The 72,089-nt window shown below is 40.0% G+C and overlaps 1 pseudogene; it reads right to left on the reverse strand.

Moving 5' to 3' along the window:
* Positions 1 to 8,280: 8,280 nt before the first annotated feature.
* Positions 8,281 to 8,795, reverse strand: LOC136144481 (galectin-related protein pseudogene; annotated as a pseudogene).
* Positions 8,796 to 72,089: the final 63,294 nt, after the last annotated feature.

Raw genomic sequence — 72,089 nt, forward strand, 5'->3', positions numbered from 1 at the left:
ATGTTAAAATACCTGCTCTGAATCTGAGGATTTCAGGGTAGTGACCATTGACATAATAAATAATGTCTGACTTTGATGTTACTAAGAGGAAAAAATACTTAATAATTTGGTGAAACAACTAGAAGAATAAAAATAGAATGTATAACTTTTTGACTCATTATTACACTCTCTGATTCAGAGATTCAGAATCTCTGCTGAAATTCTCTCATGCTTCTTGTCCTCTTTTTTTTTTTATTAGATCCTTTAGCATATGAATCATAGTTATTTAAAGTCCCTTTCTGATAATTTGAATATCTGGGTCAGATTCTTTGATTGCTTATGTCTTGACACTGTTTTTTCTCCCCCTTAATTTTTGTATGCCCTATAATTTTTTCTTTTTAGTTCTACGACTTAAAAAAAGTTTTTTAATGTGAATATGACTTTTTAAAGTTACTTTCCACTTATAGTTATTACAAAATGGAATAACTGTATTCCATTTACAGTTATTACAAAGTATTACCAAATACATATCCTCTATGTTGAACAATACATCCTTAAGCCTACCTCATTTTCAATAGTTTGTATCTCAAACCCCCTCCCCCATTTGCCTCTCAGCCCAATCATTAGTTTGTTCTCCATGAGTCTGGTTTGTTTCTGTTGTTTTCACTAGTTTGTTGTACTTGTTAGACTTTACATATCAGTGATATCATACAGTATTTGTCTTTCTCTGATGTATATCCTATCATTTTTATCATATGTATGTCAATAGGCCAATAGATATGGAGGGTTAACCAGTCTAGTCAGGAAGCAGGCTGAGTGTCCCACAGGATTTCTGTTCAATAAAGAAAATCTAAACATAGATAATAAAAAGGTGACGAGTTGAGAGACGATATTTCCAATATCCAACATTAATAAATGCTACATCTCTAAAATATATAAGAAACAACTTCAAATCAACCACAAGAAGATAGGATCCCCAATAGAAAAACAGTCCAAATGTACCTATAGACAATTTTCAGAAAAGATATAGGATTAGCTAATAAGTTTATGCTCAATCTCACTCTCTTCAGAACTGAAAATTAAAATACTGTTTTTGCTGATCAGATTGGCAAAAATTTTCAAAGTCTGATGACACTGGATGTTGACAAAGAAAACACAAGAGCCCTCATGTGCTGGCAGTGTGAACTTGTGAGCAGGTGACCAACGCTCAGTGGATTTAGGTAAGTAACTCATTCCTGGCTATAAGAAGAGTTAGTTTCCCAGAGTTTAGTTTGCATAGGACTAAAGAAAAGCATTGCCTATCATACCTTAGGCACTCAATAAATGTATATTGAGCAGACCTCTGAAGGTGTTCATCACAACATTGTTTTTGATAAGAGGAGCTGAGGCAACCCAATCATTCATTGTTAGAAATACAGAAAAGTAAAACATATACCAAAGTTACATTTGACAGTAGCTGCTGCTGCTTCTAAGTCGCTTCAGTCATGTCCAACTCTGTGCGACCCCATAGACGGCAGCCCACCAGGCTCCCCCATCCCTGGGATTCTCCAGGCAAGAACACTGGACTGGGTTGTCATTTCCTTCTCCAATGCATGAAAGTGAAAACTGAAAGTGAATTTGCTCAGTCGTGTCCAACTCTTAGCGACCCCATGGACTGCAGCCTACCAGGCTATTCCATCCATGGGATTTTCCAGACAAGAAGACTGGAGTGGGGTGCCATTGCCTTCTCCATTGACAGTAGCTAACACTGGCTAAATTGTTGCAGTGTGCCAGGCAGTCTTTCAAGTGCTTTCACATAATTGTTCTCACAACAGTACTGTCAGATATTTATTTCACAAAGAACAGCTCAAGTCAGATTAAGCAGGAGGTCATGCAAGCAATAAGAGGGTGACCTGGGTTGGAACCCAGACACCTGGCTCCAGCAGCCAAGCACGGAGCCACCTGTGACCAGGGGCTGCCTGCCTTCAGTCCCGTGCATCTCTACTGGAGACCTGCACTGGGGTGGGACCATTCCCACCTTCCCAGACAGCCCGTTCTCTCAAGGGTCTTCTTTCCCTCTTTGACTGTTCCCTGTACAGGAGATGGGAGCATATCATAACAAAGCTCAGAATGATTCTTCCCTTATGCAGTTAGCAAAAGGGTTTCCTCCAAGGCTTTTCAAATCTTTTAAGGTTCTGTCATGAGAAGCTGGAACCTCAGGCAGCCTCTTTCCTAGTCTTACGGTTCACTTTCAAATTACCTGAGACAATACAGCGATTCCCACCTCCATCTCCCTTTCCCCTGGGATTCAGGCATGTGCAGTCCTAACAGGATATTTCAGAGATATTCTTTGTGTATCTTTGTGTGTTGCCAAGGGGCTTTAGACATGTCAGTGTTAATCATTACACAAGACTATGAGACAGTGAATCCCTCAGAGGCAACTTAGGTCTGGAGGGCTATTTTTATGTACAGTAATAGACCTCAGGCTACTAAACTTCGGCATTTTGTCTTATTTTTATGAAATGTTCTATTTTCTCCTTCTTTATGTATTTATCATCTCTTTCAGCCCTGTCTCCTTTCTCACCTGTCAGTGAGTTTCCTCCTTTGTAGGCCTGGTGTCCTGGTTTGAATTTTGCCTGAAGAAGAGGTCATTAAGTCCTGAGCCCAACACTGAAGGGCTGTGTGTCTGAGCTCAGTGGAAACTATTTTCAAGTTGAAGCACTGCTTCAGTCATTATGTGCCACATGCTATATCCTGCACTGGGCTGTGTTTCTTACTTCATCCTCACAACCACCCTGTCAGCCGGGGATAAGTATCCCCATTATGTAGACACTGAAGTTAAGCAAGGGGAAGGGTCTTGCCAAGGGTCAAGCAGTTAAAAGCTTGCAGTCCAGGTCTTTTGGCAGAACCACCTCAGAGTCCTCCATTCTTTTTCCCTGTTGCTGATTTCCACGCTCTAAATTGCCAGTTAATTATCCTCTCTTTAAATGGTGCATTTCTGTGTTTAATTTCCTTTTTTTCCCCTAAAAACAAGTTGCCTGTAATTTGAAACACTGTCTTACTTTAAAAATAATCAGTGATCTAATAGAGATGAATTAGCAAATGGAAATTTCCCGCGAGGGGAAAAAAATCACTTTATAACCTGAAACACGTTTCAGTTCTTCTCAAGCCAAGCTCTGTTTTCACTAGCCTGGCTGTTGTGTCAGGGAGGAGTCCTCTCCTTCCCTTGGAGCATGTCTGTCTAACGATTTAGCAAGCACATGGTGCATCATGTATCAGGGACTATCCTGAACCTTTTATAGATGTTAAATCCCTCAGTCCCACAGTGGAAACAAATCTCATCATCCACATCTCACAGATGAGGAGACTGAGGTTCAGAAAGCGCTATCCATTTTTAAGTGGCACAGGCAAGATTGGAAGCCTAGCAGTTCGCGTCTAGAGTCCAGGAGCATAAGCACTGCACCACGAGCCTTCTTTGCTAACTCCTGCTCTGCCAAGCAAAGTAGAACTACAGCACGCAGGAGGTGAAAGAACTCAGCGGGGAACCTGGGAGACCCTTCTCTGTGGATTGCTGGACAGAGGTTTGATGGCCAAACAGCCTAACATGAAACTATCCTTAGTGTTTCTATCAGCTGGGCTGTTTCAGCGGACTACTGCTGTGGGCTCAAAAAGGAAGAGGGGCCCCTCAGGCATTGTTAACTGACATGGCTTTGGTCTGAAGCAAATCAGTGTGAAGGAGAAACGAGGCAGTCTTTTAGACCACGTATAGCGAAGTGACTGCCCACTGTGGCTTCTCCTACTAGAACCGCCTGCCTGGCATTTTAGAAGAGTCCAGGTGTTAGCATACCTTAGACGTAAGTAGAGCAAATTGTTAAATCAGAAAGAAAAAAAAAACAGATCTTTTGTAACGAAGTGGATTGATGTGTTTGGCTCATAGTCCTGAAATGGAAGGAGGAAAAAAAGAATTGCATTTTGCTTCTGCTTTTACAGTTTATAGGATGAAAAATACTCTCAATTCTGCCTTTATCCACAGAGGGGAGCAGAGCAGTTATAAAAATCCAAGTCTCAGCACAATGTAATCAGTTTCCACCATTCAGAGTCTGAGTCTTCTGTCTATGAAATAACCTGACGTCTTGCTTCCCGTTTCATTTTTCTCTTGGTTCTAGGCTTTGGATTAGTTAGGTCACAAGAGGAAGAACGGGATAAGCGACCCATGGACTATACAGTCCATGGATTTCTCCAGGCTGCAATACTGAAGTGGGTAGCCATTCCCTTCTCCAGGGGATCTTCCCAACCCAGGAACTGAACCCGGTCTCCTACATTGCAGGCAGATTCTTTACCAGCTGAGCTATCAGGGAAGCCCCTAAAACTAAAAAGACGAAGGACTAATTCGCTCACAAATTTCCTTTTAAAAAAAAAAATTTATTTGTTTGTGCCTGTGTTGGGTCTTCGTTGCTGCACGGGTTTTTCTCCAGTTGCAGTGAGAGGAGGCTTTTCTTAGTTGCAGCGCATGGGCTTCACATTGCGATGGCTTCTCTTGTTGTGGAGCATGGGCTCTAGAGCACGCAGGTCTCAGTCGTTGCAGCTTGCTGGCTTTAGAGCACAGCCTCAGTATTCCTGGCCCACGGCCTTAGTTGCTCTGTGGCATGTGGGATGTTCCCAGATCAGAGATCAAACCTGTGTTAGTGCCTGGCAGGCAAATTCTTTGTCACTCAGCCACCAGGGAACCCCCCAAAAGCTTCCTTTTTAAAGATTGACGAGAAAGAGTTTTTCAAACAGGATCTTGTAGTTGTCTGGAATAGAGACTCACCAAAGTTTCCTGGGAAATTCAGAAAACCCAGGAAGTCCAAAGGCTGGGTCTCTCTTAGCATCTCTGCTTTCCTCCCCTCCATCCCTCAGCCCTTCCACTTTCTTCTGTGTCTCTGAGTATCTCTGGTATCTTTCTGTCCATACTCCATCCACTTCTCTCCACCAGCCAATTTTCATGTCCTCTGTTTTATAGGGCACAGACTTACCTCCTTTTAACATTAGCTTTAGTGTGATTTTAAAAATCAGTTTGATATCAGAGCCTCCCTTTCCCTTCAGCTCTGTGACTGCATTGTTCAGTCTCTCAGTTTCCCAGTTTCTGGTTCCCATGACAGCTGTTTGCATGGTCCATCTTTTTTTTTGGGGGGGGGGAAGGGGGTAGAAAATTCCTTTATTATAGTGCAAATAACTTTCATCAGTGACATCATAATGAAAGAAAACATTTAGCAACATTTGACACCATGCAGTAAATAAGAAAGTGTTTCTTTGAAAATATGTCATCATAGGAACATTAATAATGTAGATGGAAAATGCCAAGGCTGTTTCTCTCGAGGCAAAAGGGCTCCCTCCCTCTTTTTGGATATTTCCTTTTTCACACAAATGAAAGGATTTGCCATTTTAGCAAGTCACCAATTCTAAGAGCAATCTCTTTGGAGGTTTTGAACTAAGATTGGCATGACTTGAAATGGGGTTTCAAATTAAAAGAAAACAACAATTTTAAGACAATTCTGGGATAGCCCAGAAAGTATAAGTCACTTCTATTAACTTTTAAGTAGAATACATATATTCACTCCAATTTTGATGCAGAAATGAACAGATTGTGTAAGGCCTGCCTATTATTCCCTCAGAGCCTGATTGTTATTTACGTCCCTTGGTTTTGGTCATATTGCAGAATTAGGGCTCTGGTCAGAAATAACACCTTACACACCCAGATGCTTTCCTGTGAAGCTTAAAATTGTACTTTTCGTCCTGAATTCCCACCTTAGACCTCACATGCTGATGAGAGGATGTGAGCAGTTTCCAGTTTACAGCTAATAATTAGTACAGCTGGATTCGCCCCCCACTAACTTAATTATACCTAAATCAGACCATCACATCATTCAGATTAATTTCAAAAGGTTTAACCGAGAGGTTCTCACTGACCCCACAGAACAAGGAAGGGTTTACAGTGTATCTCTACACAAAGCTGCCTAAGGGCTTAGCTGCCAACCAGTTCCTGATAGGTAGAGAGAACAGTGTCAGGTCCAACAGTTAAACTCCCAACTCTAGTTTCTGCTGAATTATGCAGTGGGTGGGAATGGATGCCCACTCAAAGAAAACATCCTGTTGGGAGTGGGGGGTGTCTTCTACCACAAGGAGAATCAATATATATTTCAGGGTGCCCTCTAGGTCTCTCTAAAAACACGGTAAAATCTAGGGGCTGCACAAGGTTAGTCATGGGCTCCAAATACCCAGAGCCAGAGCACGCCCCTTCTGGCTGAATATGGCTGGTTAAGTCAGCTGGGACATGAAGCTTTTCAATGCTCAGCCAGTCTTGTTGGATAAAGCATCTTCTTACATAACGCAATGGAACTGTGCTAAATCGTTTCAAAGTTGAGAAGAATCCAAATATATCACCTATTAAAAAAATTCACAGTTTGAATTTGCTTTTTCTTAAACTTTGGCACTGAAACACTGTCTACATTCTTGACATGTGACAATGATGTGGCCACTTCGGTGCCTCTGCATATTGTGTAAAAAAACTCAAAAACTAAAGCAGGACAAGGACGTGTCATAACAAGACACAGTATGCTGTACAAACAAAATCTAAATTATATGTAAATACACCCCCACCCCTGGTGGCTCAGATGATAAAGCATCTGCCCACAATGCGGGAGACCTGGGTTTGATCCCTGGGTTGGGAAGATCCCCTGGAGAAGGAAATGGCAACCTATTCCAGTACTCTTGCCTGGAAAATCCCAAGGACAGAGGAGCCTGGTAGGCTACAGTCCATGCGGTCGCAAAGAGTCGGACAAGACTGAGCGACTTCACACCCCCACCCCAGCACCCCTTTCCCCTGCCACCACTAGCTGACCAGAGTAATGCCAAGGGTCCTTCTCTCCAAGGCCAATGCAGTTTATGAAATCCAGCACCTAGGACTCCAGCCATCCCTTGCCTTGTGATGACATGTGTATCGCTGCAGGCTTTTCCTGGAGACTCCCTGTGGTCTAATCAGTTCCACGAGTACAGGGAAAATCCCAGAGCTTCACTGGAGCATTCACACTCAAAGACCTAGAGCCCTGGGAGTTAACTTTTTAGATAAGCTAAGTGGATCATTTCCTAGGTTGGATCCTATCTTATCATACTGTCTCAGCAGAGCCCACTCAGTAGGAAGCATCTTCTACTCTGAAGCTCCAACGTCATTGCTTAGGGATGGGCGAGGGTCACATAATAAAAGTGGCACAATGAGCTCACAGCTTAAGTTGATATAAATTCTTTCCAAGTAAGTTCTTTGGGCCCATTTACTTCTGCTTTCCATTGCATTCCCGAGTCATTTTCATACTATACCTTAAAAAATGTATATAATAATCCGTTTTTAAAACTGTCAATGCAATTATCTGTTAATCTGTTTTCAATTAGAACAACTCGATGAGCTATTATGTAGATCTAGGGAAAAGTAGTTAGTCTTAAGGAAGCCAATACTGTGCTAATGCACAGTAAGGAGAAAAAGCAATGTAAGTAGAATTTTACATAATCATCAGAAACTTGAAAAGCAGTCTTACTGAACTGTTGCAAAGTTTTCCCAAAAGCACTTACAGCAATTTATATCAAGAGATCCTAAGTTTAAAGGTAGGAGGATAAGACTCAACTCTTTAAGGTAGAAATTCACCTTTCTCAAGACCGTAATAGGTAATTTCCCCACTCAGACCTAAGATAATTGTACATTCAAAAGTTCATAACTAACTGTTCTTGAGACATTAATCATTCTCTAACACATACACTGAGTAGAAATAACTAAAAGAAAGCTTTAAAAATCTGAGTGAACATTATGCTGCGCAAAAAGAAAAAAAAAAAACAACCTTGACCAACCTACATTCTATGTTAAATACCCTGACTAAAATGTTAGTTATGCTACACAATTCCACTTCAGTGCAGAAATGAGTTGATTTCTGTGTACCATATTTGTTGTTGTTTTAAGTCTTTAGCACTTTTGTTCTAAATATCACCTTGCTTTGAAAAGATGAATAACTTATTAGCAAATCACAAATCCATTTCAGTTAAGTCTGAATAAAATCCAGTACAAATTAGTATTACTTTGTTCTGGGAATAATGGCTCCGTGTCTTAGTTCTGACAGCTTCCTAAGGGCAAACCACCATTGAAGTCATCTGGGTTTAAACTGCACAGAAAGAAGAGGCAGTGAAGTCTGCCCTTTTTTTCTTTTTAAGTCTTCAGACCTTGGTAGGACACTTCTTTCAGACCAACAGTCAGACAGTTGTGGCACCTGATGCTCTGAAACAGACGTGGTTTAAACAACATCAGCCAAACTTAGTGATCGGAAGGTCTCTGTTGATCTTTATGGTGTTCACTGCAGATAACCTTTGAATGTGGTGGTAAAAATAAAAAAGTTGGTGTCCATCCACAAGCACTCTGAAACCTGGGTGCTAACAAAGGACTTCCATCCTGAATGGCTGGTCTGGGACGAATGGGAAGTAAGGGATCGCTGACTGTTCTTCACCCCTTCCCCCAGATATACAAGAATTTCGGAGTAGCAGCTGGTCTGTGAACACTGCTTTGAGTTCAACTGCCACCTCGTCGGGAGGATATTTCAAATCACCACAGGTCAAGCTGATGGCAAACTCACTGTGTTGAGGTTTACAATGCCCATCACTAACACCTTCTTGCCTGGTCTCATGCCACCTTTAATGTGCCCACAAAATGGCACGATCAGTCGTGGGAAGTACATGTCGGCTTGAACTGGAGAGCCCAAGGAGTTGTTTAAATGTGCATTATCTCGTTTCACCGCTGCATCACTGTCGGCCACCGACCCCATGGTCTTCTAGCGCAGCGTGACAGTGTGCGCAGCTGGCGGCCGCGCGGCGGGACTGCATGGCCCATCTTTTTAAGACAGGTTGCAAAAGCCATAGGCAAGCCTCCAAACCTGTGGCCTTCGAGCCGATCGTCCAAGGCTCATTGGCAGTGGCAATTAATATAATAAGTGTCTGTTTCAGTTACAGGGACTAGATGGAGGTGGGTCTTTCTCTTCAAGGGCTTGTGGGTGGACCAGCTTCATAATTGAGTCCATTTCAACACAGGTGAAACTCAGTTAAAATGAGTATATTGCCTGGAGACATACTTTAAAGGTCATCTCAGCATTTGTGCCACTGACCTTACTCTACATTAAAAAGTGATCAATGTTTTTATGGTCCTTCCAGAACAAAATCCTTTGGATGAACTCCAAGATAGATGCTTTTGATATTAATGTCAAGTATGGCTGAGTTGTATTATGGAGATTTGGTAGGGTCAAATCTATCATTTTAATTTCTGATAGCATAAGTAGGTGAAAATAATGACCTTGTACACTGAAAAGATCTGGTCAAACCTGGGTTATCAGACAAAGATCTGGGTTATTTGTCATTTGTTACATGTGACCAGTCTTCAAACCAGCTTCCTTATCTATAAAACATTGGTTCAGAAAATAAACTTTACCTCCTAGAACCACACTGCAATCTCACCTGCTTTTGTTTCTAGTGAGGCTCCATGCTGAGCTTTTGATGGACTGTTCTCCTCTGTCATAGGCAGTGTGCAATGGTTAAAGTCCAGTTTAAGGGTTAAACAAGCTGGCATATGTGCTGTTCTTAAAATGTGTGTGTGTGATGTGTGTGTGTGTGTGTGTGTGTTAGTCCCTCAGTCGTGTCCGACTCTTTGCGAGTCTATGGACTGTAGCTCTCCAGGCTCCTCTGTCCAATGCTAGAATGGATTGCCATTCCCTTCTCCAGGGTATCTTCCTGACCCAGGGGTTGAATCTGGGTCTCCCACATTGCAGGCAGATTCTTTATTGTCTGAGCCACCAAGGAAGCCCAAGAATACTGGAGTGGGTAGCCTATCAAGAGATAGGCTTCTCCAGGGCAGCTTCCCGACCCAGGAATCGAACTGGGATCTCCTGCATTGCAGGAGGATTCTTTACCAGCTGAGCATACACACTCATTCATACAAACACTGAAACTGAATCTCATAATTTTCATGTCATAAAATCTTCTCGACCATTTAAAAATCTAAAAATTGGCCATAGCTTGCGGGCCATACAAAACAAGCAGAGGGATGTATGGATTTGGCCTGTAGACCAGAGTTTGCCCACCACCAGCGTAGAATATTATGTTTCACAAAAGTCTTCTGTATGTCCAAATGTACCTCATTTTTTTCTGAGATCAACTCACTGAAGCAGGTAGGGAAGAAATTACTAGCCCCATTTTACAGAGTAGGAGAAAGTCTCAGAAGGATTAAGCAAGGAACTAAGGATCATAGTCAGTAAGAAATAGACATGAGATCTAACCCTAGTCCCCAGGATTCAACTGCTCTTTTACTATACCTTTTTCATCTTTATGACAAATTTTAGGAAAAGCTATCAGCTCCTGGCTATGTATACCCAAAGAAAGGACTGCTCCCACCAGTGAAGCAAGAACTCTCATAACCAGAATTTGCTAGTACTTTCTAAAATTTGTTAGTACCGCACTTTGCTAGTTAAGGAATGGTTTGTATGCTCTGTGAGGAGGACAGAGAGAGAGGGAAAGAAATATGTCTGCTGATACTCTGCAATCCCAGAAACTTGACCTCAGGAAGCAGGCCCTGAGGGATTTGAGTCTCCTCTGAAACCTCTTATTGCGGCAGTTAGCATGTATCCAGCATCCCCTGTCTCAGAGCCCCATGGCCTCTGTTTGCTTTTCTGTCTGTTGTGTGTCCCAAAGGCCCAATACAAGGAAGAAAGAAAGGGAGGAAAAAGAAGAGAAGGTGACTGCAACGTGAGTTTATGTCTTAGCTATAGTGTAGAAACTAGAATTTCTTCTTTGGTATGCTGCCTACATGTTGGTATTATGGCACCACACTGACTGCAGGGCCCTGGAATTGGCCCTATGATCTGAGTACCTATTTCTCCCTGGACATGGACTTCTGAGTCATAGAAAATACTATGATTCTCACTCAACTGGCAAGTTGTTTCGCATTCAAAATTAACTACTTAATTAAAAAAAATTAAAATGATCAATCTATAAATATACATATATATGTGTGTATATATATATATACACACACTATTGTATAACTATACAAGTTACAAGGTGGCTCAGACAGTAAAAAATTTGCCTGCAATGCAAGAGATGTGGGTTCGATCCCTGGGTCAGGAAGATCCCCTGGAGAAGTAAATGGCTACCCATTCCAGTTTTCTTGACTGGAGAATTCCATGGACAGAAGAATGTGGCAGGCTATCATCCTTGGGGTCATAAAGAGTCAAACACGACTGAGTGACGAAAACTTCAAGTAGAGTAAGATATAAAGATATATAAGGACTTAGTCTGTTCAGGTTGCCATAACAAATACTACAGACATTTATTTTTAACAATCTGGAGGCTGAGAAGTCCCGAATCGAGGTGCCAGGCTTTTTGTTTCCAGGGAAGGACTCTTTTCCTGGCTTACAGATGGCTCCCTTCTTCCTGCATTCTCACATAATCTCTTCTTTGTATAGCTGGGGAGAGAGAGAAGGCCAAATTCTCTAGTGTCTCTTTTTATAAGGGCACTAATCCCATCAGACCAAGGCCCCACACCTATGCTATCATCTAACCCTAATTACCTCCCGAATGCCAATTCCTTCTCTCAATTCCATCATGTTGATGGTGGGTAGAACTTCAGCATATGAATTGGAGAGGGACATAAACATTCAATCCATCACAAGTACCCTTTTCAATAATATTTACAAAATTTCCTCTTTTCTCAAATATAGGGGGGAAAGTGATCCATCCATTCATTGATTTGCTAGTTATTTTAATAATTTTTGAGCACCTACTGTGTGCCAGGTTTGTCTCTTTCAGGGATTGAAAGCCTCAGGACTCACAGACCTCCCTGCAACCCAGAGTAAACATCCCCCGTCTGCCTTTCTCCCTGGCTCTCATTATCATCTATTCCTTTTCATGTGGACTTATTGAATAAATTTCCCAAGGGGTTTGAAATGCATTTTTGTTGGCTCTCCACCTTTCTTTTCATGTGGCTCAGCCAACAGAAGACGGTAACTGCTAAGTGCACCCCATGCCTCACAGTGTGACTGCTCAACAGCTCTGTGTTTGCAATTAGTTTTTACCTCCTCAAAGGAAAGGGCCTCTCTGCCCATAGGTACTATACTTGGCTTTTAAATATTTAATAATTAATTGCTTGGATTTGCAATTTTTCTCCTTCTTAAATTCTTAGCTGGCATCTAGGTCACTTATAAAATTGATTCAGATTTTTAAATGGTCATACCCTCCCCCCTGCATTTTAAACACATATCTATGTAACATTAAAAATAATGTTTAAAACAGAAATATACAGTGATTTCCCATAATTCCCATCACCTTGATAGAAACAGAGTCAGAAACTCCAAAGCTCTGGAAGGATAGTTAAAAGGATTGTTGAGGCAGTCATACACCAATATGAGAAGCAGGAGTGCGTGTCCATGGCATAGCACTTCTTTGCATGCATACACCACTTGATCCTTCTTTCTGTGCTCACAAGTCTATAGGGGTCTCAGAGCACACAGATGAACAGAATCAGTTGTGGGGAGTGACATGGGTACTTGTTACTTATATGACTTTTAAGTATGCAAACAATTTGCATCTTCCATAAATTAAGGCAAAGTCAAGGTTTTCCCCTCAACCCCATTGATACAGGAAACAGGAGGCCATGAGGCACCAGAGGCCTTAAGGCACTGGTTTCATATTACCTAAGCTCACAGCCCAGCTCCACAAATGATCAGCTGAACATTGGTCAAGGTACTTAAAACCAATAAGCTTCCATTTCTTCATCTGTAAAATGGAGGTTATAATAGGTTTTAGGTTGTAAATTATGAGAATGAATTGAGAATATGAATAAAAGAGCAGAGTATTTGGCATTTAGGGTAATACTCCAGTGGGCTTCCTAGGTGGTGCTGGTGGTAAAGAACCTGCCTGCCAACGCAAGAGATGTAAGAGATGGGGGTTCTATCCCTGCCTCGGGAAGATCCCCTGGAGGAGGGCATGGCAACCCACTCCAGTCTTCTTGTCTGGAGAATCCCATGGACAGAGGAGCCTGGTGGGCTACAGTCCATGGGGTCACAAAGAGTTGGACACAACTGAAGTGACAGCATGCACACACTCAATAAATGTATTAAATACTCAATAAAGGTAATAAATAAAATAGCAATATTTTCAAAGCTACTGCTACTAATTATTAGTAGTAGTATCATCACACTATTATTATCGAGAGGTCATCTATTGTAGTAGTTAATAAAGGTCTTTAGGTTCAAAGAAACGTAGCCAAGATTTAGCTCTGCCACTTACTAGTTCTATGATCTTGGGCAACTTGCTTTACTTCTCTCAACCTCACTTTCATCATATCAAAAAAGTATATAGAGCATTGTAGATGTTAAATGGGCACTAAGTCCTGGGCATAAGAAAATACTAAGTACATAATAAATAGTAATTGTTCAATAAATGTTACCAAGGAGGATGACAGTACTTTCTTAAATGTAAAAGGGAGGGAAGAATTATGCTTAAGAGTGTTAGATCCATGATTCACTGGGTCAAGAAAATGTATTATTATTGATAAGGGGGTGGTGGTCTTAGCTGATTTGAGAAATAACAAGTACTTAGAAACACATGTTCAACTCTTCTCACGTAATTCCAAACCACTAGGGAAACCTACAACCCTGAGACACACTGAGATTGCATATGCATAGATCAAATTGAGAGTTAATTTTTTAGTGGTATAAAGAACACACAATTTTGAAGCAAAGAAGACAGAAAACTTAGAAATGATATAGTTCAACATCTTCATTTTTTTAAATGAGAAAACTGAGACCCAGGGAGAGAATATTATTTGTCCAAGTTTAGGATCAGGCACTTGATCTTAATATGTAGTCAATAAGGTTTTGCTAAAAGAATGAATAAAAGAAGGATGTATTTTGCATCTCTATATTTCTATGTTTATGTGTTGGTGTGACTCTTAAGTTTTTGATTGAAGATTGTGTCTATAGGTCAACTGAAAACTAAGAGACAGTCATCAGAATCTTTCAAAACACCTGTTTCATCTGTGATTTTATATATACAAATTATGAGAGAAGAAAATTCTTACTAAATACTCACTAAGAGCCAGTCACTTACATAAAATGTCTCATGGAAACGCCATAATAATCCTGGGAAGAAATCTACCCTTCAGGGTTCAGTATAAAAAACAGAAACTATGCTGGTTGTTTTAAAAAGAAAAGGAATTTGATGCCTACAAAACTACTGAAAGGGCTAGATGGCCAAGCCTCAGACAAGACCTTCAGGAAAAATGGCTCCAAACATCACCTTGGAAGCTGCCTGCCAAGGGAACTGCTCCCTCTGCTACAGTTTACATGCTAAGAGTCTAGAAAATGCCACATCCACTGCAGACTCTGAGATCATACCTGCAAAGCCATGCATCAGGGACACGACTCCAACCAGGACTGCTGTCCCCAGAGCTATGCTACAGCTGCTATTATCCACGCCAGCAAATGTTGTTGCCCTTCTAGCTACTGCCTATTTTCCCACTTGACTTAGTTTTAAAGTCAGTTTTCATAGGATTCATCTGATTGGTTGAAGCTAAGTCATCAAGAATCTTATGGGGCTTCCCTGATGACTCAATGGTAAAGAATCTGCCTACAATGCAGGAGACTGCTTGCCAATGCAGGAGACACGAGTTTGATCCCTGGGTCAGGAAGATCCCCTGGAGGAGGGCATGGCAACCCACTCTAGTGTTCTTGCCTGGAGAATCCCATGGACAGAGGAGCCTGGCGGGCTACAGTCAATAGGGTCACACAGAGTCAGGTACAACTGAAGCAACTTAGCACATGCACAGTTATCACTGGGATAAGCATTATTATATTGGAGAATATAATAATGAAACAGACAGAGGTCTTGCTATGGAGAGTTTTCCAGTAAAAAGCATAAATAAATAAATAAGAATATGATCACAAAACTACAGGATGTGGTCTATTAGACAGTCAACACTGAGTGCTGTGGAAGAACCTAGCAGTGGCACCTGGCTCAATTTGGGGACAGAGTAGACACTCATTGCATATTTATTTTTGGTTCTTACAGATGAGTGAAAAGTTCAGCAATTTGGCCAATGTCACTTGATTGTTGGGACTCGTATAATTTCTCATGAATCTCATTTGAAGGAGCTGTAATAAGAGGTGTTTCATTTTCACTGTTATTTTTGTTTATCTCGTTGGTTTTGTTTTGTGTACAGTGAAAATATCAATGCATTCTCAACAGTGAGAGCTAGGGATTTGTGACCAAGTCACTAGGCTTTCTGCAAGCATCATTTTCTGAAACAGATTGGCCTACTTCCCCACCCAGTAATTCTTTATTAGAGTTCTTAAAAAGTAGTAAAAAGTAGAATAAATTGTTAAGTAGCTAAGGTTCAATATCAAAAAATACCATACTGGAAAGATACATTTATAGAGTAAGACTTCAGGAAAACAAATATGGAGATACAATGGGACACCTTTCTTACTTGTTTTCAATTATTTCAATCATGAATAATCCAACAATTGTCTTCCCATCAAAACCTCAAGGAGCACACAAATCCCAGAACAAAAGTGACCTTTGGGCCAATGAAATGGCTGCTTCAAGAGGGTTCGATGACCTCTCAAGGAGTCCGAAGTGTCACAGGTGGAAACAGGACATCAGAAAAGTTCAGACCTGATTACTAACCCTTATTTTCATTAAAATACATGTTTGTACATGGAAGCAAGACCAGCAGTCTTGAAGTCCTCAAACAGGCAGTGCAGTTTTAATTAGTTGAGTATGGAGACTCATTAATATGCAAATGAGGAGCTTACCAATATTAATCATCTGTTTTACTAGGCAGCTTTTACTAAAGAGTTTCTAACGAGTTTGCAAATTAAGTTTCTTTGACATTAAAAATCAGCTAAACGCCTGTCTGAGAATAATCTCTTCTAACTCCAGGGCAGGAAAGGGGGATTTTTTTTTTTTTTTTTTTTGGATGAGAAACAGCCATGTTTAAAACCAATTCCCATGTTGGCAAGCACCGAGCAAGAGTTCTGCATCAACCCTTTCCAGGCTCTAATTGAAACCATTTCTGCAAGAGAGAACCAGAAAAATAGTTGGAACAAGAGACAAATATGAGTCATGGTGATTTAAAGATACATGACCTAGAAAGCTTCATCACAAAAAGTGTTTACATAGGTGACTGGCATTGTTAAAACACAAAAGAGGTTATTATATTTTTAAAAGTCCCTTCTATGGCCTTTAGCATACACCTGTGGTTCTGTTTTTGGAAAAGTTGAAGATAGGGTTGGATTCTGATTTATCAAGGATGATTAGAAATATGGGGATGCAGTTCAAGGTTCTCTTGCGATCACTTTAATTTCTGAATTTGTTTTCATTAAGTTTACAAAAAAGTGTATGGGCTTGGGCTCAATCATGTAAATCATTTTCAATGTCAGCTAACTCCATTATTGTGTCATTCGGCCATCAGAACAAAACACATTCATACATTCCTTTAGGTTCCCTACTTCCAGGAAAAATGTCAGAAAGGAAATTCTGTAAAGGAGAGAATAGGCTAGATGCACATCACCCAACTTCTACTCCATCAATTGAAGCACAGTTGACCTTTAAAATTTTTCTCTCCCCTCATAATCCTGCAGAAAGTCAAAGGAAGCTTTGAAGTAATACACTTTCAAAAAACTCACTATTTGTGTTTCTTCTCAAAATTTGAAACTCTTCCCCATGGCCTCCAACTTCCTACAGCTATTAGTTAAAAGTTACCAGGCAAGACAAATTCATCTTCCATAATCTTCTTATTCGTTCATTAGTTTGTTCAGTAAATGAAAACGAATGAACTTTTTCGCCAATGCAATATTTGTTGATGGAATTGAACCAAGGTTCTGAGAAACTCCTACTGCATGAGGTACTTGTGGGATACAAATATGTATTAGCAGTTTCAAGGGACTTAGAGTCTACCAAGAATATAAAATATGTTCCCAATAAGCCCACTTTGAAGAAGTGTGTGATTAAAACAATGAGAATTGTCTATCTCGTGTGTTTTTTTACAAATGACTGAAAATCTTATAAAAGACATCCCATCTTAATCTCATTCTTGATATAGTAAAGATAGTCCTCATATGATACATCAGAGAAAAGGATATGATTGGTGATGTAGTACTTTTAAGTTTTATAAGTTTATACAAAGTTAAGTGGCTAAAGCAGCAAACACTGGGAATTATTTCCATTTTTCCATCTTAGAGGGAGAACTTCAGTCTATGCATAGGTTTACTTGCTACAATGATGCAGAGTCAATGAATGGCATTCACTTAAAGACCAGGAACGCCAGACTGTACTGTTCGGTCTCTTATAATCCCGGCTTGTCCAAAACCTAAGTCTTTCTTTTGGTCAATGCCTATGCTAAATATCGTGGCTGGTGGAAAACACTGTTAGGTTTAGGCTCATTTAAATTCATGGCAAAAAGAAAGAAAATCCTTAATCAAAGGCACAAGATAGATTTTGCAAAGAAGTAACGGCCAGAAAATTAATCCAAAATGCTCTTTGGTTTGGGCTTCTGTGTGAGCAGACTTGGCGGCAGGTCTTGACTGGAGGTTCTGGGAGTTGCAGGAGTGGAAAATGGAAATGGCTCATCTGCACCTGCCCTTTCTCCAGAGATTAGACTCATCCTCTCCCATGACACTCATGGCCAGTTCTCACTCTGAGAAAGAAGGCTGCAGGCCACCTCCTCACTGATGCCCAGGCCCCAGCAGGCTGGTCCTACAAGTCACTCTCAGCGGAACTATGCGTGTGTGTGTGCTCAGTCACTTCAGTCATGTCCGACTCTTTGCAACTCTTTGGACTGGAGCCCACCACACTCCTCTGTTCATGGGATTCTCCAGGCAAGAAGACTGGAGTGGGTTGCCATGCGCTCCTCCAGGGGATCTTCCTGACTGAGGGATCAAACTCCCTTTTATTTTGTCTCCTGCATTGGCAGGCAGGTTCTTTACCACTAACACCACTTGGGAAGACCCAGTGAAACTATAATGTTCTACAAAACAGATGTTTGGGTATGGGATGTATTTCTGTGGCCTGTGTGGGTTTTAATCTTTTGCTATAGAACAACTTAATCCAATAGAACTTTCCATGGTGATAAAAATGTTCTATAAATCTTCACTGTCCAATATAGTAGCCACCAATCACAGGTAGCTATTGATCACTTAGAATATGAAACTTAATTCTTAATTTTTAATCTTAATTAATTTTAATTTAAATAGCCACATTTGACTAGTAGCTACACATAATGGACAGTACAGACTTGTAAAATTACTTCATCCATTTGGATTTCCATGAATGGAAAAGAATGAATGATCAAAATGATCACTCTATGATAATGACACAATTCTGGTTTAGAAGTATGAATTAATTCTTTTAATTTTGACATAAATAGAATGAATAAAAGCCTGAAACTCCCCCTCCCCTCCAGGATTTGGGTGACATCTCAGGGTGTGTCTTTTCAATATCCAAATGACAAAGTGAAAGGAAAATAATCTATAAAAACCAGGTATTTTACTAGATGATTACTTAGATGTTTTGAGTATCAGTAGATGCTTATATTAATAGCATTAAGCTCTCACATTCTCAGTCAACATTTTTAGGCAAATAATTAATTAATAACTTACTGTTAAATAATAACATCTAGATAACTAATTCAAACTGCTGTTTGGATCAGACTCCTGAACAACTTGGTGGTATGTCTACACTGGAGTGAAATTTGCTTGAAGATTATGGGTTCAATATTATAGATGATGTGTTCTTGTATAAAGACAATCATTTTTTGAGTGGTAATATAGATATGAAACTAAGAACAACTAATACAAAGCAACGTAGAATCCAAAATTTTTTATTCGAGGAATTTTGTGATATCCTTAAATTTAATGTACAGGTAATATCCAAAAAGAAATACCCGCCATATCTTCAACAGAGGCAGAAGCTACCAGAGACTCACTGGGTCTGATTCTGAGGACTGGGATGTCGCTCTCCTAAGATGCTGCCTGCACTTCTGAGCTGCTTCCTCTGATTGACCCATGTTGATCAGCCTGGACACATACAATAGACTAGAATTTTGTCACTTTTAAATCTGCTACCTTCTATGAATGTGGTCAACTTAGGCTAGAAAGAAAAATACACTTGTTTGGCCAAATTCTAGGCAAGGGTTTAAAAGCACCTGCTCCTCTGGTTGCGTTAATATGGCTGCTGGCAGATCGGCTCCCTTGTTTATACAGCCTGCCTTACTTCACAGGATTCTTCTGAGAATCAAATGAGATCCCAAGAGAGTTAGATTCCCGCAGTAGGAAGAGCAGTCAGATGATGGAAAGTACCTGAATTCTAATCCCAGGACTTAATTTCTTTGGGTTTTTGTTTTCTTATCTGCAGGACGAGGGTAGGAATATCTCCTGTATTTGTCTCCTGAAGTAGCGTGCACTACATCAGATGCTCTATGTGAACACACTTTCCAGTTCTGTTTCCATTTTAGACTGAGATTTCTGGTCACTGTCATCTAGATGAGATTCATTTACTTTTATCTAGTCCCTGAGTCACCAGTTGCAAACATACACGGGATTAGTGGTGTGGTTTGTGAGGGTGAAATTGAGTGAGAAGAACCAGAAAAGGCCCCAAATCTGTGGCCTCAACTTCATTAAGCAGGCGCAATATTCATCAATGTGATCCAACCTCAGTCAAATGCAGCCTTCTGCCCTTTTGCAGCTTAGCCCTGCTGTCAGCAGCTGGGGGCCCTGCCAAAGGGCAGAGGGAGGGAGCCCCAGGTTGCCCACACTGCGGATGATCTCTGGAATATTCAAGAAGGACTGCAAAACAAACCCCCAGTCATCATTTTACTTTAAAAAGCAAAAAATCTCCCAGATAATGAGCATTTTGCTCTAATAAGAACTGTAGGATTGATTAGGTTCAAACTGTTAACAGACATCCTTATGGTTAATGAAGCAGCATTGAAAATGCCTCTTGATTCTTTGGAAACTTCAATCATACAAAGGCAGCAAGGAGGGAGGACAGAATTGGAGGTGGGGTACGTTAAACTGTGTGCTAGTTAATGTACTCAAGATAATGAACAAAAAATGTTTGTTCTTTGATAAGTTAATATTTATGGAGAGTCATCTCTGCAGTGGGCAAACAATACACTTTGATGATTATGGTTAAAACATTCTTTGGGGTCACATGTTTTCCTGTGAATCTTGAGTGGAGGAGGAAGCTGCTGCCATTTTAATTCCTTTGTTAATGTCTTTATGAATGCAATTAACACTTCATTCACGCTTCTTTGTTTCTGGATCCCATTAGGATGTGGTTTATGCCAGTTTCTCTCTCCCAGGAGACAGCCCACATCACACAACATTTCACTCAGCTGTGTGGCTTAGCACTGACAAACTCAATTTACCAAAGGCAGGAGTGAGTTGACACCATGCTGAGGCAGTCGTCCTGATGGGAAGAAGCGACTCATTTCATTCCAAGGGGTAGCACACCTCTGAGGAGCACGTTTGTATGCCAGAGTCTGGGAGGCCAGGAAGCAAGAGAAAGCTCTGCAGATCAAGAATGCTAAGATCCAAGGCCTTAAAATGGAAAGCCAACTATGGTAGATAAAACAGGTTGCCATCATCTTCATCAAACCTTAGTGAGGGCTAACTAGGTAGAAAGTAAGGGAAGAGCCAGAAGCAAGGGCCCCTCTAGAGCTTAAGAGACCAGCGGTATCCATAACAAACACATCAGCAAGACCATAAGCCACTACAGGTCTCTGAGCCTTGGGGCCTGGGGGGAGGGCTTTTCTGAGGATGTGGGACTTAAAGTAAAAGCAGTTCCCCTGGCTATCCTATAGAGGTCACCGGGAAAAAGGGGAGGGTGGGAAGAATTGCAAAGAGAGAAGAGAAGCAGGCATTAGCAAAGACTGGCAGAAGTGTGAAGTGAGTAAGAGGGGTTGTGTTCACAAGAAATTATTTCCCCTTTATATTAAAGTCTCTCCTCCAATTGATGGCATCATTTCTATTTCAAATATCAGTGTGATATTTGCTTAACAGCCAAAGGCACTGCAGATGAATATATCTGAATCTTACTAAGATACTGTACAGAGGAGATGGAGGTCTGAAGTGACATCAGAGACAAAGGGAAGAAGCAGGCACTGCCCGTCATTCGAGGTGATATTTTTACTTTAAATGAGGAATAATTACTTATAGGCCTTGGACCTGTGTCATAATTTTAAGTTTAGTTTTCTCTGACAAAGATGAAAAAAGAGCAGAATTTCCAATAAGTGTTATGAAGCATAAAATATTACCAGGAGAGGAAGTAAAACAGCCGATAGCCTCAGGTCATCTGTGTCTAGCATTAAAGGTGTGCGAATAAATCAAAGACCACATTCCAGTTGCAGTTTTAACATTATTTAATGATATGAAGACTGGTTGTTTTCTTCTCTCCCAGATCTCCAAAAATCTAGCCTTTGTTCCATTAGTTATACATCCATTACCAAGACCTTTCTCACATCTCTTTCAACCAGACCTGGGCCGTCAATGCCAGCATATTCTATTGTAATAAGGCCCGGATTGGCCAGCCCTGTGCATTAAAGCGTTACTAACCAGTTATGGCCCGGCACCTTTTTGCATTAAGAAGGGTTATTTTGCCTACATTTCATCATATGTGACAGCTGTTGGTGGGAAGAATGGCTTCCTGCACTACAAATAATTTTTGGCCAAAGAACAAGTCACAAGTAATGTCATCACTGATTTTAATCAAAGGTTAGAGTGATGCTGATTTTATAAGTGACTCTTCCTTTTTCTGTAGCAAATAATTGTCAATTGTCAGTTTTAGAACTACTCTGTGATTTATTGGAAGGGTAACACCTCATTAGAATTAAGAAATTAATGCCCAGACATTAAAAAGCAAAAGGAAAAAAGGTGATAATCTGTGTGTGGGGAGTTGGGGTGGGAGTATTCTGAGATTCAAAAAAAAATCTTTACTTTTGTCCTTGTGTGTTTTTTTTTAGATAGAAAAAAGTCACTCTGCATTCCCTGGCCTCAAGCCACTAGGTAGCTATGTAAAACATAAACAGGGTCTGTGTTCTGCTGCATTTGAGAAAGATGTAAATGTGTAAATATGATGGAAGAGGTTTTATTTTCTTTCTCCCTCTCAGGAATGGTCTGACAGCCCCAGGCTGGAGAATGTGTCTCTCCCAAGTGCTCTGTCACCCTGGTAACCATGGAGACCATGACGATCGATTAGATGCCATCTGATCTCAACCTCATAAAAAAAAAAAAAAGGCAGCAGATGGCAACCAGGCCACTAGACCTGTCTCAAGAGAGACAGGAAGGGAGAGAGAAAGGGAAGGAAGGAGGGGAGAAAGGAGATACTGGGGTAGATTGGTGCCCGGAGAAGAAAGCACAGAAGCAGTTCTGGAAATGAGCATCCTGGAAAAGAGTGGAAATAGAAACAGAAAACAAGGCAGGCAGGAATCAGGGAAAGAAGAGACACAATGCAGAAATGAAGCTACATCCAATTGTGCGATATATCTCCAAAATGAGTGAAGGAGGGAAAGCACAAAGAAAGCAAACCAGCTCTGTCCTCACTTTTTCCTTGGGTCTGCAGGTCCCAGAATGCTCTGGAATCTGGGCCGTAGGGGTCTCTGAGGGGCATTCACAAGGCTGTCCTTATGGCTCTCGTATCAGTTGGAATTGGATGCATCTGTAGAAGAACTCTGAGACCTGGCTTTCAGGAGGAACTCCCAATCAGACGGGTTTTCCAACGGCCTTCAGATGACTGGATGTGTTGATACCTGGTAAACTTGCCACCCCATCTCCAGCAGCGTTCTAGTTACTCTTAAAGGGACAAATCATAATCAGGTCAGCAGATACCCAAGGTGAAAAGAACAGTTAAGCTAGTGCTGATAGCAGGAAACTTAGCCATCATCCTAGAGTAACGTAATGGTGGATATTTATAAAGCGCTTATGTGCCAGACACTGCTAAACACTGTGTACAGATTATTTTATGTATTTAATTTAATCCAGACAACGATGCTATAAGATAGGTGCCATTAGTATCCCCATTTTACAGTCAGAAACTGAGTTTAGAGAGCACATCAATAATGTATACATAAAATACACATACTATATTTGGTTAAAATACATGTGTTTATCTATCTACACACACACACACACACACACACACACACACACACATATTTCTACCAAATACAGTAATAATCTTTTGGTTAACTCTCCTGTTTTCTACAATGTTACAAACATCCTTCCACGTTTTGAGCATGCCCCTCCACTCACACCCTTACCAATGGCGGGCAGGCATTCTTATCCTTCATCTTTGCCAACCTGAGAGATGAAATGGTATCTAATTGTTTACATCATGTTTGATGAGTGGGTATGTTAAACAATCTATGTTACCAGACATTCTTATTTCTTTTTTTAAAAAAATTGCCCACATGTGTCATTGTCCTATTTGGTATTAACGTCAGGATAAGGCAAAAAGGTGAAATATAATCCATGTAGTCTCTACAAATTCACTGGCATTGTCAGAAAGTGCATTGACATTTATGACCAGAACAAATTTACATTCTTTGCATAAGTTGACGTCCTGCTCTATATATTTCAGAAGGAAGCTAACATTTACAGAACACCTATTACTGAGTACATTTACTCTTTAGAACAGCCCTATTCATTTAATCCTTATAGCTTCATTTAATTTCAGTAGTAGCATTTAATTTTCACAAAAGCTCTAAAAGGCACTTAATATTCTGCCTGTTTTCACAAATGTAGAAATCAAGGCTCACAGTCACACAACTATTTAAGCAGTAGGACTGGGATTTAAACCCAAGACACTCCAAGTCCAAAGTAAATTTTCTTTTCTCAGTTCTCTACATACAATTGCCTAGGGCAATGATCCTCTTTTTTTTTTTTTCTTCGCTTTATAAACCCTAAGAGGATTCCTGAATTCCATAACCCTATTAATTTTCTTGCATTCCCAACACACATATACCGTCCTACCACTCAAATCCAAAGGAGTGTCAGGATGGTTGTGCAGTTAGGAAAGATTGATAATATGGAAAAATTCATTTTAGTTCATATCATCCATCCTATAAATTTTTCTTTGTGTGTGTGTGCTGTGTGCTTTAAAATCTGAGTAATAGTTTAATCAATCTAGAGTTGAATTGAATAGAAGCATAGGAAGATCTAGAACTACTTCCCCTCAATAGATTATTGCTTTGGGGACCTGAAGCTTCTATAATTTAAAAGGCCTATTTTTTTTTCCTCAAAGATTTTTTTTTTTTTTTAATGTGGACCATTTTTTTAAAGTTTTTATTGAATTTTGTTACAACGTTGTTTCTGTTTTATGTTTTGGTTTTTTGGTCGAGAGGCCCATGGGATCTTAGCTCTCCAACCAAGGATTGAACCTGCGCCCCCTGCATTGGATGGAGAAGTCTTAACCGCTGGACCACCAAGGAAATCCCTAACAAGTCTTTTAAAAGAAAAAGATTTCTAATACAAACTTAAGCTCAAGACTGAGTATTTATTTAAAGTAATAAGAGAAATCACCATACATTTAAAAAATGTTTAAATGACACAATCATCACACAATTAAAAAAAATACACTATATTTTTGTACCTTAACTATGTGATTTTTTCCTTCATTTTGGGGGCTCCATACTCTATTTCTTTATATGCTAAAGACCTTATAATATTTTGTCTAGAGAGTGTAATGATAAATCATTCTTTCCTATAGCATTGTTGATCATATTTGTTTATTAATATCGTAGAAAAGTTTCTGTGTGCATCACAGCTTATTTTTGGCATCATCACACAGATATTTAGAATTATAATCAAATTTTGGAAACTTTATCCAAATTTTTGTCATCTATATGATTGCAGAGCATCCCCAGTTTTTGTTGCTGTTTAGAGCCTAATCTTAGAGGTTTTGAACTGATGGTGCTCACTGTTAACTCTTTTGTTGTCTATATCCTCATTGTAGTAGTATATCGTGAATTATATCATCCTTGTCCATATTCCTGTCAAGTCATAAAGAAATACAAATACTTTTTTTCAAATATGTTCATATAGCTCACTCTTCTTCATTAATCAGACCATTAAATAATTCAAAAAACTACTTATTATTTCTATTAGCAATTGATCTCTTCCTCAATGACTTACTACTTTTAGAAGAATCTTTCTTCATTACAAGTCTCTTTAGATGTCAGGGTAATTTCCATTGACTTCATTTACAGATATATGAAAAATAACTTTATGTGGTAGAAAACCCACAAAAGTAGACATTACATCTTCATATATATTCCTAATAGGAAAGAACTTTTATTTGAGTAGATGTCAATGAATTCTGAATCCTTTGTTTAAATTTGATTGGAAAGAATTTTCTGGAAAGAATTTCCAGACTACCCTCTGGCTCCATTTCAAACCTTTAGTTTTCTCAACTAAGGTCATAGAACACATTCATGTTGTGATACAACATTTAAATCTGTCACTTTATGTGAGGACAACCAGATGAGTTTCCACAGTGGGTTGTGGGAATGTTCCTAAAAGGCATTCCTACAACAGAATGGCTAGAAATAATTATACACAGAAGAGACTAGGAATCACATAAATATATCCCATTAAACACAAATAAACATATTTCCAACTGAACTTGCCTTATCTGGCCCCCCAAAATGCCTGCCACTACCCTGATGCCACGAGATAAGAGGGCAAGTTGGAGAAGAAAGAGATGGCATGTGTGTTTTGTCCTGAGCTATTGGGACTAAAATATCTGACTGTAACATATTTTGCAAAAACATATGACAAATGAATACATTGCTAGGGCTCCTCCTAGCAAATGAGGGGCACCACAGCTTAACCTTCATCAGTTTCATGATAGATTCACCCATGGACTTTGGAAGGAGATTGGAGGGCATTGATATTTGGAGAATGAGGTCAGGCCTGTGGAGAGTGCAGGTGCAACATGGTTCTGCTACTTGGTTCAAATGCTGTCTGTGATTCCCTAGCCTGAAGGATGTTGGGTTTCCCAACTCCCTGACGTGGGTCTAGTGTGAGAATCTAATAAGGAGTTGTCTTTGACTGAATGAAGCAAGAAAAAATTGCCTTTCTTATCTTTTGCCCATTTATTTTTGGCCCTTTTGGTTCTGTATGCTTCATTTTTCCTTTATCTCATTCAGCTATATAGCGTCCTCTAAAGATTTCTTCTATTCTATGAAGGCTTGCTCTTGGTAAGAATTCAGCTGTCTCATTTGTTCACTCACAAATGTTTATTCTGCAAGTCCCTGGTGACTCAGATGATAAAGCATCTGCCTGCAATGCAGGAGACCCAGGTTCAATCCTGGGTTGGGAAGATCCCCTGGAGAAGGGAATGGCAACCCACTCCAGTATTCTTGCCTGGAGAATTCCATGGACAGAGGAGCCTGGTGGGCTACAGTCCACGGGGTCACAAAGAGTTGGACACAACTGAGGGGCTAACACTGTGAATTAGGCACCACTTTAGTTATGAGGGACAAAGCAATGAACAAGACAAAGATATCCCTGGCCTCGCAAAGCTTATATTCTAGAGCTAGTAGGATAGAAAGTAATGTCCACTTTAGAACAGCGAGTTTTTAGTACCCTATTAGTGCTCTCATGGAAATTTCCATCTGATACCTTTTATCTCTTGTTGTTAAGAGACTGTCTTTATTCCTGAGTTAACATAATTTCAAATATCAGGGATTTCAGAGAAGTATTTCAGATAGGAAGGGAACACTTTTCAATTCCTTGAAGACTTCCACTTTTATTTATGTACAAAACGGGCCTTGACTTCCATAAATTTGATTGACCCTCCTCTAGCTGATGCCCCATCCACTAGAAACTGTATTCTTATTTTCTGAGCCTCTAGAATAGTCTCTGGTCTATCAACCAGGGCATTTTGAGGGCTGTTTTAAACTGTACAGTAGGAGGTATTCCTTCATCCTCTTCAACAACTTCTATGCTCAGGTTGAGTATGGTCATGGTATATATATGTTTCTAAGACTTTGGATCCTTCTATCTGGTCATATTCAAACTGTCCTGAGTGATGACAAGGCTTTAGGTTCAGCGTTAAATTATTTCATAACAATCATTTTCACTGCAGAGAAAGCCATCTTGTTATATTACAATGCATATTCTCTTCTTTGTATCTGTTAGTCAATATTACATTCTTTATGTAGCCAATTGTTTTGTCTTTTGTCATTCGTTCTATTTGGAAGTTTTTAGTTTGTGATAACTTGTCTTAGTCAAGATTAACTTATAAATCTTGAGAAAACTCAAGCCAGGTTATAAAACAAGTACAGCTCACACAATTGATGTCCAGAGGTATCTAAGGCTTTATGGTCTTCTGGCTGATGGGGTCTTATGGCTCTGGCTGGATTTCCCTGCAATTTTCGTATCTCTGTTCTCTTCCCATTTGGCACCATCATCCTCAGCCTGGTAGCAAGATGGCTGCCAGGTAGCAGCTTGCCTCACATCCAGGAAGAGCGGTGTTCTCAGAGACTTCCCATGGCAGTTTCTGAAGTACTGGGTGGGCCAAAAGTTCGTTTGGGTTTTCCTTACCATCTTTTGGAAAAACATGAATGAACTTTTTGGCCTGCCCAGTACCAAGATGTTTTCCCCAGAGGCTCTCAGAAAGCCTCTCCTTTTGCCTTGTTGGCTTAATCATGTGATCATTTCTGAACCAACCCCTGGCCAGGAATTGAGATTAGGCCAGGCCCCGGAGTAAGGGGAGGTGAGAAACCGGGTTTGGATTAACCTCCCCTGAGGCCCATGGGCTTCCTGGAGAAGGGGAAGTGCCAGGTAGAACCTGACTTCTGACAGGCAGGAGGAGATAGGAACAGATGCTGGGGAGGCAAAAGGCAATTTCACCCTTTTCCTTGGGTATCATTCTACTCACCTCAGTAATATTTGGATTTCTGAACTTATTTCTCCAGTTTCTAGGTAACAAGACCAGGCTTATACATGACAGGTGATGACTGTTTAAAAAGTTAAGATTATGTCCAGTATCTTTTGTTTAAAAAACAAGGATGTAGAAGACAAATTTACGGTAAACAAAGGGGAAAGCAGAGTTTGGGATTAACTTATACCACTGCTTTATATGGACTTCCCAGGTGGCACTAGCAGTAAAGAACCTGCCTGCCATTTCAGGAGACATAAGAGACGTGGGTTCGGTCCCTGGGTTGGGAAAATCCCCCGGAGAAGAGGACGGCAACCCACTCCAGTATTCTTGCCTGGATAATCCCATGGATAGAGGAGCCTGGCAGGCTACAATCCATGGGGTTGCAAAGAGCTGGACATGACTGAAGCAACTTAGCATGCATGCACACACTACTGTATGTAAAATAGATAATCAACAAGGACCCATTGTATAGCACAGGGAACTCTATTCAATACTTTGTAATAACCTATAAGGGAAAAGAATTTGAATATATATATATATATATAGGGCTGAATCATGTGCTATAAACCTGGAACAACAACATTGTAAACCAACTATACTTCAATAAAAATTAATTAATTAAAAAAGATGATTATAGTACATAACTACAATAAATGCCTTCTTTTAGCCAAAGTGTTAATTTCAGTTTTTGAAAATAGTCCAGAGTCCTCAAAATTTCTATGAAAGTTGGGAGAGATTTTACTGGGTAGTCTTGCCACACAGTCACACCCTAATGTATACATCGTGGGGTCACTGGCTTCACCCTCACCTTGGCATATCTTGAGCTACTGAAGGGCTTGGTCATACTCTCTGGTCTCTGCTTTCCTCCTTCAGAGGCATTTTCCTTTTGAATCAACCTCAGCTGGCTCCTAAAATTTCAAGGAGAGTTCCTGTTCTCCCTCTGTTTTCTTTAAGAGGTAGACAGAAATGGAATCTGCAGAAATCCTTAATTTTATGTAAATGACTCACCTTTCCTTCTTTCCTTGGGGTGTTATAAAAATTAGTGTTCTAAAAACATTTTTACAAAGAGCTCCCTTGAGATGTGAAGAAAATACTATCGGCCCAGCAGGTTCTCTACAAAAGCTTTTAAGTGGAAGGAGGGAGGAAGGAAAAATCATACACATGCCTCTGGCATTTTTTCAGATTTGGGGGAGTTAAAAAATAGATGTCATTATAGAAATTATTTTGGTTTTTCACCACGAACTAGTTCACAGACCAGTCTGCATTCCCGTTTCCCACTTGGCTGGCTGTTGACTTAAATAGGGCACCTCACTGGAAAAGGTTAGGACACCAGAGTGGTGTTTGTTGAAAGTGACAAAGTGATAAACTAGGTTTGTATTTACTCTATTACTACAAAGGATACTGTTAACATCCTTTTGATGTGCTAATAGTCCTTCCTGAGGAGAATTATGCAAACAAACAAACTATTAATTAAATCAAGAGCAGCCATCCCCACGGACTGACACTATGCAGATTTGCTAATCTGGATGGACTCGACACAGGCGATGGCCTTTGCTACATGAGATGCTTCCAGGGATTAGTGTTCAGTACATGTGTGCACTTCCAGAAAGGATTACAGGGGCCTGGTGTCCACTCGGCCCTCGGGGACCTCAGAGTTCCCTCCCCCGGCGACTCTGGACACCTTGCTCCAACTCAACTGCGATCAACCACAGATCCAAGTGACTGAACACAGGGATTCAGGAAGGCAAGACAGAATCTTCCAGAGACCCCATGAATTCCAAAATTGTTAAAGTTCCTGTATGACTGACAACTCTGTAGAGAGGTGGAAGAAGTTTTATTGCATTAAAATCTAAAAAGCATGTATACCTGGAAGAACAAACTAGCTGTTACCAGTGGGGTGGGGAGGTGTGATATCGGGGTGGGGGCTATGCTGTAAGACAGGCTCAAAAATGTATTACAGAACACAGGAGGTATAGCTAATAATTTGTAATAACTGTAAATGGAAAGCATACTTTAAAAATTGTATAAAAATAAGTTTTAAATGTAGTTTATTTTTTAAAAAGGAAAAAAAAACAACACACGCCAAAAGCCTAAAGGATGACGTACTGTCCTGTACCCTGAGTCTTGACTGGCTGAGTGCTTTTCACTTACTGACCATTTGTGGTCATAGGATCTACCGTCTATAAATATGGCATGAAAAGAAAGTGAAAGTGAAGTCGCTTGCTTAGTCGTGTCTGACTCTCTTTGTGACCCCATGGACTGTAGCCCACCAGGCTCCTCCCTCCATGGGATTCTCCAGGCAAGAATACTGGAGTGGGTTGCCATTTCCTTCTCCAGGAGATCTTCCGGTCGACCCAGGGATCGAACCCAGGTCTCCCGCATTCCGGGCAGATGCTTTAACCTCTGAGCCACCGGAGAAGTGGCATGACTGTTGCTATTATTGGGCAATTAATGCTAATTTTGACCCACGTTGGTCCTCACACACGTATACCGCAGCCGGGCAGCTGCAGAGAGGTGCCCTGCTCTCTCTAGACCCCAGAGGTTCTCCAGTTTCAGGCACGGCCCAAACCGGCCCTGGCGCTCCTTGGTGCACTGGCAGTTTCCGTCTGGCTGGCTGCCGGCTCTTCCTGTTGGGTGACTTTCAGTGGCACAGCTGCTCACAGACCGTGTGTCGCACATGACTTCTATTTCTCTCTAGCTCTAGGTTTTTGTCTCCCAAGAGTAATCTCGGTTTGCCTTTCTTTGCACCCAAGCTTTCAACTGTTTAGGTCAGTCTTTCTGTCCCTTTCCTCCCGAGAAAGTCACTGTTGCAGTTTGCCCTTTGCAATGTGCTTTTGGCAAAGTGCTTTTCTGTGCGAAAGCCTCATGACTCCCATGTCTTGAGCTGGACCCCTGTGAGGTTCTGTGCCCTTGACCCTGCTCCGTCCCGGCCACCATCCAGCCATGAGTAGATGGGAGCACCGGGGGTAATAAGGAGGGAGACCTGCAGCCACTCTCCTGAGCCCCAGCTGTCTTATTAGCTTGGGGAGGCCTAAGATGCCACTTGGGCGTGAGTGCTCAGTTGTTTCAGCCATGTCTGACTCTTTATGATGTGTGGACTATAACCCACCAGGCTCCTCTGTGCATGGAATCCTCCAGGCAACAATACTGGCGTGGGTTGCCATCCCTCCTCCAGGGGATATTCCCAACCCAGGGGTCAAACCCACATCTCCCGCATCTCCTGCATTGCAAGCGGGTTCTTTACTGCTGCGACTACTAGAGATGTACTCCTTTGGCCTAATGAAGGCATTTTTCCTGGTTAAAATAAATCTTTCTAAGAGGGGTCACCCAGTGTAAGTGAGATGCCTGGGCCTCCTCAGGAAAGGGTCCTGAAGAGGTAAAGGATGTCGGGAGAACGGTGCGGTTGAAGTTCTGGAGTGGGACTGGGTGGGAACAGGGCTGAGGGAGGCACACGGCATCAGTAGGAAGCAGATGCTCCCCATCCTTGAGCCTCACCTGCCTCCTCACTTCAGTCAAGACCAGTCCAATCTCGGTGCACCAGCTGCCAGGATGAGCAGGGTCTCAAGACGCAGTGCAGGGTGAGCGAGCCCTGGGCCCTGATCGACCTCAACACTGGGCCTCCGTAAGATTCCTGGATTCTGCAGAAGAGCCAGTTAACCCAATAAAAGAAAGTGGGCTCTCTGGTTTGGGGGCTTGGTTTTATTTCTGTTCGCTTTATTGAACCTATCAGTGGTTCTTGGAACTGACCACATGTGTCACTGAGCAGCCTGGCTGCTTTACTGAAAAATCACAAATGAAAGACATGACTGGTTCTTTTGTTCTTGCGTAACCTCAGGCTTTAAAAACCAATCTCTCTTCACACACAAGCAAGGCCTCTGGGAACATAGCCTAGGAGCTAAGAATGTAGATGCTGGGGTCACAGAGGCCTGGGTTCAGTTCCTAAAGCCATCTTCCGTTAGCTATGGGGCCGCTCCATGCTCCATTTTTTCATCTGCAAATATGGATAATAGTCCCACTGACCTTGTGGGTTTCTTTAAGGAAGAATGATACTGTGTGCCAGGGACTGTCACAGCAAATACTAACACTCAATAGGCACAAGCCGCTAGTTTTTTTCCAGAGTTTTAAAAGTCTTTATTCACATACTATGCACATTTACCACCCAGACTAAATCATCTCTTTTTTTTCCTCACCTTACCCCCGAATATTCCAACTCGAATCACTTCTATTTGTTTCTGGAACACCTCCAACTTGCCCAGGCTCACTTTACAGTAAACATCTAGCTGCAGTTTTCAATAGGAGTATAGGGCCAGCAGAATAGTTACTTAATAACTAATATCTTGGCAATCAGGAAGACTTACAGCAGCTTCCCAAAGAACCTAATTTATTCCCAGAACGTAGTATCCAGGGAAGAAGACCCATTTGCAGCCTTCCTTACCCAGCTATGCAGAAGAGAAAGGACAGGAGGAAAAAGGACTCTCTCCCCCAAGGCCAGCAAAGCTCCATTGCGCATGGAGAAAGCAGCACCCATGTCAAGTGTGGCCTTCTGGAGGAAGGAACAAGGCTAGGGGAATTTGGAGAAATCGGAACCTGACTGATTCCCAATCCCTTACCCTCAGGAAAATGATTTCTGTCCACAATGCACATACAGGAATGGCCTCAGTGCATCTACACACCCCCACTCCAGGTTAGAACACCAGCACACTGGATGTATTTTTTTTTCTCATCTCCTGCATCCTTTGCAGTCCATTCAGGCATAATTATTATTGCTTTGCTGGCTCGGTCCTGCAGCTCTCTAGAGTGGAGCAGATGTCAACAGCTCCGAAAGATCCCATGCTATTACACAGCAGAACAAATGAGGATGTCAAAAAAGGCTCTTCAGTCTAACAAGAAAACAGAGGAAAGAGACAAAAAGAATAAAGCCTTCGGAGACCAGCAGACTCGCTCTGATTAGATCTTATACTATCATGATGCCCTCTCTTCATACTAACAGTGATTTAATATGTTTAAATGATACAGGGGAAATACAGAAATATGTCTCAAGGGAAAAAAAAAGAGAAAAGAGAATTTCTTCCCTGGCAGACGTGATTAAGATTGTGTGGGCACCTTAGGAAAATATGACTGTAGCGTAAGACTAGTGAAAGCCCCAGTATATTTACCTACAATGCCTGATGTCATCTCATTATATGGGGCAGTGGCTGCTTTCTTTGCCACCAGGTGAGAGATAGGAGCTGCTCTGATGGATTAGCTGGCTAGGGGCTTGACGGAATGTCAGGCTCGCTGCTGGGCCATTGTTTCTTCTCTTAATAAGGGAGGCTATACTTTTAAAACATTTTATATACGGGGCTGGGGTCCACCAATCCTAATTATCCAGGACTGAGATAAAAAATACTCTAGATTTTTGGATATCTGGGAGAGGGAAATCTCTCGGCAATCAAACGGATGCTCCAAAGTCCATGAATTATAAATCATATGAAGTAATTTGAATATATCTGCAGTTCCTTGCTCTGAACCTATTTATTCATCTTCAATTTATAACCATTAATATAATAGTTCTGTTTCACCAGATCACAGTAGAATAGGGAATATTGTTGGAGCAGACCCTTAGAGCTACCTGAGAGGCTGTCTTCTGAGCTTAAGTCTTCAGTTTTGTCCACCAAATAAAATATAATTCTTAAAAATAAAAAAGAAACCACACATATACCAAGGCTGACTTTGGGATAGAGATGAGGTAGTGAAAGGCTGTTAAGTATAAATAAAATCCTGATAGTATCAATATGTAGCTGATAAGTTGACAGTAGTAAAAAGGCACAAATATTGCAATAAAGTAGAGAGAATACAGAGTATCATCTGCTTTTTTTTCTTTTTGCCTCATTTGTTGTTTTGATTTTCTTTATTTGTTCTTATACCTTCCACAATGGATCTCAGACAGTTGTCTAGGGACTTCTGCTATCTAGGTAAGGAGTAGCACATACTTCAAAAATCCTTGAGGAATAATAGTTTTAAAACAATAATGTAGCTCCCTGAAGGGAAGTCAGTTTATCAGTGTTCATTGTTGAAATTCAAGAAATTGAAAACCCTAAGATCTTCCCCTGCACCTGAAAATGCCCAGGTTCTTTAGTATGGATGTCAGGACTCCCCTGGAAGCACAGAACCCCTCAGTGGGATGAGAATTTGAAAGTTACCTGGTCCCGTGATGGTTCCTGACAAGTGGTCAATTGGCATCTAGAGACACTCCCTCGTGAGATGCCAGTCCATTGTCAGAGTGCTGTCATTATTAGAAGGTTCATGCCTGCCTGAACCTGAATAAGCGCCTCTGTATCTGTACCCCCTTGGCCACGGCTCTGCCCTCTAGGACGACTGGGAAAACAATCTAAACCTATTATATATGTGAGGACAGGGGGCATGGTGCAGCCCCAAGTCTTTTCCCAGTTCGTATGTGATGTGATTTCAAGTCCTCAACTCCTTCGGCTTATAAATGTTCGCTTTTATAAGATGAAGTGATATACCAAAACCTAGCATCAACCTTTAGGTATGAGTTAAAGGGACCAAAGGCAGACTAGAATGGTGATTTAGCACTCTGTTTGGGATCATAACATCCGTGTCCATATCCTTGCTCTTGTATGCAACTTTGGACATATTAATCTCAGCTTCAGTTTTCTTATCTATAAAATGGGGTTATAATCATCCCTCAAAGCCCAGTAGTGAGAATAAATAAGAGAATCCATGTAAAGATCCTTACCATACAAGGAGCACTCTGCAAAAATGAGTCATCATTTTGGAGTAAGAAAGACTATTGCCTCCCTTAGATTCTACCTACACTTTCATTACAGTCTAAGCTTACAGTGCACCACTGATTCATTCTGAGCTTACAATCAATTGAAACATCTCTATCATTTTCACACAGGCTACTATCAAAGCACATCTCTCCCATCTGCTGCTTATTCCATCTTATTTGCTTGTTTCTTTTAACCAAGTGTAGGACTTTACATTTATCCCCATTAAACATAATCTTATTAGATTTGGTCCATTGTTTCAGTCTGTCACATCTTTTTTGCATTGCAACTCTGCCATCCAGTATATTAGCTATCTCTTCCAGCTTTATGTCATCCACAAATTTTATCACCAGGCCATCAATGTCTTTATCCAAGTCATTAATAAAAGTACTTAACCAGGCAAGATGGAGGCCAGAAATCCGTAGCGTGAAAGATCCATTCTGCAGATCAACGTCAATCTGTTAATTAGTACTTTACATCCAATCAATTATTCATATACCCAACGTGGCCACCATCAGCCCTTGCCCAGAGGTACACCCCATCTTTAAGAACAGAGACCTTATCTGTCAAATGAAGAGCTGCAACCCAAATGCAGTCTGCACAACACCTGGAAAACCCGTCTGGCAACTCTCTCAGAAAGAAACTGGCCAGTCTGGAGAAATGCACTCTTCACTTCTCACCAGGTAACAGCATTCAGCCCACCAGACAAAAGATCATCCAAACTCCTTGCCCTTTACTTAAAGGATGAACTTTTTCTCAAGGCTGAGTTTCTAACACCTTTCTGCAAAACCTCAGCCCCTTGAAGGAGACAGCAAGTCTCCCAGAATAAAATTTTTCTGGCCAGGCCCCTAGACCCCAGGGGCTCCTTTAGAACCTTCTCTCTTGCCTTGGGATTCCACTGTCTGTCACTGACATCTGTGGGAACCTTACCTTTTCTAACTTGAAGTTATTTTCCTAGATAGGAAAAATGGAAGGAACATAAACGTTAAGAGGCTGCATTTCATTTCCATTATCTGTTCCTATTATGCCAATAACAATACTGATCTCAAGCATATTTTTGTCCTTTGCCAAACATAATTAAAAATTTTTCTTATTTTCTTTGTCTTAAAAGTCTGGATGCCTCTTAGAAGCCCCAGGAGCAGCATCAGTGGATAGCAAGCTCGACCACTACAAGCCAGCTTGCAGTGGTGCTGGCTAAACAAAGGGAATCTATTCCCATCTATGATGAGTCCCACTGAATAAGGGATAACAGCTCTCAGGATTTTTTCACAAACCTCAAAAGCCATGGTATTTGAGATCCAGTCCTGTCTTCTTCATGTTTAACTGTGTGGTCTTGGGCAGACAGATAACCTAAGTCTCAATATCTGCAAAGTGGGCATAATGATACGGGGTTTGGGGAGCATAAATTGCTTAGCATTACCCATCCACAGAGTAACTACTCAATAAATGTTAGCTGTTATGATCAGAATCACTGCCATCATCCTTCCCTACCTTCCATTTCCTGAATAGTATTCGTTTTCTATTTTTTTAAACCTTAAACTTTTTATTTTGTATCGGGTTATAGCAGATTAACAGTGCTGTGGTAGTTTCAAGTGAACAGGGAGGAGCCTCAGCCACACATACACATGTCCCCATCCTCCCCCAAACATGCTCCCATCCAGGCTGGCACATAACACTGGGCAGAGTTTCATGTGCTATACAGTAAGAGTATCTGTTTACTTAATAGATTATTATACTTGCTCTTTGAGATGCATCCCTCTTTCCTTCTTCTGTTTATGTCCATTAAATTTCTGAACTTAGCAGAAAGGGCTCTAGAAACCAAATGGATCATTCTACATTATGCTGTCCCTTTTTTTGAGAAAACACATAGAAACTGTACACGGTAAAACTGAGGGCAAGTGGTAGCTGCTGTATCACTATAAATATAGATAAATGTCAATCACACTGACCTAGAGGGGTGGGATGGGGGTCACGGGAGGGAGGTTCAGCAGCGAGGAGTTATATGTATACGTATAGTTGATTCATGCTGCTGTCAGCAGAGACTAACAGAACTTTGTAAAGCAATTATCCTCCAATAAAAAAAATTTCAATCACATTGTTCGTATTCCATTTTAGAGTTTATAGCCATCTTCTGTATGTCTTCCTAGAGTTCTTCTAAAAACTGTATGGAGCCGTGCATTTACATAATATACTATGAACCAACTAAGGGCAAGTCAGTATTTAAATCATAACTCTCCTTTTCAATCTTTAGCATTCATTAAATAAATTAATGCTTATGTTCCTCAAACTTCTGTCATGTGACAAATACTGTCTTTACAGAAACAGTAAGCTATAATTCCTGCCTTCAGTTTAGTTGGGGGAGAGTTCTGTTTCTGCTTAGCATGTGAAAGATTGTAGTAGAATTTCATTACCATAGTACACCAAGAAAAGTTTGGTTAACATAAAAATACAAAATTTATCCAAATTTTGGCCACATCTTAAGTTAATCATAAACCAGAAGGTCTCTAGAAAATACTAAAATATTGGAAAATTAAGTAGTATACCTCTAAGGAGAAAATCTTAGGGAAAATTAGATAATATTCGAAAATAAATGACAATAAAAGCACACAATGTCTAAAATTCTGGGATTCAACTAAACTAATACTAAGAATAAAATTAAGAGTCTCAACTAAGTAAAGGCTGTATATTGTCACCCCGCTTATTTAACTTATATACAGCGTACATCATGCAAAATGCTGGGCTGGATGAAGCACAAGCTGGAATCAAGATTGCTGGGAGAAATGTCAATAACCTCAGATGCGCAGATGACACCACACTTATGGCAGAAAGCGAAGAGGAACTAAAAAGCCTCTTGATGAAGGAGAAAGAGAAGAATGAAAAAACTGGCTTAACACTCAACATTCAGAAAATGAAGATCATGACATCCAGTCCCATCACTTCATGGCAAATAGATGGGGAAACAATGGAAACAGTGACTTTATTTTCTTGGGTTCCATAATCACTGCAGATGGTGACTGCAGCCATGAAATTAAAAGACTCTTTCCCCTTGGAAGAAAAGCTATGACCAAACTAGACAGCATACTAAAAAACAGAGACCTTACTTTGCCAACAAATGTCCAACTAGTCAAAGCTATGGTTTTTCCAGTAGTCATGTATGGATATAAGAGTTGGACCATAAAGGCTGAGCACCAAAGAACTGATGCTTTTAAACTGTGGTGTTGGAGAAGACTCTTGAGAGTCCCTTGGACTGCAAGGAGATCAAACCAGTCAATCCTAAAGGAAATCAATCCTGAATATTCATTGGAAGGACTGATGCTAAAGCTTCAATACTTTGGCCACCTGATGCAAAGAACTGACTCACTGGAAAAGACCCTGATGCTGGGAAAGATTGAAGGCAGGAGGCAAAGGGGATGACAGAGGGCAAGATGGTTGGACGGCATCACCAACTCAATGAATGTTGTGTTTTAAGCCAGTTTTTTCATTCTCCTCTTTCACTTTCATCAAGAGGCTCTTTACTTCCTCTTAGCTTCCTGCCTTAAGTGTGGTGTCATCTGCATATCTAAGGTTATTGATATGTCCCCCAGCAATCTTGATCCCAGGTTAAGCTTCATACACCCAGGCATTTCGCATGATGTTCTCTCAGTTCAGTTCAGTCGCTCGGTTGTGTCAGACTCTTTGTGACCCCATGGACTGCAGCACGCCAAGCCTCCCTGTCCATCATCAACTCCCAGAGTCTACTCAAACTCACGTTCATTGAGTCAGTGATGCCATCCAACCATTTCATCCTCTGTCATCCCCTTTGCCTCCTGCCTTCAATCTTTTCCAGCATCAGGGTCTTATCAAATGAGTCAGTTCTTTGCATCAGGTTGCCAAAATATTTGAGTTTCAGCTTCACCATCAGTCCTTCCAATGAATATTCAGGACTGATATCCATTAGGATGGACTGGTTGGATCTCCTTGCTGTCCAATGGACTCTAAAGAGTCTCCTCCAACACCACAGTTCAAAAGCATCAATTCTTCAGTGCTCAACCTTCTTTATAGTTCAACTCTCACATTCATACATGACTACTGGAAAAACCATAGCTTTGACTAGACAGACCTTTGTAGGCAAAGTAATGTCTCTGCTTTTTAATATGCTGTCTAGGTTGGTCATAACTTTTCTTCCAAGGATCAAGCATCTTTTAATTTCATGACTGCAGTCACCATCTGCAGTGAAAATTTGGAGCCCCAAAAAAGTAAAGTCAGCCACTGTTTCCACTGTTTCCCCATCTATTTGCCATGAAGTGATGAGACCAGATGCCATGATCTTCATTTTCTGAATGTTGAACTTTAAGCCAACTTTTTCATTCTCCTCTTTCACTTTCATCAAGAGGCTCTTTAGTTCTTCTTTGCTTTCTGCCCTAAGTGTGGTATCATCTGCATATCTGAGGTTATTGATATGTCTCCTGGCAATCTTGATGCCAGCTTGTGTTTCATCCAGCCCAGCATTTCTCATGATGTACTCTGCATATAAGTTAAATAAGCAGGGTGACAATATATAGCCTAGATGTTCTTGAAGCTCTAAATTTTATTCTTAGTATCACTTTAATTAAATCCTAAAAATTTAGATATTGTGTGATTTTATTGTCCATCTAACTCCGGGAAATGGTGAAAGATAGAGAGGTCTGTCATGCCGCAGTCCATGGGGTCGCAAAGAGTCAGACTGAGTGACTGAACAGCAGCAACAATATTAAAAATTGAGAAAGGGATAAAATCAGTGATCCTCGCCTTCACTCTAAGGAGCTAGTAAAAGAAAACTCAAGATAAATAGAAGGAACAATAAAGAGTGGAAATAAATAAAACAGAAAAACAACAGAGAGAATAAACACAAGCCTATAAATGAGTTTTTGAAAAGACTAGTAAGATTGATAAACACTTTGTTAGACTGAACAAGGAAAAAAATAAAGAGAAAATGCAAATGACCAATATAAAGAATGAAAGGAAGAATATTCCCACAAATCCCACACATATTAAAGGGATAATAGGGGATATTTTAGACAACTTTATGCTAAAAGGTTGCAATGAAAATGAAATGGATAAATCCCTTGAAAAACAGAATTTTTCAAAAATGACACCAGAAGAAATAAATGACCTGAGTGTCTATTAAAGAAATTGAATTCATAATAAGTTTCTTTTCACAAGGAACACTGCTGGCCCAGATAGTGCTAGTGGTAAACTCTGCCAAACACACAAGAAATTATGATTTCTTAATCATAAACAAACAGTCCCTTACAGAAACAGACAAGGAAGGGCCGTGTCTCAATGCATTTTAGGAAGTCAACAGACTCATAATACTAAAACTTGACAAACACACTACAGGAATATTACAAACTAATATTCCTCATGAACAGAGATGCAAAAATCCTTAATGTTAGCAAATCAAAGCCATCAATATGTAAAAAGAATAACATATCAGGATCAAATAAATGTGAGCCTGATTAAAATATAAGAAAAATAATCAATGCAATCCATCTCATTAAAAGAATAAAGGAAAATAGTCATAATAACATCACAGTAAATCCAGGAAAATAACTGACAAACTATGGCATCATTTTTTGATAAAACCTGTAGTAAACTAGGAATAAAACAGAACCTTCTCAATCTGATAAAAGGCATCAATAAAAAAAAAAAAGAAACACCTAACGTCATAATCAATGATGGACACCTTCTAAGGTCAGAAACAAGGTTAGGATACCTAATCTCCTGGCTTCTATTCAACATTTTATGTGAGGGCTTTCTACTAGGCAGAAAAAGAAACAGAAGTTGTAAAGACTAGGAAAGGAGAAGTAAATTTATCTTTATTTATAATGGCATAATTTACACACAGAAAATTCAAAGGAATCTGCCCTCCAAATCCTACCAGGTCTAAGAAGTAAATTCAGCAAGTTTCAAGGATATAAGGTCAATATGAAAAAAATATATGTCTGCATACTATCAACAACTAGAAAAGGAAAATAAAAGTCAATAGGATTTAAAACAGATTCAGTGTTATAAAATAGCTACAAAATTTTTTAAGAGATGTAGAAGAACTCTACACTTAAAAAATATAAAATCTTGCTGAGAAAAATTTAAAAAGATCAAATAAATGGAGAGACATATACCCATACTTATGGGGTGGTGGAATAAAAAATTGTAAAGATGATTCTCACAAAATGAATCAATAGATTCAATGCAAGTCCAACCAAATTTCCAGCCAGTTTTACACCGAAATTGATGAACTATTAAAATAGCTGGAGAATGTACATAGCTTGATTTTAAGTATCCCTATAAAATCTTTAATATTTTTTAAATGATTGCTTTGGTCTTTTTTATTTCCATGTAAATGTTAGTGTTAACTTATCAATTTCTAAGATAGACAAACAAATCAATAGAACAGAAAAAAAAAAAAAAAAAAAAACCCATGATTACAATCTAATGATCTTTCCCAAAGGTGCTAAGGCAAATCAATGGGGAAGGGAAAGGCTTTCCAACAAATGGTGTTGGAATCTAGTCAGCAACAGAAAGAAATAGAAAGGGATGACAGAGGATGAGATGGTTGAATGGTATCACAAACTCATTGGACATGAATTTGAGCAAGCTCTGGGGAGTTGGTGAAGGACATGGAAACCTGGCGTGCTGCAGTCCATGGGGTTGCAAAGAGTCGGACACAACTGAGCAACTGAACTGAACTGAACTGAACTAAATTGAAAATGTACTTAAACCAACCTGGACGAATCTCTGAAATGTTATGTAATAGACTGAAAGGAGCCAGACGCACAGGAATACATACTGAAAAATTCAGTTACTATGGAACCCAAGAATAGGCACAACTAGTCTGTAGGGACAGAAATCAGAAGCGTGGTTGCTTCAGGATGGAGGAGGGTGATAACTAGAAAGGGGTATGGAGGAACTTCCTAGTATAATGGCAATGTTTTCTGTTGGGGTGTTAAGTGGTTTTTTTATGTTTATCATATGATAAGTTTATCATTGAACAATCTACTAATATGTGCTTTACTGGGAATTATTTTACTTCCATAAGCAAATATCACACCCACAACCTAAGAGCAGGATAAAAGGGAAGGAAAAAAACACATGAAGATAAATAATATGACGTTGTAAGTGTAATGCTAGAACCATGCAGAATTGAATGTGAGAACATGGAAGGAGCACAAATAGCTTGATTGTTGATAAGTGTTCAGTCTAGATCTGTGTGTGAGAAGTATACTTCCCTACCCCTTCTGGCATTCCTCATCAACTGATAACTTGCTCTCAGGTACATCTCCTTTTCCAGAGGCTGATGGAGGTCTTAACATTATGAAAGACTCCTAGTCTGCCCCAACTCTTGGTTACATGACTTAGGACAGTTCGCAGTGGTAAAGGGAGATCCCCCACTTGTGGAGGAAGACAAAGAGGGACAACTTGGAACCCGCTCAGTTACTGACAAATACTTGTTTTATCTAACAATTTTCTTAGTGCTTATTGAACAATCCATCAGGGTTCAGAACACCCCAGCTTTACGAATCCCTCCAGCACAAAATCCTCTCACTGACCTTTTGTTTTGATGTATATGTGTGTTTGGGTGTCTTTGGTTCAATTTAATATCAAGATTCAGACCATGTTGAACCTGTTAAAATCTGTCGAAAAAATATGACTATTTGAAAACAAAGAAAAAATGTATTGCCTCACACACCATTGATATAAAAATAAATCCAGATGGATAAAAGAGAAAATTTTAAGTTAAATCAAAATTTGAAGATATTGAGATGGATATTTGTCAGGACTCTGGGTAGGAAAGGATTCTCTATAAAGATAACTAACAGATGGAGTCAGAAAAGAGTGACAGATTTCTCAACGACAATATAAAGTTAAGTATGTCAAGTCATTACAGTATTGAAAAACTGTACAACAATCTGGTAAAGCATTTGCTACAGATATTTCTGAAAAATTTATATCCTTAAGAAATAAAGAGGAACACTATGACTTCAAGTTTTTTAAGTAAGCAAAGGACAATAAAAATGACTAACAAAATTGAAAAATGTTAACATCAGAAGTATTCAAACAAATAACCTTGAGATGCCATTTAAAAACTTATCAAAGTAACAAGAGTTTGAAAAGTGACAACACCCATAATTTGGTAAAGTCAGCATTTTTCATCTCCACTGTGGAAAGAGTGTAGATTGGTACAGTCTTTCTGCAAAGTAGTTAGGCAATTTTGTATCAAAAATCTTAAAAATATTTCTAGCCTTTCATTAGGGCTTCCCAAGTGGTAAAGGACCTGTCTGCCAATGCAGGAGATGTCAGAGACGTGGGTTTGATCCCTGGGTTGGGAAGGTCCCCTGGAGGAGGGGGACCTACTCCAGTATCCTTGCCTGGAGAATTCCAAGGACAGAGGAGCCTGGCAGGCTACGGTCCGTAGGGTTGTATATAATCAGACATGACTGAATCAACTTAGCATGTGAACACGCAGGCAACCTTTCATTAAGAATTCTACATGTGTGAATCTATCCTAAAATAATCAGAAGTGTACACATATGTTTATGCCCAAAGATGTTTAACGAGAAAGGAAAACTACCTAAGTGACTAATGATGTATAAATGATTGAATAAATTGTTGTATATCAAAATGATGGGATTTTTTTTAGGCTTTAGAAGTTAATTTTTAAAAAAGTTTTGAACACCTCAAAGATGCCCAAAATACGTTAATTTAAAAAGGTAATTTTTTTTAAAAGGTAATTTTTTAAAAAGTTTATCCTCAACATAACTTCATCATGTAATAAAACAAGGGCTTCCCTGGTGGCTCAGACAGAAAGAATCTGCCTGCAATACAGGAGACCTGGGTTTGATCCATAGGTCAGGAAGATCTTCTGGAGAAGGGAATGACCACTCACTCCAGTATTCTTGCCTAGAGAATTGCATGGACCAAGGAGCCATAAGAGTTGGACACATATACTTAGAAAAACACTGGTAGAAAATACACACATTTTCTGTGGCTCAGCTAGTAAAGAATCTGCCTGCAGTGTGGGAGACCTGGGTTCAATTCCTGGGTTGGGAAGATCCCCTGGAGAAGGGGATGGCTACCCACTCCAGTGTTCTGGCCTAGAGAATTCCATGGACTGTATAGTCCTTAGGGTCGCAAAAAGTAGGATACAACTAAGTGACTTTCACTTTCTTTCACTGAATCTTTATTCAAGAGAAAGCTGGAGTTTCTGATTTAGGACTCTAGCCCATCTTGGAAGCTGGTTCTATCCTGCCAAGGGGGTTTATGCAGAAGGGAAGACAGTTTCTCACTATGGGATATGGCAGGTAAAAAAATAGGGGAAAGGGGTCTCCTCCACTCACATATCCACAAAGCACTTAGGGTCACTCAGGGACAGCAGTGCTCTTCCAGATTTCTCTCTAGGGCCAGAGGTCCTAAAAGCATTCCTTTATAACTCTCCTCTTTCAATATACAGTGAAAAGAAATCTGATATTTGAGAAGATCCATGTTTAATTCTGCCGCTTTAGAGCTGTTAGGTTCAAGGAATGCCTGTTAAGAAGGTACCTGAATTTCAGTCAGTTCAGTCACTTAGTCATGTCCGACTCATTGCGACACCATGGACTGCAGCAATCCAGGCTTCCCTGTCCATCACCAACTCCCAGGGCTTACTCAAATTCATGTCCATCAAGTCGGTGATGCCATCCAACCATCTCATCCTCTGTCCTCCCCTTCTCCTCCCACCTTCAATCTTTCCCAGCATCAGTTCAGTTCAGTTCAGTCAGTCAGTCAAGTCTGACTCTTTGCAGCCCCATGGACTGCAGTGCACCAGGCCTCCCTGTCCATCACCAACTCCCGGAGTTTACTCAAACTCATGCCCATTGAGTCAGTGATGCCATCCAACCATCTCATCCTCTGTCATCCCTTTTTCCTCCCACCTTCAATCTTTTCCAGCATCAGGGTCTTTTCAAATGAGTCATTTCTTTGCATCAGGTGGCCAAAGTATTGGAGTTTCAGCTTCAGCATCAGTCCTTCCAATGAACACCCAGGACTGATTTCCTTTAGGATGAACTGGTTGGATCTCCTTGCTATCCAAGGGACTCTCAAGAGTCTTCTCCAACACCACAGTTCAGAAGCATCAATTCTGTGCTCAACTTTCTTTATGGTCCAACTCTTATATCCATACATGACTACTGGAAGAACCATACCGTTGACAAGATGGACCTTTGTTGGCAAAGTAGTGTCTCTGCTTTTTAATAAGCTATTTAGATTGGTCATAACCTTTCTTCCAAGGAGCAAGTGTCTTTTAATTTCATGCTTGCAGTCACCATCCTCAATGATTTTGTAGCCCCAAATAATAAAGTCTCTCACTGTTTCCATTATTTCCCCATCTATTTGCCATGAAGTGATGGGACCAGATGCCATGATCTTAGTTTTCTGAATGTTGAGCTTTAAGCCAACTTTTTCACTCTCCTCTTTCACTTTCATCAAGAGACTCTTTAGTTCTTCTTCACTTTCTGCCATAAGGGTGGTATCATCTGCACATCTGAGGTTATTGATATTTCTCTCGGCAGTCTTGATTCCAGCTTGTGCTTCATCCAGCCCAGCATTTCTCATGGTGTACTCTGCATATAAGTTAAACAAGCAGAGTGACAGACTTAACATTCTCCTTTCCCGATTTGGAACCAATCTGTTGTTTCATGTCCAATTCTAACTATTGCTTCCTGACCTGCATACAGATTTCTCAGAAGGCAGGTCAGGTGGTTTGGTATTCCCATCTCTTTCGGAATTTTCCATAGTTTGTTGTGATCCACACAGTCAAAGGCTTTGGAGTAGTCAATAAAGCAGAGGTAGATATTTTTCTGGAACTCTCTTGCTTTTTCAATGATACAACAGATGTTAGCAATTTGATCTCTGGCTCCTCTGCCTTTTCTAAATCCAGCTTGAACATCTGGAAGTTCATGTTTCACGTACTGTTGAAGCCTGGCTTGGAGAATTTTAAGCACTACTTTACTAGTGTGTGAGATGAATGCAATTGTGCAGTAGTTTGAGCATTCTTTGGGATTGCCTTTCTTAGGGATTGGAATGAAAACTGACCTTTTCCAGTCTTGTGGCCACTGCTGAATTTTCTAAATTTGCTGGCATATTGAGTGCAGCACTTTCACAGCATCATCTTTTAGGATTTGAAATAGCTCAACTGGAATTCCATCACCTCCACTAGCTTGTTTATAGTGATGCTTCCTAAGGCCCATTTGACTTCACATTCCAGGATGTCTGGCTCTAGGTGAGTGATCACACCATTGTGGTTATCTGGGTCATGAAGATCTTTTTTGTATAGTTCTTCTGTGTATTGTTGCCACCTCTTCTTAATATCTTCTGCTTCTGTTAGGTCCATATCATTTCTGTCCTTTATTGTGCCCATCTCTGCATGAAATGTTCCCTTGGTATCTCTAATTTTTTTGAAGAGATCTCTAGTCTTTCCCATTCTATTGTTTTCCTCTATTTTTTGCATTGTCCTATCTTTTTGCCTTTTCATACTGTTCATGGGGTTCTCAAAGCAAGAATACTGAAGTGGACCACATTTTGTCAGAACTCTCCAAGACCCATGTGCCTTGGTTGACCCTCCATGGCATGGCTCATAGTTTCATTGAGTTAGACAAGGCTGTGGTCTATGTGGTCAGTTTCATTAGTTTTCTGCATAAGATCTTTTGAAGGAGGTCACTGTTATCTTCATTACCTCCACCATAGTTTGGCCTCAGGTCAAGCAACAGGGAGGGAACACATCCTCGCTGATCAACAGAAAATTGGATTAAAGATTTACTGATCAAGGCCCCGCCCATCAGAAGGAGACCCAGTTTCCCCCTCAGTCGGTCTCTCCCATCAGGAAGCTTCCACAAGCTTCTTATTCTTATCCATTACAGGGCCAACAGAATGAAAACCTGAATTTACTCTGAGTGAAAAAAGGATTCTGATGGTTATCGGACTCTGATGGGGCTGTCTTACCTGCTCAGTGCTTCTTTTATGTTAGTAGGATATTAACCCTCTTTTAGAGCAGAAAATTTGAGAAGGGCATCAGAAGGGAGTGTCTTTCCCTGGAACTTTGGAAAGTTGAATCCCAAGGGGAGGATCTGTGAAGAAGTGAAGAGAATACCAGACTGAAAACCAGTCTACGTAAGTCTAGATGAAGCTTTTGTTTCTCATCTGCACTGTGACCCAGGAGAATTACTTTCTCTGAGTCTTACCTTCCTATGTACAAAATGCTCATAGTGGCACCTACTCAGCTTACTTTCTTGGTTGGAGAAGATTAAATTAACTGGATATGCACTGTGAAATTGCTTTGCAATGCAAATCTAAGGGATGATTATGTGTCTAGTATAAGCTGACTTGTTATATAAGAATTTAAATCTTGTGTGTCCTTGTATTTACTCTGCTGTCTGGTTTTGGGGTGTAGGGCATAACCTGCTCAGAAATGAAAGCATTTCTTTGCTCATCACAAACCTGGGTGAACGGTGTGTGCCATATTTAACACATGATCTGTAAAGCTACATAAAAATAAACAAGGCAGAACAACTCTCTCTCTGAGAAAAATCAGATTCTGAAAGTCACAGCCTTTTCCTTAACCCTTCTTGAATCAAGGGGTATTCATTACAACAGGGACAGATACAACAGGTAGAGGGTATAGCCAGTAAAGAATGCAATGACTGGTCTATTAAAGAGACATACGTAACCATATTTTTGTAGAACAGGTTTTTCACATTTTCTGTAGATGATCAATATAAACAACTTTAAGAATAAACAACCTGTATATTCATGTCCTAACTAGGAAAGCAGGAAATGCAGAAAATACAGTGGTTGATGTTTATTTTGTCATTGTTGCTGTTTCCCCTTAAAACTAAGAGGGTGGTCATAATTGGTAAAATAGTTAAGAGTGTATACTTTAGAGCCAGAATAATTTGGGGTTGAACCCTGTACTCAATTGTCTAGCTGTGTGATTTTAAATAAGTACTTTAATCTTCCTACATATTGGTTTTTAAATCTGTTGTTAGAATTATTTTTCAAACCCATACATCTGCAGTGAAAATATAAGAGGAAAATGTATGTAAATGCTTAAAATCATTGCTGGAACAAAGTAGGTGCTCAGCAAATGATAACTGCCATTCAGTAATTTTAGCTACCTCTGATCATTATTTTCAGAATATATATTATAATACAGAAGTCAATTGCATTTTTAGAATATGGAACAATTACTTAAATACAGTAAGAATTAAAAACTAGAAAATATAGGCTAAAAAAAATACCACTTACAACAATAACAATACACACATACACATACACACACATTTTATTTCCCTAGCAATAAATTGAACAAAATATCTGCAATACCCCCATGAGAAAAATTATAAAATTTTACTAAGAGACAAAAGAAATACCTGAATCAATGGAAAGATTCAGTTCAGTTCAGTTCTGTCGCTCAGTCGTGTCCGACTCTTTGTGACCCCATGAATTGCAGCACATCCCCCTTTTAAGTCAGATGCTGCAATAATTCAAAGATGTATTTTCTCATGAAATAAGTCTATCAATTCAAGACAATTCTAAATAAAATGCTGACATATTTCATGGAAGTTGAAAATTTCTGATTTTAAAAGTTATGTGGGGGCTTCCCTGGTGGCCTAGTGATAAAGAATCTGCCTCCCAATGCAGGAGACACACCCCTGGTGCAGGAAGATTCCACTTGCCACTGAGCAACTAAGCTCATGTGCCAACATTCTCCAACACCACACACAACTACTGAGACTGCGCTCTATGGCCTGGGAACCACAACTATCTAGCCCACGTGCCAGAGTTACTGAAGCCCGCATGCCCTAGGGCCTGTGCTCCACAACGAGTGAAACTCCTGCAATGAGAAGCCAGCGCACTGCAAGGAAGAGTCCCTCCACTCACTCACTGCAACTGGGGAAAAGCTTGAACAACGATGAAGACCCAGCACAGCCAAAAATATATAAGCAAATAAAGTTACAAAAAAGTTATGCGGAAGAAGAAAGGGATCAGGATTAGCCAAGATGTTTAAAAGAATAAGGAAGAGTGACTTCATTACCAGGTACCAGGACTTACAAGAAGCTGTATTAAGATACTATATTTCTAGTGTAGACAAACTGTCCAATGGAATAGAATAGACCCTTGAATGGACTGGATTTTGTATCTGAGATAGTTGGCATGCAAGGGGAAAAAAGGTTATTTAATAAATTAATCTGGGGTACAACCATATGGGAGAAAAAATGTGAAATTAGTTCTTAAAATAACTCCAAATAACTCAAAGGCTTAAGTGACAAAAGAAAACTTTTCTTTTTTAAGGATAAAATATAGGTGAGTATTTATATGACAAAGCTACAGTAATCAAAATAGTATGGTACTGGCACAAAAACAAACATAAAGACCAGTGGAATAGACTAGAAATCCCAGAAATAAATTAATGCACTTATGGTCAGTTGAAAGTGAAAGTGAAGTCCCTCAGTACTGTCCGGCTCTTTGTGATCCCATAGACTGTAGCCTACCAGGGTCTTACAACAAAAAAAACAAAAATATACAATGGAGAAAAGACAGTCTCCTCAATAAGCAGTGCTGGGCAAACTAGACAGCTACACATAAATGAGTGAAATTAGAACTTTTTCTAACAGCATATACAAAAATAAATTCAAAATGGATTAAAGACCTAAATGTAAAACCATATACCATAAAACTCCTAGAGGAAAATGTAGGTAAAATACTCTTTGAAATAAATCACAGTGATTTTTTTTGGCTTTGTCTCCTAAAATAAAGGAAATAAAAATAAGAACAAACAAATGGGACCTAATTAAACTTAAAAGCTTCTGCACAGCAAAGGAAACCATTGACAAAATGAACAGACAGCCTACTGATTGGAAAAACATATTTGCAAATGATATGACTGATAAGGGATCAATATCCAACATACATAAAAAGCTCATACAACTCAATTTTCAATTTATTGAAAAATGGGTGAAAGAAACAAATAGACATTTTTCCAAAGAGAAAATGCAGATGTTCAACAGACACATAAAAAGATGCTCAGCATCACTAGTCATTAAGAAAATGCAAATCAAAACTATAATGTGATGACACTTCATACCTATCAGAATGGCTATCATCAAAAAAACACAAATAACAAATGTTGGTGAGGATGTGGAGGAAAGGGAGCTCTTGAACACTATTGGTGGAAAGGTAAATTGGAGCAACCACTGTGGAAAACATTATGTAGGTTTTTCAAAAACCTAAAAATAGAGCCACCATATGATCCAGTAATTCTGTCCCTGGGTATATATCTGAAAAGACAAAAACAGTAATTTGAAAAAATCTGTGCACCCAAATGTTCATAGCAGCTTTATTTACAATAGCTAAGATATAGAAGCAACCCAAGTATACATCAGTAGATGAAAGGATAAAGATGTGGGGGGGGGGGGGTGTGCGTGTATGCAATGGAATACTCTGCAGTCATTAAAAAAGAAAGTTTGCCATTTGCAGCAACATGGATGGACTTGGAAGGCATTATGCTAAATGAAATAAGTCAGACAAAGAGACACATACTGTGTGATATCACTTATATATGGAATCTAAAAAATACACCTAGTGAATATAACAAAAGAGAAACAGAGAACCACCAGAACAAACTAGTGGTTGCTGGTGAGGAGGGGCAGAGGGGTGATATAAGATTGGGGGAGTGGGAGGTACAAACTATTGGATATAAGGTAGACTCAAGGATGTATTGTACAACAAAGAGAGTATAGCCAATATCTTTGAATAACCACAAATGAAAAATAACCTTTAAAAATATATAAACTTGTTTTAAATTAAAAAAAAAAAGGGATGTTGACTGGCAAAGGAAATTTTTGCTCACGTGGCCTTAGAACACAGAGACAGTTATTATCAATATATTGTTTATAATTCTTGGTTTTTATTTAATCTTTGTAAATTAAAAATTCTTTCATATAAATATTGTCAGGTCTGTGAGAGTATACATGTAATGTGGAGGTGGTAACTTAGCATTTGAAGTATTATAATCAGGCATTCACAATGTAGGTAAAAATATAGGTGAATATCTTTGTAATCTTGAGATAGGGAGAAATTTTTAACTGAAATGCTAACCATACAATTTTAAAATAACATTATTTTATATTAAAATTAATAACTTCTGTTCATCAACAGACACCTTAAAGAACATGAAAGACAACCTAGAAATGGATTGGGAAGAGAAGTTTTCAATATATGTAACAAAATATTAATTAATATCAGGAGCATATAAGGAATTTCTACAATTCAGTAGAAAAACAATAAACATTCTCCCCCTCCCCACCCTCTGCAAAAAAATGGCAAAGACATAAATAGGCAGTTCACAGAAGAGGAAATAAACATAAAAAGATGTTCAGCCTGAGGGATTTGCTAATAAAGTTCACAAAGGGATATGTTTTATACACATTTAATTGGCAAAAATTAAGAATCCCAACTGCACTAAGTATTGGAGGATATGAATCCACAAGATCTTCTGTAGTTTGCTGATAGGAGTGTAAATATATGCAAACTCTTTACAGAGTAATTCAACATTACCTTAAATGTTAGTCACACACCTACCCTACGATCCCATCATTTCATTTCTAAATAAATATCCAAGGCAAATTATTGAACATATACAGGGATATTAATAGCAATGTTTTTCATAATGGTAAAATATAGAAACAATGGGAACATGCAATCATGAATATATGACAATGTATTTATCTACTCTCATATCACTGGACATTGTACTCATACAACTGAATAGTCAAAACAATAAATTTCAATTATATGCAACAGTGTGAATGTTATTTTTGACTGAGTCCTCTGAGAAGATGCCAAGGTCAGTTCCAAAGTGGAAAGAGTTTCTTAGGGAAAATGCTTTTGAGAGAAAATGCAAAGGAAGACTGGGAAGGCTGGGAGAGCCTTTAGACCACAATGCAAATCCCATCAAGTGAAAAAGGAAGAAGAAAGGAAGATTGGATTGACGTTACCTAATTGCTGTTCGGTCTCAGGGAGATTTGTCCAGGTCACCTAGGAGTGCTCCAGCGAAGTCAACTGTCAGAGGAGCCCTGTGTCTCTCAGAAATGGGGCTGCCATGGTGTCCCTCCCCCAAGTAGTCACTGAGAAATGTCCCAGGGAGCAGCAGAAAGCATGGTCTTGGTGGATCTCAGTGATGGATGACAGGCATAGGAGCTGGGCTCCTGGTCAAAGGTACTCACATTCTAACATCTACCATAGATGCCTCAGCAATATAATACTGAACAGCGGAAAATAATAAGATTGCATTCAGGATAATATCCTTTCTATTAGGATTATTATTTCTATTAGGATTAGTATTACTATTATTAATTCTATAAGAATTAGATAAAACAAAAATTAAAACATAAAACATCTTTTAGGAACATATAGATAGCTCAGCTGGTAAAGAATCTGCCTGCAGTGCAGGCGACCCTGGGTCAATTCCTGGGTGGGCAAGTTCCCCTGGAGAATGGATCGGCTACCCACCTCAGTATTCTTGAGCTTTCCTGGTGGCTCAGACAGTAAAGAATCTGCCCACAATGTGGGACACCTGGGTTCAATCCCTGGGATGGGAAGACCCTCTGGAGGAGGGCATGGCAACCCACTCCAGTATTCTAGCCTGGAGAATCCCCATGGACAGAGGAGCCTGGTGGGCTACAGTCCATGGGGTCGCAAAGAGTCGGGCACGACTGAACGACTAAGCAAACACACACAGCACACATAATAAAGCTACATGTATTGTAAAAAACAACAACAAGGGAATGATATGCACAGGAAACAGGATAGTAGGTGTAAGTGGCAAAATAACTGGATACAAGAGGAGTAGAAAGTGGATGTAAGCTATTGCCAATATTTTAGTTTTTCAAGTTTGTATGGAACTTCTGTTTTAATTGTGTTATTCAAGGAAAATGGGTCAAGAAATATACACCAGCATACATTTACATAAGCAAAGAAGGCTATGCATGGACCAAAAGGAAGAATGGTTCAAGAAAAAAGAATTATGATTAATCTGATTCTGAGACTGTAAGGCCGAAAATGTCCATTTTCTCTCTTATTCTGTACTGTAGTACAATAGTGATCAGTCTACTGACAGATGAAAAAAATGTCTGTATATCACAGATTAAATCATAGGTATCTTAGGACCTGCCCCGGTGTCTTTGTGACTTGGTTTCCACATCTGTAGAATGGGGGCAATGTTTTATCTCTAGTGTGTTTATAAAAATTAAATAAGCTTATGTTCACACAAAATTATTCACAATCTTCAAAAACTAGAAACAACCAAATTAGCTTCAGTGATTGAATGGATAAATAGTGATCTGTCCACATAATGGAATACTGCTCAGCAATAAAAATGAATAACATAGATGAATTCAAATATACTATGGTAAGAGAAAGGTCTCAGTACCAAAAGGTAACATACTGTATGATTCCATTTTTATGACATTCTGGAAAAGGCAACTGTGTTGGAACAAAGTACAGATCAGAGATTTCTAGGGGTTATGAGAGGCGAGACGGTCTTACAAAAAGAGGTAACAGGAAGAATTCTTTAGGATATTCAAATTCTTCTATTTCCTGGGTGTAATGCTGGTTATAAGAACTTACACATGTGTAAAAATACGCTGACCAAAAAAAAAAAAATAACACTGACGTGTACACCAAAATGTGAATTTTACTCTATAAAACTTTTAAAATTAAAGAAAATTTATGGAATTTCTACTGTGTACTATAATCTCTAACAGTAGAAGAACAATTCAACCTTTTGAAAGGGAAGTTTAACTGCATAACATGAAAATGTAACTTCTGAAATTAAAGAAAATTTATGGAATTTCTACTGTGTACTATAATCTCTAACAGTAGAAGAACAATTCAACCTTTTGAAAGGGAAGTTTAACTGCACAACATGAAAATGTAACTTTTGAAATTGCCATGAGTCTAGTTTTCATTCCAAAATCACCTTGCATTCTAATCAGTTTCACCTGTTCCGGGACTTCCTATATCTGCTGGCCTGTAGTGGGCAAGGGGAAAGAAGGCTACGACTTGTGCTATTAATGGGAGTAAGAAAAGGTCTTTGATTAGAACATTTAAAATCTTCTCTTTTCAATCATGGTTACTGTCCACAAGTAATTTGAAACCACTGAGCAGATGTGACTGGGAACAGCCGGGGTCCAAGCACCATCTTGACCAGAGCAACAGAGGCAGTGTTTCAGCTAATCCTGTGGTTGCTTAACCCTCCCGGTGGGTAGTTCCAGCTGGCCTTTTATTAGAGGAGGGAATGGTGGGAATAAAAATTTACATTCAAATATGTTAAGCAAAAACAATAAATGTTCTTCATGTCTAAAATGACCAGTGGGGGCAAATGGGTGGTATTGACTAGCCGTAAGAGAATAAGACAAATGGATGTAAAAGAACTGAGTAATAATCTCATTACCGAATTTCATTCCCTAGTACATGTATCAGTCTCTCAAATGTGTTCAAAATTCCAGGTTAGAGTTCCTGAAAGCAACAGGGTTCATGCCATGAAAATTCAAGTAGGTATAGGTTGTAAGCAGAATAAGTTCTGATTTCACATAGAGTGATACTGATTCATTCACCAAGAAAAATTAGCTTGAAAAGTACAGGGGTGCTCCTCAAACAACATTCAAAGAGCCCCCTTAGAGGAAACAAAATCCCACACAACCAGACCAAAGATGAACACTGCTGCAGTTATTTTCATTTCGAAAAGGGTCCATTTGAAATATTTACTCTGGTAGTTCCTTCAAATAGGGACCACCTCTGGGGCATTTAGATTTCTTTCATAAATCATTAACTGCCGAGCTGAGGTCACACAGTGAGGAAGAGTTCAGAGTCCTTGCCAATGGAAGATCAATACAAGTAAAGGTGCATCATCTCTGAAATGATGCTGTGAGTCAATTGGAGAAATGTGATTATGATTTACACCCAATGCTTTAGGAAATATGTCTACGGGATGGAGGGAGTGGTCTGTGTAACGTAGAGGTGGGACACTGCTCTTCCCAAAGCAGGCTGCAGAGTGCCATGAGAGAAACAGACCTGTCCTTTCACCTCTGCCATTTGTCCTGTTTCTACTCAAAGGGTCCATGACTGCAGGTGACAGGTACTGGTGAAGCTCAATCCATTCTGCCTCTGGGCCTCACTTGCTCATTATAGAAGGCTGCAATTTCATTTCAGATCGGCAGTGTAAAACCTGTTGTCATATTTTATGTGATGATGTTAACTCTGCTATGAAATTATACCAGGAGAATACCCCTGAGCCGGCTCAGTACATATAAATAGCCATTCATCAGATGCAACCCATAATCTTCCCGCTGCCGTGACCCATTCTGTAATTTTCCCTCAGATGACAAGCTACAAATGAAGAGTGTACTTAGATTTCGGTTATGAGGTTTAAAAATACAGATGTGGATATGAAAAGCTAAGCCCTTCAAGAAGGAACCAGGGAATTTTCCCATTAAATTCTAAGGGCCTTCGCCCATCTGTTCTATAATCGTGCGACTCTTATGATCCCTTCACTGACCTCAGACACAATTTCTTACCCACTAATTCTCTATTTCACCTTTATCATCGCCTTCCTTAGCCCATCACACACTTATGTGCCCATTCCCCCTCCCACCCACCAACACACATACTTACAGAATATCTCTAAGAAGAGAACCTTACTCTATTTGTGGATATACTGATGGCAACTTCAACCACCAAGTTGCTTTTTTCCCCACAAAACCAACATTTCAGGAAGTATTACTGGGTGACAAACACTATGCACTATACATCTTACACCTATGCTATCATTTTTATATATGAAGAAACAGAGGTTCAGAACAAACTGTGTCTGAGACCACACAGAAGTAACAGTTGAAGCCAGAACCAAAGACCGATAGACTCTATTTGTCTCTTGGGGCTGCAGTACCAAATTACCACCAACTTGGTCGCTTAAACAATAAAAATGTGTTCTCTCACAGTTCTGGAGACCAAAGCTTTGAGGTCAATGTGTCAGCAGGCAGCCCTCTTTCCCGAGTCTCTAACGGGAAGTCCATTCCTTGCTTTTTGGCTTCTAGGGGCTGTCAGTGTTCCTCCGCTAGTGGCCACATTTCTCCCTGCTTCATCTTCATGAAGATGAAGATCACACACCTTCCCTGTGTGTCTTTCAAAACTCCCTCTACCTTGCTCTTAAAAGGATACCAGTGATTGCATTTAAAACCCTATCTGAATACACCAGGATAAGCTCCTTGGGGCTTCCCCAGTGGCTCAGCTGGTAAAGAATCTGTCTACCAATGCAGTAGACAAAGGTTCAAAATCATTTTGTAGAGAAGGAAATGGCAACCCACTTAAGTCTTTCTTTCTTTTTTCCTTTTTTTTTTTTGCTCCAGTATTCTTGCCTGGAAAATCCCATGGACAGAGTAGCCTGACGGATTACAGAGTCCATGAGGTCACAAAGAGTCAGATACAACCGAGCAGGCACGCACATAAAGCTCCTTAACTTAATCAAGGTACTTAATCATGTGTCTTGCCATTTAAAGTAACATTCACAGGTTCTAGGAATTGGATATGGATATCTTTTACCGGATCTGGGCTATTTTTCAGCCTAGCACAGACTCCAAAGCCACCAGAGTCTCAATAGACTCTCATTGAGAGTAATCCTCATCACTAATTATGCAAAGGAAATCCTTGAGGTGCGGGGGACTGGAGGGGAGGGGCTGCCTAGCCCAAGAAATGCAAGTTGCTCTTTAGATAGCCTCCAGTTGCATGAATTTCCAAGGACCTGATATTGACAAACTCCTTTAGATCCAAACAAGAAACACCATGGGGAAAAAAAACAACAGGATTTCTGAGAAGAATCATGAGGCATTACCAGCCACAATCACCTTAACAGAGATCATTTTATCAGATTAACCCTAGTCACTCATAGCCCTGCAGACATGGGACACAAACCAGGTAAAATGATAGCTAAGATGGGATATTAATGCTTTCTTCAGGTACAACACTGTGTTGACACGAGCAATTGGCTTTGAAATGCCCCCCAAGTCTTTTGGTTTTTTTTTGTTTGTTTGTTTTTGAGTCCTTATCTATAGGACACCAGAACATCTGGATGAAAAAAATGCAGTACTTAGTTAATTATGTGTTAGACTTATCTGCATAACTATTTTTTTTTTGGCTGTGCTAGGTCTTTGTTGGGAGAAGACAATGGCACCCCACTCCAGTACTCTTGCCTGGAAAATCCCATGGACGGAGGAGCCTGGTAGGCTGCAGTCCATGGGGTGACTGAACAACTTCACTTTCATTTTTCACTTTTATGCATTGGAGAAGGAAATGGCAACCCACTCCAGTGTTCTTGCCTGGAGAATCCCAGGGACAGGGGAGCCTGGTGGGCTGCCGTCTGTGGGGTCACACAGAGTCGGACACGACTGAAGTGACTTAGCAGCAGCAGGTCTTTGTTGCTGCATGTGGGCTTTCTCTAGTTGTGGTGAGTGGCAGCTACTCTCTGGTTGCGGTGCACAGGCGTTCCATCGCAGTGGCTTTTCTTGTGGCAAGGCACAGGCTCTAGGCATTCAGGCTTCAGTAGCTGGAGCTGGCGGGTTCTAGAACTTGGGCTCAGTAGTTGTGGCACACAGGCTTAGCTGCCCATGGCATATGGGATCTTCCTGGATGATGGATCAAACCTGTGTCCCCTCTGTTGGCAGGTGGATTCTCAACCACCGGACCACCAGAGGAGTCCTATCTACATAACTTTTATACTTGATTATTCACAAAAGTTAGCTCTCTGGGCCATCTCCTTATAGGCTTAAATTGTTTGTCAAATTGGCATTTTTTGACTCACTTATTTGTTTTTCCCATGTCCCTATGCTGGAAATTCTCCACAATATTGTTTTTACCTCTGAAAAAGACTTTGTAACGTTTTAAAACATGCTTAAGTTTCAAAGAACTTTATGTCAGTGTTAAAGAACATTTTTGAAAAGGTTTTTAAAACAATCACCCATAATCCCACCAACCTAGCAAATGAGAGTTTTCATGGGAGAGGAAGGTATACAAAACTCACCGTGTATCACCACACTGCTCCAACAAGGGCTTGAAACTGGACCCAAAATAGAAACAGGAAAATATTAGCTTCTCAGTTGTGAGATGCAGACCTATTTTAAGAATCAATTAAAGCACTTTGGCACATTGGCAACAGTCTTATGAGAAAATAGGTCCTTGTCATGCCCTAGCATTTTCAGGCGAAAATGTTAACAGATTGGACAAAATAAATTTTCAGTTCAGTTCAGTTCAGTCGCTCAGTCATGTCTGACTGTTTGTGACCCCATAGACCGCAGCACGCCAGGCCTCCCTGTCCATCACCAACTCCCAGAGTCCACCCAAACTCATGTCCATTGAATCGGTGATGCCATCCAACCATCTCATTCTCTGTTGCCGCCTTCTCCTCCTGCCTTCAATCTTTCCCACATCAGGGTCTTTTCCAGTCAGTCAGCTCTTTGCATCAGGTGGCCAAAGTATTGGAGTTTCAGCTTCAGTGTCAGTCCTTCCAATGAACACTCAGGACTGATCTCCTTTAGGATGGACTGGTTGGATCTCCTTGTAGTCCAAGGGACTCTCAAGAGTCTTCTCCAACGCTACAATTAAAAAATATCAATTCTTTGGCGTTCAGTCTTCTTTATGATCCACCCCTCACATCCATACCTGACTACTGGAAAAACAATAGCTTTGACTAGACAGACCTTTGTGGGCAAATTAATGTCTCTGCTTTTTAACACGCTGTCTATGTTTGTCATAGCTTTTCTTCCAAGGAGCATAATTCTTTTAACTTCATGGCTGCAGTCACCACCTGCTATGATTTTGGAGCCCAGGAAAACAAAGTCTGTTGCTATTTCCACTGTTTCCCCATCTATTTCCCATGAAGTGATGGGTCAGATGCCATGATCTTAGTTTTCTGAATGTTGAGGTTTAAGCCAGCTTTTTCACTCTCCTCTTTCACACTCATGAAGAGGCTCTTTAGTTCTTCACTTTCTGCCATAAGGGTGGTGTCATCTGCATATCTGAAGTTATTGATATTTCTCCCAGCAATCTTGATTCCAACTTGTGCTTCATCTAGCCCAGGATTTTGCATGATATACTCTGCATAGAAGTTAAATAAGCAGGGTGATAACATACAGCCTTTTTGTACTCCTTTCCCAATTTGGAATCAGTCTGTTATTCCAAGTCCAGTTCTAACTGTTGCTTCATGGAAACAGATGCAGACAATTATGAGTTAACTGCAGGGGGAAATTATTAGGTTGCTGAAATTGGCTTTGCTGACCCTGCTGCTTCACCCTTTCTGCACCCAGAAATACAACCCCCAGCCCCTTGCGCTGCTCCCGTGACACATCTGCCAGCAGGGGAGGCTGATGGCCCCTCATTCGATTGCGGTTATGAAGGTTTCCACCTGGAACTCCCTATAGGCGTCTCCTGGGAGTCTAGAGGGGAACCTGGGGGATGACTACAATAGAAGCACTGGGTCCTGATGCAGCTGAAGAAAGTGATTTTCCAAGAATGGGGGAGAAGGGTGGCAGCTTTCCCAGAACACCTCAACCCTCAAGTCACACTGCAAGGGTTGCCTCTTCCTTTACTTATGCAAAAGGTAGACCTTCTCGCTGCAATCTGTGTGTGCATGTGTTGTGGGTGCTCTTGGAAAAGACAGACTGAAAAGTAGGGTGCTTCCAAGGAAGACCACAGATAATTGCATTTCAGGAAATCACTATCCAACGAATCTGGTAGTAAATACAGTGAAAAGAAGCTTATTTTCATGTGTCTCTTTTGATTTCATGAAGTTGAATAAGGCAGCAGAGAATTTAATGGAAAGTGACCTGGGTTGGAGAGAGCAGTAGAGTATACTGGAGAGTATTGTAGAGAGCTGTTGTACGTCCAAAAGCAAGCCTCTGTAACCTCAAGCAAGGCAGTGAGCCCCTCTCTGCTCTGCTGTTCTCATCTGTAGAACAGGTGCTACAGCTGATCAGCTAAAAGGCCGTATCTGGCTCTGGAAATCTGATTGAACTATTTTATAAATTTGGGTGTTCTTGGAACTTGCCTGGCTCTCCAGTGGTTAGGACTTTGCCTTCCAATCTAGGGGGCATGAGTTCAATCCCTGGTCTGGTAACTAAATCCAGCATGCCTCATGACCAGGGTGGGGGGAAAAAAACAGAACATAAACAGCAGAATCAATATTGTAATAAATTGAACAGAGACTTTAAAAATGGTGCACATCAAAAAAAGTCTTAAAAAAAACAATTTGTGTGCTTTTAAAACCAGAGCCTTCTTTATAACTATAGGAAGTAGAAGAAACTTGGATTCCATCACCAAATATCTCTTGAGCACCAAATTCATGTTAGGCTTAATGGTGACTAACACCCAAGGGTTAACAAATGCAAGGTTTGGCTTATGTTTTCCTTCCATTTCTGTTCTCGACCTGTGTATTTTTAGAGTCAGAGACTCATAATTTGGAAGCGTCGTGGCGGTGTGCTCACCCCAACCGCCCAGGGCAGGAGCATCCAACACACGGGCCTCTTGCATGCATACAAAGCTCACTCTCTCTCCTAGCCATCTACTCATTCTTATAAGACTCTTACTTAAAAATATTTTTTCTTAAAATTAAATGAATCCTCTTTCCCATTGTCTTCTACCTTCTCTTACAAATAAACTACTCCTTTCTTTTTGATATTTGAAACAAATCTGCAAAAAAAAAAAAAAAAAAAAAGATCCACTCATTTATTCTGGTTTAAGTGTATCTCTAGCACAGAAACTGTTTCCTGTCTCCTAGATGAGTTGCCTCTGCGGCAGACAACCCCTGTCTATTCACAGATCTCTTGAGGTCGGAGAGCATCCGTTCTCATTCCCCAGTCTCTCAGAGGACACAATACAATTCCTCTCACACGGTAGGTGCTCAGAAAATGTTTCTTGATTGTAGGAGGAACAGTCCTTTAAATATTTGAAGGTGTTATCAGGTTTCCCCAAGCCCCCTCAGGCTAAAAATTCTAGGTTCTCTCAACTGTTTCATGCACAGCAAACACCCTTCTTTGAACACCTTCCTGCTGGAGGAGGGTGTGCTCAGAGCTCTGCCCACCCGGGCACGTTGGTCCCTCAGACAGAACCTGAGGACGAGGCAGGCTTATTTGTACCACTTGGGACTGCTTCAGCTCCTAGCTGTTTCACCTTCTGGGGACTCGAGTGAGCTGATGGATTCCCCAAACTTCAGTGTTTTCACAGGAGCTTTGAGTCAGGGCTCTCTCATCCTTCACTTGTGTAAATTGAGTATTTGAAGTGAAATCCAGAGTTTCACACTTGTTTCTGTTAAAATTCACTTTATTATAGTTTTAGGCCACTACCCTCCAAACTGTAGAGATATTCCTGAATCGTCACTTTTCTATCACCTTTCTCACTAGTTAGCAATCCCAGCTATGGATCATCTGAAAATGGTTCAACAAGCATTATCCATGTCCATGTAAGTTTTCTTTTTTTTTTTTTTGAAAAAACTATTGAACAAGAGAGATGCACTTAATAGGCTGAAGGTATGAAACTATGATTTTTAAAGGTCAAAGTACTCAGATATCACCAGTAGTTAATGGTGGTGGTTTAGTCACTAAGTCCTGTCTGACTCTTGCGACCCCATGGGCTGTAGTCTGCCAGGCTCCTCAGCCCATGGGATTTTCCAGGCAAGAATACTGAAGTGGGTTGCCCTTTCCTCCCCCTGGGGATCTTCCTGACCCAGGGAAAGAACCCAGGTCTCCTGTGCTGCAGGCAGATTCTTTACCAACTGAGTTATCAAGGAAGTCAGTAAATAGTGCATAGTTAATGGTAGAAACTAACATATTGTCCCAGGAACTTCTGGGCTGGCAGGGATGCTTCAGTCAAGCTTCTCTGGCTGTAAGTGCTTAACCAAGTGCTAGTTTGCCTCAGGGTAGTACAGGGTGGACTGTGTGTCCTCATTTGGTCCTGAACAATATGTTGATACACATTATTAAATAGCTTTGTAAATATGTAATAAAGAAAGAAGAGGTTCCAGTGCCGCTCTGTCTTGTTGAACTTCAGCACTGTCACAAATTAGCTCTGTGACCTCCTGCAAGATAATTGACCCCTCTGTGCCTCTGTTTCTTCAACTGGAAATGGAGATAATGGTAGCATTTCCATTATAGGACTGTTTGAGGCATAAATGAATGACAAGTGCATGGTGGGTGCTCAGTAAATGTTGATGATTATTAGTATAAGACCTTTCCTTGAAAAATCATGCTGAGTCCAGAGATTTTTATTCCTTTGTTCCCCAAGTATTCGCAAACTGTCCATTAATTAAGCAGCCTAGTATTTTGCCAGAGATCAACATCAAGCCCACAGGGAGTTAATTTCTAAACTATGTTTCCACTTTTAAAAGTAAGCTCATCACTTGTCCTTAAGTCTTTCAGCACTGGTCCACACACCCTGTTCACCTCAAATTTTATGTAATGTTTCCTAAGTACATTGGTACATCTTTCATCTAGCCAGCAGATTTGGTTCATTTACAGTGAAAGTCATTCAACCAGTTACTGCCCAAATCCTTTCTTAGCCAGCATCATGCTGGCCATTATCACTTGAAGATGATTTTTCTTGATAGAAAAGATTAAAGAAAAATATGAAATGTTCTGCCTTCTTTGTACTTCTGTTAACACTAAAATTGAGCCATGAACATATGCTTCCTTATTTATCTTCTGACTTCCATACCTAAAATGCCTTTTCAATTGTCATTAGTATCTTTTCCAAGCCTCCACTAATTCTGTCCTTCAGTGTACAAATACACACATCACATCCATTTGTGTCATTCTCTGTGTCTGCCCTGGAGCTGGGTCTTCCTGATTCACCCTGTCCCAGTCTTTTAAAGATCTGAAGTGATCAGGGAGAACATTCCATGGCCACTGACCTGTTTCCTTAGGTGTCAACCCGCCATTCTGTTAACCACAATTTATGACCAACGAGTTAGTGCTTAAGTCACCTTCCTTTCTGAATCCAGGCTATGTCACAGCTATTCTTTCTTCAAACTTTTTGAATTCTGTTTTCCTAAAATCTAGGGTCAGAACTTGGACAAACATTTCCTTCCTACATCATCATGTGATGGTCCCTGGTGGGCCAGGTGGCTGTCAATTCCACTTTCTTCCTTCCAGTTTGGCAGTCTGGGTCAGTAAAAAGCAGAAAGTAACTGTTTCTTCACTGCGTTTTCCCTCTTCTGACAGATTGACTCATTAGCAAGGGAAATCAAGAATTTATTAGATGTTGCAGATTCTTTTAAGGGAAGGCAGGATGAGATTTTCACGAAGTACTTCAGTAAAATTTCATTGGATTATAACATAGGTAGAGAAAAGTTCTTAGATTCTAAGTATTAATAGCGCAATGAATTTTCACAAAGTGAATACACCCACATCACCACCTAATCATGAAACCTATGTGTTCTGTTGAAACTTCCCTCTTGCCTCATACAGTAGTTTTAATGGAGTTTAATCTGTGCTGGGAAGATAAGAATTTCCATAATGAGAGGTAACATTTGTTGGGAACTTGAACTATATGTCCAGCACTGTGCTAAACACCTGACATGTCCTTCCTTCTTCTTTTTCTTTTGGCTGATATTGGCTGTGCTGGGTCTTCCTTGCTTCATAAAGGCTTCTCTAGTTGTGGTACATGGGCTTAGTTGCCCCAAGGCATGTGGGTTCTTAGTTCCCAGACCAGGGATCGAATCCATGTCCCCTGCATTGGAAAGCAGATTCTCAACCACTAGACCACCAGAGAAGTACCCTGTCTTGCCTCTTTTAATCCTCACAACAGCTCTGGGCATGGGAATGTGTGGATCACAAAAAGCTGTGGAAAATTTTCAAGATACGGGAATATCAGACCACCTTACCTGCCTCCTGAAAAATCTGTATGCAGGTCAAGAAGCAACAGCTAGAACCAGATATGGAACAACAAACTGGTTCCAAATTGGGAAAGGAGTACAAAAAGGCTGTATATTGTCACCTTGCTTATTTAACTTCTATGCAGAGTACATCATGTGAAATGCTGGGCTGGATGAAGCACAAAATGGAATCAAGATTGCTGGGAGAAATATCAATAACCTCAGATGACACCACCCTTATGGCAGAAAGCAAAGAGGAAATAAAGGACCTCTTGATAAGTGTGAAAGAGGAGAGTGAAAAAGCTGGCTTAAAACTCAACATTCAGAAAATGAAGATCATGGCATCCAGTCGCATCACTTCATGGCAAATAGATGGGGAAACAATGGAAACAATGACAGACTTTATTTTCTTGGGCTTCAAAATCACTGCAGATATTGACTGCAGCCATGAAATTAAAAGATGTTTGCTCCTTGGAAGAAAAGCTGCGACCAACCTAGATAGCATATTAAAAAACAGAGACCTTATTTTACTAACAAAAGTCCATCTAGTCAAAGGTATGGTTTTTCCAGTAGTCATGTATGGTTGTGAGATTTGGACCATAAAGAAAGTTGAGTGCTGAAGAATTGATGCTTTTGAACTATGGTGTTGGAGAAGACTCTTGAGAGTCCATTGGACTAAAAGAAGATCAAACTAGTCAATGATAAAAGAAATCGGTGCTGAATATCCATTGAAAGGACTGATGCTGAAGCTCCAATACTTTGGCCACCTTATGCAAAGAACCGACTCATTGGAAAATACCCTGATGCTGGGAAAGAAAGATTGAAGGCAGGAGGAGAAGGGAATGACAGAGGTAAAGATGGTTGGATGGTATCACAGATTCGATGGACATGAGTTTGAGCAGGTTCTAGGAGTTGGTGATGGACAGGGAAGCCTGGCATGCTGCAGTCCATGGAGTCACAAAGAGCTGGACATGACTGAGCAACTGAACTGAACTGAACTGAAACATAAGAAACGGAAGCTTAGAGAGGTTAGGTTACCTGTTTAAGATCACTAGCTAATAAGATAGGGAGCTGAGATTCAAACCCAGGTCTAGGTAATTCTAGAGACTTCACTGTCACCATTGTAGTAGATAGTCACTACATGGCTTTTATCCAGCCAGCAGTCTATAGACCAGTGTTTTTCAACCTTGGGACTACTGACATTCAGGTTGGATAATTCTGTGTCATGGGGACTGTCCTGTGCATTATAATGTTTATCAACATCCATGGCCTCAACCTACAAGATACCAGAAGCACAACCCCTTCGCCTTGCACACCCACCCTTACCATCACAATAATCAGAAACGTCTCTAGGTGTTGTCAAACACTCCTTGGGGAGTAACTGTTCCCAACTGAGAATCGCTGTTGTAGATGATTCCATGCACCTCCCTTCTCTCTCCTCATGCATATCATCCATAAGCAGATGTAAACACAGGTGTGCACCTTCCTGGTAGGCAGTGCTATTCTAAACTCCTAGGATCCGCCAGTATTTTTCAGAGCTCCTGCCCTGAAGTCATAAACCTCACTGCCTGGGTTGTGCTGAACAATATGAATGAGAAGGTCCACTTCACTTTACCATCCAAATACGTTCATCGCCAGGCAGTCTCCTGAAGTCACAGCTACCAACGCTCCTGCCACAACTGTTACAACCCTGTCTCGCTTCCCTTTCACATTTCTGTAGAAATCACTGGGCACTTCCTCCCATATATCCCCCGTTTCTACTTTGCACCATTCATCCTCCACAGGTATGACAATCTCACAGAGTCATGGAAGATACAGCTGGTGTCCTTGGACGGGGCAATGTGAAAAGCAGTTATTAAAGAACGAAGCTCGAATAGTTGGCTACCTAATGCAAAAAGCTGCCTCATTGGAAAAAACCCTGATGCTGGGAAAGGCTGAGGGCAGGAAAAGAAGGGGATGACAGAGGATGAGATGGTCAGATGGCATCACTGACACAATGGGCATGAATTTGAGCAAACTCTAGGAGATAGTGAAGGAGAGGGAAGCCCGGTGTGCAGCAATCCATGGGTTCACAAAGAATTGGGCACAACTTAATGACTAAATAACAAAAAGACATTACAAAGGAGAGGGCATGATATGGGGAAACCGAAGCAAGATCACGCAGGACGCTGGGTGTGGGAACTGTGTGGAGCCATTACCAGTCCTAGGACTGAACAGCAAGAAGAAGTTGTTGTTACTTGAACCTCGAGAGAATTTCTATAAAGTGGGTCTCATGGGTCCAAAAAAATTGAAAGCATGGGAGTCCAATGACTCAGAATGTATGGTCAGATTTCAAGGCACAGAGCAGGGAGAGAAGGGCAGAGATAGGATCTGGAAGGGCTGGGGAAGATATGCAGGACAGGACTCTTTGCTACCCCATGGACTGCAGCATGCCAGGCTTCCCTGTCCTTTACCATCTCTTGAATCATCACAATTTTGTCCGAGCACATTCCCTACTCCCTTCCCTAAATTTCACTTTGAAGTCCTCTTTACTCAGATCATAGAACTTCTTGCCAAACACATTCATCCTGGTTTTGAGAGATGCTTCTTCGTGCCAGGAGCCTATCATTCTAGTATCACAAGCCATGGTTTAGAGAACCAAATCCTCTTTTTGGATATTATCTGTAGAACCAGCTGTTCATTTCTCCTCTCCTCCTGTCCCTTCCAAATTCACAAAACCTCAACTGGAAGAAGAAATGTGAAAACCTGATCTACTTTGTGAGATCTGGCTGGGTTTCTCTATCAGCTTCAGGAAGGAGTGACCATCTTATAGTTCTTTCCTTGCCTGATGTTCAAATCAGGATTCCTCACAACTTCAGGTCTGAGAGTTCTCCTTGATTATTTTTAAGGGCAGAAGATGCTGCTTTTCCCTCAAATCTGTATTCATCCTGAGTAGGAAGGTTTTCAGGGCAGAAGGAAAAGGAACACCAAGGATGAAAAGTTTCTGGACTTTCTCTTTTACATTCAAGCTTTAAGCTTGCTGAAATTCCCTTCTGTCTTCTCATAAAAATGTCCCCTCATTTTTAATACATTCTGTATTATTTCTTCTACCCAGTCTAAGAACCCTTTGTCCTCTGTGACTTTGTAATTTTCTAAAGGCTTTTTGGTTTCTTGAGGAAGACTAGGGGCATTTACAGTGAGGGGAGAGAGACAGAGACATAGACAGACAGACACCAAGTAAGCAGACTCTGAAATAATCCCTTTGATGTTCCTATTAACCTGAGAGTCAAGTTGAAAAACAACCTTCTGAGTAATATTCCATTGTATATATGACATGTACCACATCTTCTTTATCCATTCCTCTGTCAATGGACATTTAGGTTAAAAAAAGAAAGGAAAACAGCCTTCTGTAGTCCCTCCTATAAATTTCTGCTCCTGTTTGCTTCCAAGTTCCTGTTCTCTTGGGAATTCTTGGTAACAGTGCTATTAAGTTGATATGGCTGTTTTTCTCACCTAACCTCTGATAATCTGCAAAGTATTGGTAATTAGCAGTAAATTGCACTAGCTATGACTCAAGCCCAGTTTCTCTCAATAAACACATGAGGCAAAGATACAGTGCTCTATCCACACAACCCATGATGGAGACACTTTTCACCCAGCTTCCTACCTCTTGCCAGGTACAGTGTTTTGCTGCTGAACTTCTCATTGTAATTGCAGATTACGTTATGCCTATGTTAAGATTTCCCTTCTTAATCTAATGGCAAACTTAACTACTGGATTTTTATTTTTAATTAAGATATCCTGGAACTTTAAAACAGTGCTTACAATAGTTAGACTTAAGAACAACTACATACACATAACAAACACAAATGGATAGAAAATGATTATATCAATCTTTAACTTATGTGATGTTTTAATTTATCAAAGTGGTTTATAACATTTTCTTAAAGTTCATAGAATTTTTGTGGCATATATAAGACATGCATTAGTTTTATGTTACAGATGAAATAGCCCAGGAAAGACATCTGATTTATTCACAGTGTTTGACTTCATCAGTCTTACATTTATTAGCTGATCATATTAGTTCAACGTCTTTAAGTTCTGCTGTCAATATCAACATTAATTTTCTGACTTTGATAACTATAGTGTAATTATGTTCTATTCTTAGGAAATATACACTGAAGTATTTAGGAATAAAGGATCACAATCTGCTACTCTTTTTCAAATGTTTGAAAAAGGAAAGATTATGTGTGTGTGTGTGTGTGTGTATGTGTATATATATACACATACCTATAGATATATGGACTTCCCTGGTGGCTCAGCTGATAAAGAATCCACCTGCAATGTGGGAGACCTGGGTTCAATCCCTGAGTTGGAAAGATCCCCTGGAGAAGGGATGGCTGCCCATTCCAGTATTCTGGCCTGGAGAATTCCATGGACTGTACAGTCCATGGGGTTGCAAGTGACACGAAAGAGCGATTTTCACTCCATAGATATATAGCCTATATATCATCTATATGTCTATCTATCTATCATCTGTCTAGCAGCTATGTAGAGAGACAGTGCAAACAAATAAAGTTTTATTGGTCATCTTTAGAGGTAGGTAGGACACTACCCTATTAGTAACAATATCTGGAAATTGGGAAATCAAAATAATTTTAAAAATTCTAGCTTTGTATTAATGTGGAAAAGTTCATTTGTTGAACATATAATTAGATTTGACATACATACCTCACAAAATGATTACCACCATAAGTTTAGCAAACATTTATCATCTTATATAGATACAAAATTAAAGAAAAAGAAAATTTTTTTTCCTTGAGATGAGTACTCTTAGGATTTACCCTCTTAACGATTTTCATATATAACATATAGCAGTGTTAATTATATTAGTCATGTTATACATTAAATTTCTAGTAATTATTTTTCTTATAATAAGTGGAAATTTATACCTTGTGACCACCTTTAGCCAGTTGCCATCCCACCTCTGATAACTGCAAATCTGATCTCTTTTTCTATGAGTTTGTTTGTGTTTGAAGTATAACTGACCTACAACACTATGTTAGTTCCTGGTACACAGCATAGTGATTTGACATTTCTATTCATTACAAAATGATCACCATGATAAATCTAGTTACCATCCGTCACCATATAAAAATATTACATTACGATTGACTATATTCCTTACTCTGTACATTTTTTCCCTGTGACTCATTTATTTACTAACTGGAATTTTGTACTTCTTAACCTCCATCTATTTCAGTTACCCTCCTGGCCCCTTCCTCTCTGGCAACCACCTGTTTCTCTGCATCTATGACTCTGTTTCTCTTCTGTTATATTTGTTTTGTTTTTTAGATTCCACATATAAGTGAAATCATACAGTATTTGTCTTTCTCTGTCTGATTTATTTCACTTAGCAAAATGCCCTGCAGGTGCATCCATGTCACTTAAAATGGCAAAATTTTCATTATTGTTTATGACTGAGTAGTATTCCATTGTGTGTGTGTGTGTGTGTGTGTGTGTGTGTGTGTGTGTGTATCACATCATCTGTATTCATCTGCCTGTTGATTTGCAAATCTTGGTTGTTTACAAATCTTGGCTGCTATAAATCATGCTGTAATGAACATAGAAGTGCATGGTAAAAAATTGTTTAAACACAATCCCTCACATGTGCTGGCTGGTTTATTTATAAATAATATATAGTACTAATGTAATGATAGGGAACACATGAATAGTAAATAAATCATACTTTAAAATAATATAAATTTTGTTTATTGATAATAGAAACTTTTTTCTTTTTTGAAATTATTTTTATTGAAGTATAGTTACTAAACAATATTATTTATACAAATTATAGGCGTGCTGTGCCGTGCTTAGTTGCTCAATCGTGTCTGACTCTTTGTGACCCTATGAACTGTAGACACCAGGCTCCTCTGTGCATGGGGATTCTCCAGGCAAGAATACTGGAGTGGGTTGCCATGCCCTCCTCCACAGGAGCCTCCCAACCCAGGGATCAAACCAGGGTCTCCTGCATTGCAGGCAGATTCTTTACCAGCTGAGCTACCAGGGAAGCCCAGTTATAGGTGTACAATGGAGTAATTCAGTTTTTAAAGTTTAAAGTTATTATAAAATAGTGACCATATTCCCTGTGTTGTACAATATGTCCTTGTGCATTGTTTTATACCTAATAGTTTGTACCTCTTACCCCTATCCCTTAACTGCCCCTCCCCTCACCATTGGAAACCACGTTTGTTCACTTTATCCATTAGTCTGTTTCTTTTTTGTTATATTCACTAGTCTTGTATTTTTTAGATTCCATATATAAGTGATATTGTACAGATATTTACCATCCTCTGACTTATTTCACTTAGCATAATGCTCTCCAAATCCATCCATGGTGTTGCAAATGGCAACATTTCTTTCTTTTTTGTGGTTGAGAAGTATTTCATTGTATGTATATCTCATCTTCGTTATCCATCATCTGCTGATGGCTGCTTGCATATCGTGGCTATTGTAAATAATGTTATTAACGATGTAAATAATGACTCCAGTATGAACACTGGAGTCCATATATCTTTTCAAATTAGCTTTTTCATTTTTTTTTTCAAATATATACCCAGGAGTAGACTTGCTGGATCACATGGTAATTCTAGTTTTTTTTTTTTTTTTTTTTTTTTTTTTAAGAAAACCTCTGTACTGTTTTCCACAGTGACTGCATCAATTTACCTTCCCACCAATGGTATACAAGGGTTCCTTTTCCTCCACATCTTTGCCAATGTTTTTATTTGTGGTCTTTTTGATGATAGCCATTCTGACAGGTCTTTTTAATCCCACTAAAATGAACAAAGGATATGTGGAGAGAGCAACGTTACTGAAGATGCTTATTTTTTTAAGTCTTGACTTTACACATTGTGATTCAGCAATTCAGAGTGCTAGTTCCAAGCTTAGTCTACCCTGATTCTTCAGTTTATAGATGACCACAGTGAAAAAGATATCTCATAACATTTGTAGATCCAGATAGGAGAGGTGGGTCACTGCCTGCACATATGTGCTGGTTTTCTTTGAGATTTGGCTAGTGAAATTCCATTTGTCTCTGCTATAAACCACTTCTTCTGCACACTAATCAGAAGGCACTGAATTTTATTATTTAAAACTTCTGGATTTAAAAATCCATTGAAAACCCTTGTTTTGGAAAACTTTAAGAAAAGATAGTTTCTAAATTATTTTTAAAGGTGCAGATGTTAATTTTCTAACAGATGCCACACATTTTTTTCTGGTGCCACAGTCACGTTTTCAATCTTCAAAATGACTCCTCAAAAGCCCCAGTTGCTTTTGAAACATTGTTGCTTTCTCATTTCTTGTTACTTAGAAGGAGCAGATTAAATATGTTTACTTTTTTGAAAATACATGCTTGGATATAAACCACTTTCTGTCATAAATTTTCATAGCTTATGTGTGTGTACTCAGTTGTGTCCAACTCTTTGCAATCTCACTGAGTGTAGCCCACCAGGCTCCTCTGTCCATGGGATTTCCCAGGCAACAATACTGGAGTGGGTTGCCAGTTCCTTCTCCAGGGGATCTCCCTAACCCAGGGATGGAACCCTCTTCTCTTGTGTCTCCTGCACTGGCAGGTAGATTCTTTACCACTGCGTCAGCTGGGAAGCTCCAAATTTTCACAGAAAGGTCAGTAAATTTGAAGTACTTCTCTTCTGATTTAAAAAAAAATGCTAAATTCCACCTCTAAATTCACAACTCTTCAAAGTAATTTTTCATGAGTTCACCAGCACATTTCTATGAGCTAGAAACAATTTTCATAGTCACTCCTCATCTCATTAAAAATGTACTGTAAAGATTCTTCTATATTTTACTGCTCTTGCTTTAATGAGACGAACCACACCAGAGACGTGTTATAGCACTTACAGTACAATGCATTAGCAGTTAACTGGCAGCAAAATAACCAGTGAGGTTTCCACTGCTAGCCCCTCCTTACACAGAGTATCCATGTGGCTTGTGGCCACCAGACACCGATACAGAGAGGTCTTCACTGTTGGTCAGTGCATTAAGTAATAGAACATTTATTTCATTTTAGCTGAAGCTTAAATACATAGTTCTAATATTTCATTCCTGCACCCACAAAGGATTAACTTGCACTTCCTTTGGGGTACACATACTCCTCTTTAGGGAACACTGACTTAAAGAATATATTCCAATTCATCTTTTCGTCCTTTCAGGGCTGTATCCACCATAATGTAGCATCATTTCCCCATAGTGTTGCTTTGTCATCATTGAGTTTGAACTACACACAGCTGCCCATTCTCTAATGTCTTCCATGCATTTCACTGCTTTCCCTCGCTCAACCTCAAGACTTACAAATCTACCCAGAAAAGTATGAAATGAGAACACCATTTTCT

The sequence above is a fragment of the Muntiacus reevesi genome, chromosome 1, assembly GCF_963930625.1.
Source record: "Muntiacus reevesi chromosome 1, mMunRee1.1, whole genome shotgun sequence".
Classification (NCBI taxonomy): Eukaryota; Metazoa; Chordata; class Mammalia; order Artiodactyla; family Cervidae; genus Muntiacus; species Muntiacus reevesi.